The 68,738-nt window shown below is 54.3% G+C and overlaps 3 protein-coding genes and 1 pseudogene across 5 annotated transcripts; 2 read left to right on the forward strand and 2 right to left on the reverse strand.

Moving 5' to 3' along the window:
- Positions 1-4,546: 4,546 nt before the first annotated feature.
- TTBK1 (tau tubulin kinase 1) lies at positions 4,547-39,924 on the forward strand. Its single transcript, XM_065885464.1, has 14 exons — positions 4,547-4,654; positions 9,550-9,697; positions 9,945-10,018; positions 10,219-10,359; positions 11,151-11,255; positions 11,691-11,756; positions 12,206-12,298; positions 12,383-12,508; positions 13,796-13,950; positions 14,883-15,114; positions 15,349-15,527; positions 18,602-19,163; positions 37,310-38,871; positions 39,540-39,924. Exons 1-14 carry the CDS (start codon positions 4,547-4,549, stop codon positions 39,922-39,924), a joined length of 3,936 nt encoding a protein of 1,311 aa, XP_065741536.1.
- LOC136129516 (small ribosomal subunit protein uS8-like) lies at positions 8,187-8,572 on the reverse strand (annotated as a pseudogene).
- Positions 39,925-49,999: 10,075 nt separating the features above from the next.
- SLC22A7 (solute carrier family 22 member 7) lies at positions 50,000-56,684 on the forward strand. 2 transcript variants are annotated; one of them, XM_065884554.1, is made up of 10 exons: positions 50,000-50,505; positions 51,155-51,258; positions 51,392-51,546; positions 51,670-51,838; positions 52,661-52,784; positions 53,117-53,226; positions 53,721-53,935; positions 54,142-54,250; positions 55,212-55,418; positions 55,831-56,684. In XM_065884554.1, exons 1-10 carry the CDS (start codon positions 50,110-50,112, stop codon positions 55,883-55,885), a joined length of 1,644 nt encoding a protein of 547 aa, XP_065740626.1. In that variant the 5' UTR covers positions 50,000-50,109; the 3' UTR covers positions 55,886-56,684. The 2 variants fall into 2 exon arrangements, with proteins under 2 accessions (XP_065740626.1, XP_065740625.1); XM_065884553.1 differs by having other exon boundaries at positions 50,110-50,505; positions 51,131-51,258; positions 55,831-55,885.
- Positions 56,636-59,524, reverse strand: CRIP3 (cysteine rich protein 3). Of its 2 annotated transcripts, XM_065884555.1 has the most exons (8): positions 59,482-59,524; positions 59,128-59,222; positions 58,656-58,713; positions 58,428-58,559; positions 57,565-57,636; positions 57,348-57,442; positions 57,192-57,249; positions 56,636-57,015 (listed from the first exon to the last, which is right to left on the reverse strand). In XM_065884555.1, the coding sequence occupies exons 1-8, from the start codon at positions 59,522-59,524 to the stop codon at positions 56,960-56,962; spliced, it is 609 nt and encodes a 202-aa protein (XP_065740627.1). In that variant the 3' UTR covers positions 56,636-56,959. The 2 variants fall into 2 exon arrangements, with proteins under 2 accessions (XP_065740627.1, XP_065740628.1); XM_065884556.1 differs by lacking the exon at positions 58,428-58,559 and having other exon boundaries at positions 56,960-57,015.
- Positions 59,525-68,738: the final 9,214 nt, after the last annotated feature.

Genomic DNA, 68,738 nt, shown 5'->3' on the forward strand with positions numbered 1-68,738 from the left:
TCCACTATGCTTCCAAAAACTAAATGGAGAGAATCTAATCTCCTTAGCACAGCACACAAGGCCCATCATTCATGATCTTGCACAAGGTCACCCCCAGCTCACCACACACTATCTTCTCAGCCTGGAAGTCTGTCCCACCCTCTGCCCTGGCCCCACTCATCTGTTGAAAAACTCCTACTAATCCTTTAAATTACAGTCGAGTGCACCTCCTCCAAGAAGTCTCTTCTGGCTACTTTTGCAGATTCAATGATCCTTCTTGCCAGCATAGAGGTTAGAAGTATGCACCCTGGGGCCAGGGTTTGAATCCCAGCTCTGCCACTTGTTAGCTGTGTACGTAACTTAAGGCAAATTATTCAACCTCTCTGCATCTTAGTTTCCTCATCTATACAATGGGTATAACACTAATACGCTACCTCAAAGGGCTGTTATGAGGGTTAAATGAGTTAATATGTGAAAGGTCAGAACAGTGTCTGGCAGGAGTAAATCGTTACTGCTATTATTATTGTTGTTGTCGTTGCAGTTGTTGTTGAAGTTACTCAGTGTGCATTTGTTGAAGACAAGAAGGATGGAAGGAAGGGACCTGAGAGAGACAAATTGCAAAAGTATGCTCAGGAATGTTGAGTAATCCAATCTGTCAGAAGGGTAATAATAGCCTCTCTGGGCCCATATTGGGAAGAATGTTTCATGTCACAGTAAAGAGTGTGCATCTAATTTGCTAAGAGAAACGAGAGTTTGTCAACAGATGGGAGAAAGGACCAAAGAAAGAAAGGGCCAGGCTGAGCCAGGAGGTAAGGTGTATATATATATATACGGCGAGGTGAGAGTTACAGGTGAGGGATGGTGTTAGAAGAAATGGGGGGGGGCTTATGAGAGGATGGGTACAGGTGAGGGGAAATGAGTTTAGAGGAAAGTAACATGAACGTATGGAAGATTATGTGGGAAAATCAGTTGAGGCTGATGGGAACAGGTGAGGAGTGATAGAGACACGCTGGGAGTGGAGAAGATAAAGCAGGATGGAGACAGGTGAGGACTGTGGGGACAGGTAAAGAGTGACAGGGCCCTGCTGGGGGATGGGGGTCAAGCGAATGGCAGAGACCAGTGAAGAGAATGTATGATCAGAAACAGGTCCATACGAGAGAGAGTCCTAGGGCCGCAGGAGTGGAGAAAGGAGCAGAGTAGACGGTGATGTCAGAGCAAGGGCGGTGATGTAAGAGCCGGGGCGGTGAGGAGGTGATGTCAGGGCTGGTGCTGATGCTGGCGGCGCAGTGCATTGTGGGCAGCTCCCCGCTCTGCCGCTGCCGCCGCCGTCGCCGTCGCCCGAGAAGGATCCGGGCCGGGCCGGGCCGGGATGGTCCCGGTCGGGAGGCCGCCGCCACCGCCGCCGGAGGGAGCGGGCCTCCCAGCACCGCACTGAGTCGCCCCCGCCCCCGCCCCCTCTCCGCCCCGTCCCCGGGGGATGCGCCGCCTGGAGCCGCTGCCTCCGCCGCCGCAGCCGCAGCCGCAGCCGCAGCGGGCTCAGAGCAGGTGAGGCGAGGCGAGCCGAGGCGAGGCGGGGCGGGGCCGGCCGGCCGGGCGGGGGTCGGGGAGGGGTCTCCTTCTGTGAACCCATCGGGCCTCTGGCCTGGCTCACCTCCCAGCGCAGCCTTCTCCAGTTCCCCCTCCCTGTGCCGTCTCTGTCTCCGCCCGAGGTGGGACGCTGGCCTACACAGCCTGGGCCGCATCCCGAGGCCTGGATCGGCGCCCTGCCCCCAGCACACCCACCCTCTCCAGCCTGTTCTCCAGGGGTTTTGCTCCTCGCTTCTCACCTCTGTCCCCGTCCCTATGGCTTCACTCTCCTGGCATCCCTGACAGTCGTTCCCTGCTCTCTCCATAACCTCTCTCCCTTGTCCTCCCACCAGCCTCCTTGCCTACTTCCTCATCCCTTCAACTGTGCCCAGAAGCCCCTTTCATGGTCTTGTCCCCTCTTCACCTGTCATGATTATCCCTCACCTGTCTCTGTCTTATGCAACCCCCTCCTCTGATCCTGTCACCCTTGTCCCTTGCATTCCCTGTGCCCCCTTCCACACCTCTCTTCACCTGTTCCCATTACCCCTCACCTCTCCTTACCTGGGCTCCCAGATTCACACACACCTGGCTTACACCTTGCATAAGTGCACACCAACACTTATATGCACATGCCATGATGAGCTCCCAACCACCTAGATTAGATATACACCCCCAACATACACACCTGCACGCACACACACACATCATCGGTCCCACACTCTCATACATACACACTTGCTGACAGATATAAAACCTCCTCCACAAGCCCTCTCTCTCCACACACCCATCCCTCCACACACTAAAAGGTCCTGAGGGGGCGGTCATGGGGCAGTCAGGTTCCTTGTGTCTGTGTCATCGAACCCTAGCCTGGGCTGAGTGCAGTCGTCTGAGGCAGAGAGTGGGAAGGATGGTGGGCAGGGAGAGGCAGGGAACCCTCATTTATCCTCTTGCCTCCACTCCCCCTTTTCCCACCTCACCTGTTCCTCTATGCTTGCCCATCTATAGAATGGGGGCAGGACTCACATCTTCCTCATCAATCTATAGAATCCGCCATCACAGGACTGGAAGGCCCACCAGAGGTCACCCTGTTTAACTCCTTAAGGCTCTCTCCCTACTGGTTCAATTGCTTCTTCAATCTTGTCCTCAACTTGTCTCTCCACCTTTATTTCAGAATCCCCCATCCCTCCCTCTCCCTTCATCCTGCCATTGCTCTCACTGCCCTCTGAATTCCAGATGCCCCATTTGCCACTTGGCAGAAGGAAGGCAGAGGCCTATTTAATATCCTCACAGTCCTGATACTCTGAAGTTGTGTGGATTGGAGGAAACAGTCAGCTGAGTCATTTGGCAGAACAAGAGTGACAGTGTCCCTCTCCCTGAAGATCCCTCACAGCACACCATGACCTGTGGAAGCCTGTTTCCATGCCTTCGCTCTCCCACGCTGCCCCTGTACCTGGATGGTCGGACACAGGAGCCCTGGGGAATGAGTTCATCCCAAGTAAAGACAGGCTCATGGAGTTCCCGCCCCATCCACTGGTATCTTAGGCACTTTCCTCCTCTCCACCTCCCCCACCATATCCAGCCTGAGGAGCTTCCTTCTCTCTGTGACTGTCCTGGGTCACTGGGAGGCCAGAGCCGTGTACTTATAAAAAGTGTAGGGGGAAGGGAGAGAGGAAAAGATCCATTCCTGTACCGGGGTGGCAGAGATCTCAAAGAGATCTCAACCCTGCCCACACACGGGCACATCACACACCAACAGACACAAAACCACACATAAGCACACGTGGACACTGATGTACAGACACAAAGACACAGACACATAGATAGACACACACAAAAAGACACACAAAGACATATACACATTCACACAGAGGGTACACACACAGACACACACATGCGCACACTGACATTCCCCTGGGTAATCCTGGCTGGCTTTCCCAGCCCTCACACTTGGGACACTCCCCCTGATATCCAACTTCTACCTATCGGAATGCGACAAGAGCTGTGTTTCTTCCTTAGCAGACACAGAAAAGTGTGGGCGGAGGCTCTCTCACCCACTGGCCATCCAGACCCACTGCCCCCTGGCACATCTGCGTTCTCTTAGGTCGCTTCCACTTTCCCGCTGTCCTCACCTCCCCCCAGTTCAGCCTGCCTCTCTCCCTCTGAGTGGCCACAGGGCTGCCATACCTCTAAAATCCATGTCTTGAATCCATTGCCTTATGTTCACCCCATCACTCACGTCCTTGCTTCTCACCCCCATGGCCGTGTCAGTGGTTTGGGCTCAGCTCTGAGTACGGTGGCAGCCTCCTCACTCAGCACCGTCCTCAAGGGGCTGTTGGGTAGCTCCTCCTTTTCAGATAATCACATCTCCCATGGTTGACTGGAGGTCTCTGTCACTCTGGTGTGTGTCTTCCCTGGGTCACCCTTTGGTTCAGCAGGTCTCCCCTTTCAATAATCCTCAGATACACAGTTCCTTGGGAATGGTGTGGCACGGGAAATGTGCGGGTGTGGGGGCCACAGATCAAATCCCCAGACTGGTCCTTCTTGGCTCAGGTCTCCCCGGCCTAGGCACTGATTCCGGTCTGGTGCGCCCCTCGGTCAGCAAGTCTTCCCCACATTAGTTAGCATGTCTCTTTGGGAAACCCTTTCCCCACAGCCTGTTCACAAATCATTTTCCTCTCCTTTTTCCATTACATGTGTGTGCCCGTTGCTGGTTTTCACATCTCCAGTTTGTAGTTTGTATCCTCCCTTCCTGTGAATGGCATTTCTGTCTTCTCCTCTGACCTCCACTTGATTTTTACACAATGTTTCCCCCATTGACCCCTGGAGCATCCACCCAGTGGGCCAGGGAAAGATGCCTGCCAGGAGAATGGAACTCCCCTCCTCCATATCTGCAAGTGGGTCCCGGGTCCTAGCCTGCCCCCCTCACAGTCCCTCCCCACTCCCCCAGGTAGATGGCCCCCTCAGGGCAGGCCCTGCGGACACCCCTCCCTCCGGCTGGCGGATGCAGTGCCTAGCGGCCGCTCTTAAGGACGAAACCAACATGAGTGGGGGAGGGGAGCAGGCCGACATCCTGCCGGCCAACTACGTGGTCAAGGATCGCTGGAAGGTGGTGAGTGAGTGACCCAGCAGGGCAGAGGGACGGGTGGGGGAGGATGGGAGGAGAGGATCTGGAGACCTGTTAAAACAGGTGCCCTTGGCGCCCCTACCCTAAGAGGGAGGTGCCCCTAAGCTCATTTGCATATGGCTTGCAGGTCATTATTTTGCCTACACTTGTGGACAATCGCTTTCTCCCAGTGCCCTCTCTCCAACCCCGCCGTCTCTCACCCCTTTCCCCGCTAGGTCAAGTTGGTCGGGCCCAGCCTGCAACAACTCCTGGTTGGATGTCAGAGCAGGAGCTGCAGAGCTCATTGAGGGGAGGAGGGCGGGGGTGGGGGAGGGGGCCGTTTCTCTGCTGGACCTTGGAGAAGGGCAATGAGTGAGCCCCTCCTCTTCCGCAGAGGACAGAAAAGCTTGGGTTCGGGGAGAGAGGACCTGAAGGCGGCTCCCACCGCATCCGCACTCCATCTTCTCTATCCACCCTCCTCCCTTCACTGCTTCCTGCGGCAGGTGCAACATGCCGAGACTCCATCTCCCAGCGTGCCTTGCTCCTCCAGCCCAGGACTTCGGGCTGCTCGGTCTGCTGGGAGTTGTAGTCCGAGCCTCTTCAGGGCTTTGCCTCTCGGATGGGAGGGCGACACATGAGGGTCGAGGCAAAGGCAGTGTAGTGTATGTTGAGCGGAACCTATGAAAAATCAATCCCTGTCCCACCGCCCCCCTTTTCTTTCCGATGCTTGAGGGCACTCTGATGTCCTGTTTTTATGGGGGCAGGGTGATGTGGGGCAGAATTTGGGGTGACTGTGTGAGCTTGTGGGTCTGCATAGGGTGGGTGCTCGGCTCACCAGAGGTGCGGGGTTGAGAGGAGAGTGGGGCCTGGCTGCGGGCAGGTCTCCATGGCAACAACTACCCAGTGGGCAGGTCTCCTAGTGGCCAGGGAGAGGGGCAAAGGTGGCAACGTTGTCAGACATGTCTCTGGGACTGGAGGAGGTGAGGGATGGAGCTGGAGGAGCCCGAGAGCTGAGGGAAAGGGCTGTCTATGTCCCAGAGGGGGACTTCCTGAGGGGGAGAGGAATGGGACAGAAACTGGGAGAGGAGGAGCCAGGGCAGTAATCAAAGGCATGAGGGTCTGGCAAAGTGAGGCGTGTTCCTCCAAGACGCCACCCTCACCCCCTCCGGGTCCTGCTCAGGGCATAGTTTCTGGCAGATTGGAGGCAGGAGGACTTTTGCATTGAAGAGGTGAGAAAAAGAGGGTATTCACGCACATAGTGAAATTGGGTTAGAAATTTCCTGTGCTTTTTGAGGGAGGGGGTGGGAGATGAGTGGGGAGAGAAGTGGCAGGGGTGGAGGGGAAAGGGGCAAGCCCTCAGTCTCTGCCAGGTGACCTCGCTTTCCCCTCCCTCCCTGGACCCTGGAGAAATAGAGAGGGTGGGGTGCCAGATGCCTCCCCTCAGCCAGTCTCCACGAGGGACAGACAGAGAGTGAGGCACAGCTCAGGAACCAAGAAAACTGCCCAGATGGGCTGTGCCAAGAGAAAATGAGGGTCCATGGCATTTGGTGGAGTATTTAAAAATAATAGCATTTTTTTCTTCTTGAGGGGTGCCCCTTAGAATCAGAACGTCAAAGTATAATAACAATAAAAACTTAGCATTTATTTTGAGTACTTACTGTGGCCGGGCGCTATGCAAAATGCCTTACATGCATTATCTCAACAACCTATGGAGTAGATACTGTTATTGTCCCCGTTTCACAGTTGTGGAAACTGAGGCACAGGGATTAGCTAACTTGCCAAGTTCCCGTGACTAGTCGGTGGAACCAGGTTTGTCTGACTGCTGGGGCAACAGTCACTGAACTATGTTGCTTCCTAAGAATTAGCCCATCTGAGAATCAGGATCAGAGAACGGAGGGAGAGTTGTGACATATATTCTAGTCCAACTCTCATTTTACAGAAGGGGAAAAGCAGAAACTCACCCCAGTTCACCCAGAGCTGGGCCAAGAAACCTGGTTTCCTTTTTCCTAAGTGAATGCTAGTCCTATTGTGTCATGTTTCTTGAGGTCCTTCGGCAGGGGAGGGGGTCCGGAAAAAATTTAGGAGGGGAGGAATAGGGTCTGGTGCAGGGAGGTTGAGAGAACATTCCTGTCACTGGGCTGTGGGCAAAGCTCTTTTGTGACTTTCGTGGGCCTTGGGCACTTTTGCCCTTACCGGCCCCTTCCAACATAATAAAGTACTAAAGATTGCAATTGTATGACTGCATTGCTATAATGAGGAATAAATTAATACTATATAATAAAATTTTTTTGACCTAAAAGTTCATTTCCCCCTTCTGATTGTAAGAGAAATGAAAACATTTTCATGGCCTCCTAAAAGTATTATTAGGGTGCTTGCAGTACTCCCCTGCCCCCAGAGGTTCTGTAAAGGGTGGGTGGGGGGTGAGGAAGGAACTAAGGAAAGAGAAATAGACTCTGTTTGGAAGTGGAGGTGGTAGAGAAATACCCTTTGGCATCCTGGGAAATTGGACAGTAGGTGTCAGAAATGTCTTGGGTGCCCCGAGCCCTCCTTACCATCTCCAGCAAGGATTTTGGAGCCTGGCAGATCTGGCCTTGAATCTCAGCACTCACACTGTTAATCACAGTATAGTCAATGGTTCCTATTATTTCAGTTAAGACTGTGGGTTCTGCATCAGATTCCCTGGGTTTAAGTGAAACCCCGCTTTGCAACTTACTAGCGGTGTGAACTGGGGCAAGGTACTTAACTCTCTGTGCCTAAGTTTTCCTTTTGTGCAAAATGACAACTCCTGTGACCTTCCATACCTGTGTTGCTGGGAGCCTCTGGGGATGAGCTGAGATGATGTCTGTGAGTCTGGAGCACAGAAAACGAGGTGTTTCCTCCACGTTCCCACAAAGAAAACCGTAAAGGAATCTAGAAGATACTAGAATCTCCCCTGAGTTTCACGTTCCCAGAGGAAGACATGCCATTGCTTCCCTTGAGTCTGCATCTGTCTCCCCCTGTTCTGAAATTCTGCTAGAAGTCTGACCTTAACTTTCATCTCAAGTAGAGAGGGACCCCGGTTTCTCACTGTTCTTCCTCCCTCCTCTTTCCTGGGCACAAGAACCCAACCAGCCTTCCACTTGTCTTCCAAATCTTCCCTTCATCCTTCTCTCTTTTTCTAGAGTGTTTACAACTGTAACCTGCTGGGAACTCGCAGTCCTCAGCTCTGCCCTGCCCCCTATCTCTTGCCATTCCCATGTTTCAACCACCATTAAACATTTATTGGGCATCCGCGTGCTGAATAAATGCCAAGGGGCGGGCTCAGATGCAGGAGGCTTAGAGTCAGGAGTTTACAGATGCTCAGAGCAGCCTCCGTCCAATCATGAGCAAGCCCAGCTGCGGCTGGCACGTTACAAGCCGACAGGACACAAGTGAGGACTCTGGAAGAGGTCAGGCCACCCATGGGTGGGGGGCTCCCTGGGGAGGGGAGAATTGAACTGTTTAGCTTTTTTTTTTTTTTTCTGTTGAGGCATTTTCTTTGCACAGACGTGTTACATCCCTAGAAAAAGAATCCCGGGATTTTCCCTCCTGTGTTTTTTCATCTTGCTTCCTCACGGTTCATGATGCCAGCTGAGGTTATCAGTACAATGAAACCACACTGACGGGACGGAAGCAGATTATTCTGCCATTTTTCTAGCTCTGTGAGAGCTAGAAAGTTCCCGGGGCTGATCATTCTACACTTGTTTAGCCTGCCTGTGAGGTTCACAATAATTTTCCCAGCTCTGTGAGCATCAGTGATTTCAAACTCGCCAGTGTAACCATGCTTCAGCATCCCAGTTAGAAACTGGACGGTGACTTTGGAGCACAGCCTAATAAGAACCTGGCATTTGCCTCACTTTTGTTGATGCTGTTGAGAGCATCAGCCGGGACCTTTGTGCGCACCATTATGACGACACGGAAAGATGGCGGAAAGAGGTGTACATCTTTCTTAAGCCAAATGAGTCCCAACTTAGAACTGTCTCCCCATCATTGCCAGCAGCACCCTCACTCTCCAAGACCCCTGGGCCCCTGACTTAATCCCGCCCCATAACTCAGCTTTGCTCATCTCCCCTGGCCAATTCGTCCTCTGTCACAGTTCTCCCCTCTGCCTTTTCTCACTGCCTGCCCAGAACATCAGAGCTCCACTGCAATGCTCCCTGGGAACACACAGAGTCTCTGCAAACCTCCATCCCCACCATGTTCCCCTGGACAGGAGGCTCACCCTGGTTTTGGGCATCTGACCTGGGGCCTCGGGAGTGATGTGAGCTTCAGCAGGGGGCCTGGGCAGAGAACACCCTTTGCTGAGTCCCCTCCCCCGAACACTTCCCTCTAAATGCTCTCTGCCCCTGGTGTCATCTTTCAGGAGACTGCCAACCCCAGGAAGGGCTGGCCTCCCTGGGGGAGGGACCCACCTGAAGCTGCAAGGTTCTGGAAATTAGTTTCGCTTCTGGATGGAGGCTGCTCAGTCTAGGTGGGGGAAGGGGGGAGCGTGATATTTATTGTCCTTAAAAGGCTCACGATGGCCCATTATCTCTTCAGAATCCTGCATCGGCTTGTCTCCTTGTCTCTGTGGAGTCTCAGGTCTCATAACTTTCCCACTGCCCACTCTGACATCTAGCCCCATGCGTGTGTGTGTGTGTGTGTGTGTGTGTGTCTGTGTCTGTGAATAGTTGTACACCCATGGACTGAGCTCTCTGTCTCCAGCACTAGGAGAGGAGGTGGGAGCACAGGTGGGTGGGGTGAAGAAGGGAGCCACGGGGTCCTCCCCTTCAAGGACAGCCCCTGTCCCCATCAGTAAAGGATGTGACCCAGTAATGAGTGGGGTGAGGAGCTGTTCAGCCTGATCCCTGTGTCCCCTACTCCCCTTTCACCCATCTCTATAGCTCAAAAAGATCGGGGGCGGGGGCTTTGGTGAGATCTACGAGGCCATGGACCTGCTGACCAGGGAGAACGTGGCCCTGAAGGTGGAGTCGGCCCAGCAGCCCAAGCAGGTCCTCAAGATGGAGGTGGCTGTGCTCAAAAAGCTGCAAGGTGCGGGTCCAGGGCAAGATGGGAGGGAAGAGGTGATGGAGCCAGGGGCTGAGAGGTGATGGGCGAGGGGATGTGGGAACAGAGTCCAAGAGTGATGACGGGCCTAAGGGCAGGGGGAGGTGGGAGAAGTGGCCATGGGGCCAGGGCTGGGGGAACCAGGAATCAAGAGTGCACGAGAAGCCCACCTTAGGGCTGGGAGTGAGGAAGAAGGAGTAGGAGTTGGGAGACCCCTGTCTGTATCCCTCAGGGAAAGACCACGTGTGCAGGTTCATCGGCTGTGGCCGCAACGAGAAGTTTAACTACGTAGTGATGCAGCTCCAGGTGAGTCCCCGCGGCCTGTCCTCCCTTCACCCTCCCCCAGGAGCTCCGGTGGTGACTCCTGGGGTGGGACGGAGACTGTGGCCCTGGGAGGAATGGGGAGTGGGCGCAAGCCTTTGGGGCGAGGCTGGGAAGAGTGTCATGGCGGTGGTGGTCGGATGGCAGCTGAGCTGGGCCTGTCCCCACCCCCACCCCCACCTCAGGGCCGGAACCTGGCTGACCTGCGTCGCAGCCAGCCTCGAGGCACCTTCACGCTGAGCACCACTCTGCGGCTGGGCAAGCAGATCCTGGAGTCCATCGAGGCCATCCACTCCGTGGGCTTCCTGCACCGTGACATCAAGCCGGTGAGGGCTGCCCCCTCCTCTGAAGCACACACCCCACCTCCTCTCCTTCCCTGGGTCCCCTGGTTTCTTCTCCAGAGCAGTGGTTGGGTGGGGACAGCCTCTTCTACCTGTCCCCTCCTCCTGCGCTCCATCCCAAGTTCCAACTCTTCCTCTCCCCTGCCTCTCAGGAGCACCCCTGCCTGCCCCTTGGGCATGCCGGTGTCCTCCTCTCTTTTCTCTTCTCTTCCCTTTTCTCAACCCTGACCTGAATAGTCCTTGAACCTGGAAAGGTGAAGGGGTTGGGGAAGGATGGAAGGACTGAAGAAGGAAGGGTGACGAGGGGCTGGGGCTTGGTAAGAGATTCCAAGTAGCTGATTTTGTAACATCTTGGATCTTGGTGCTTGGACCCAATTTAAAGTGGTGAAAACTGAGGCCCAGAAAGGTTGGTTGAACGGCCCAAGGTCACACAGCAAGAACAATGCTGGTCTCCTGATGCCTCAGAGCAGGACAGTTACACTAAGCCACACAGCCCTGCTGGGAGTTCCAAGGATTCGGAGCCAGGTGACCTTGGCTGGGTCACCTCTTGCTGTGTGATCTTGGAGAAGCCTGCAGTTTGCCCTCAGTTTCCTCCTATCTAAAACGAGCATAATCACACCTGCCCCTCAGATAAGGTCCGTGACCTGCTGTACATACTGATGTTTTACTCTCACGTGAGTGTATGTGGGGTGGAAGGCCCCTCACCAGAGCTGTTTCTTGGTGTCCCCTGAGGTGGGCCTGGAGCCCCAAAATTCACAGCTACTGTCTTCCCCCAGTCAAACTTTGCCATGGGCAGGCTGCCCTCCACCTACAGAAAGTGCTACATGTTGGATTTTGGGCTGGCCCGGCAGTACACCAACACCACGGGGGACGTTCGGCCCGTGAGTACCGCCGCTCACGGGAATCCTGGCATCCTCGCCCCACCCCCTGATCTGGGGACCCTTCACCAGTTTTCCCTGCAGCTGCCTAGACAGGCCTGGCCTTGTGTTCAGTGTCACCCAGTGCTGGGTCCACACTCGGCCTGTCCCCCTCTCCCCCTTGGCCTGGGTGGATGCCACTTCCACACCCTGTGGTCTGCCTGGTCAAGGACAGACGCAGGGGCAGTGAGCAGGGTCGGGAGACGGGTTTAGGACTGGGCTTGGTGTGTCAGGTTGCTCCTGACCAGGCCGACTCGGGAGTGCGGTGGGGGGGTGGGTGATGGGGGAGGAGGCAGTCAGGGCTAAAGTAGGCAGAATTAGGCTTGGTGAGCAGGGTTGAGATGTGGCCGAGGTCAGGGGCAGTGGGTGACGTTCCTGGTGGTGTCCTCCCCTCTGCAGCCTCGGAATGTGGCCGGGTTTCGCGGGACTGTTCGCTATGCCTCGGTCAATGCTCACAAGAACCGGGTGAGTGGCAGGGCGGGACTGAGGGATGTGGGGACGGTAAGGGCAGAGGTCAGGGGCAGAATATGCTGCTGAGGAAGAGAGCAGGGCAGGCAGCTGTGATGGGAGGTGGGGAGAGGAGTGCAGGGCAGGGGCTGGAAGATGCCCCTCCAGAGACCCTGATTGGAAGAGGGCTCGGTGGGCGTCTCCCCTTGACGTCACCTTCTTCCTTGTATTGGGGATCCCCTCCTCTCTGTCCCCACCACAAATCTCTGTGGATGAGAAAGCACACACGGAGCTTTGGACTGTGGGATTCTGTGTGTTGGCGGGTCAGGAATGGAGCCGTGGCTTCAGGGAGACCCCAGCTCTGCCCATAGGCACCCTGACTGGTGTCCCTCAGTGAAGGGTCAGCCTCCACTCCCAGGGAAGGACCTGAGAGCCACGGGTGACCCCCTCCCTGCTCCCACCCCCAGGAGATGGGCCGCCACGATGACCTGTGGTCCCTCTTCTACATGCTTGTGGAGTTTGCAGTGGGTCAGCTGCCTTGGAGGAAGATCAAGGACAAGGTGAGGGCGGTGCAGCTGGTCTGAGGGCAGGGAGGGCGTGTGGGGCAGCTGGGGCTGCATCTCCCAGTGCCCGCTTGTCTCCAGGAGCAGGTGGGGATGATCAAGGAGAAGTACGAGCACCGGATGCTACTGAAGCACATGCCCTCCGAGTTCCACCTTTTCCTGGACCACATCGCCAGCCTCGACTATTTCACCAAGCCCGATTACCAGGTGGGAGCCTGCCTGCCTGCTCCTGCGCCCCCGACGCCTCTCTATTGGTGACTGTCTCCAGCGCCACCCATCCTGCTGAGGCCCTGCGCCCCTGCCGGCTTGGCCCTGAGCACCTCCCCCGGTCTTCCAACCCGAAAGAAACTGTTGTGTGCTCTTGTAAACAGTAGTCACAGCTAAGATTTATCAAGAGCTCACCCTGTTCTCAGTACTTTTCCTGCATTAACTCATTTAAGCTTTAAAACAAGCCTTTGGTGATACTGCGTGTTCTTTATGTTATTATTCCAGCACTTAACAATTAGTGAAGCCAAGTGCTTTCAAGGACTTTACACTGAAACTCTGCAGGAGGCCAAGTGGGCTGATTATCCCCATCTCATAGATGAGGAAACTGAGGCCTGACAGCCTGGTTAGGAGCAGGGCAGGGCTCAGGCACATCTGACTCCAAGTCCAGTGCTCTTTCCAAGGCGCCATCACTACACCCCTATGGGACCCACTGATCAGAGAATGTTCTGCCCAGGATCCACTATGTGTGAGGCACGGCTACACACAGCAGGGAGCACAGATAGTGTCAGGCTCGCAGTGAAGGGGGTCCTGCTAGCAGAGAGAACCCTCTGGAGAGAGCTAAGTCAGAAGTGGGAAGGTCTGTGGGGCCGCCACCTCCTGAACCCAGGGACCCAGTTGTTGGCAGAGGTCCCTTACTCGGGCAGTGGGAGGCCAAGCCCCCCAGGCCTAGCTCAGCCTCATGGGTTCCCCCAGACCGCACAGCTTCGAGCACACCCTGTGCTGGGCCCTGGGCTGGCTGCTAGAAATGTAGAGGTGGCAGATAGGCCTGTGAACAATTCAAACCGCTGCTCTGTGCCCAGTCGTGTGGGCGGGGTATTCAGGGAAGGCTTCAGAGTGGAGAAGACAGTGGGAAAGGCACTGCAGGCTGAGGAAGCAGCCTGTGCAGAGGCATGACCCCAGGTGGTGGGTTTGGGAAACTACTGCTGCTGCTTCTGCTGAGATGGTGGAGATGGCAGAGGAGGCTGGGGCGGGAAATCAGGGGACAGATCTCCAAGGGCTTGTGTCCAGCCAGTGGAGCTTAAGTCAAGATGATAATTTGCATGCTGATTTGCATACTTTGTGCATGTTTTCATTTAAAATCAATGTGCCCTTCTTTCAATGCCCCCTTGTGGCCCATCCCTGTCCTGGAAGGCCCCTCTCTTCCCCCTGCAATCCCAGCAACTGCCCCCTCCTCCTGGCTAGCCCCTGGGTCACCTCTCTGTCCTCCCGCCACCCCCATCCCTGCAGTTGATCATGTCAGTGTTTGAGAACAGCATGAAGGAGCGGGGCATCGCGGAGAACGAGGCCTTTGACTGGGAGAAGGCGGGCAATGATGCCCTCCTGTCCACGAGCACCTCCACCCCGCCCCAGCAGAACACCCGGCAGACGGCAGCCATGTTTGGGTGAGTCTTGAGAGGGGCAACGGGGGGCAGATGACCCCTGCCCCAAGGTGTCACCTGAGAAGCCAGTCCTCTCCTCCTCTTCCCACCTGGACACACCTGGCTGTCTCTCCTGTTCTTGGTGCTCAGAAGCAGGGTTCTTGAATCCCAGGAAACTCTGCCACATCTCTCCCTTCAATCTGGAGATGGAGGGGGCATCCTTATTTGGAGTTTTTGACCTTACTGGGGAGCAGGGAGCCCTGAGTGAGATTCCCCCAGCGCCACAGTCTGTCTGTTTCTTGGTGGTCACACGCATCCATTCAGGGAACAGGTCTTGAGCCCTGGCACCAGGCCCTGTGGGGGCTCAGAGAAGAGATGTGCAGCCCCTGCCCTCCGAGAACTCTTAGTTGAGTCTGGGCTGTTTGTAATCGATGGCTCAGCGATTTCAGATCTAACTGAAAAGCACAAAGATAGAGTGGCCCAGGGAGGGGCCAGAGTGAGAAGGGCTCCCCACCCAGCCCTAGGGGTGAGCCAGGGGACACACTGCGGAGACTCCACAGGACTTGCCAGCACGTGAGGTGCCGGGTCTGTAAAGATATTGATCCAGGAACTCCAAAGTGATTCTTTCTTTAGACCCATTTCCTAGTCTCAAGGAAGCCAGCCAGCGAAATGTAGTGGGGAGCTGGCAGGGCCGGAGAGCATCGAGATCTCCTAAATAAACGGAGCCAGGTGGTGCTGTAATTGCCCTCCAGCCCTCTGACCACCTGAGCCACCTGACGGTGGTCTGGTCCCAGAGGGTTTGCAAGCCAGGGATGGAGATGGGCCTACGGACGCCCCGACCCTGCCAGACCTTGCCTGTGCCCACTCTCATGGGTGGTGGGTGGTCTCCAGGGCCTGTGCTAGAGGAGACGGCACCCCCGCCAGCCTTGCCCACGGCCTCCTCCTGGCCTCCACAGGGTGGTCAACGTGACGCCGGTGCCCGGCGACCTGCTCCGGGAAAACACTGAGGATGTGCTGCAGGGCGAACACCTGAGTGACCAGGAGAACGCACCTCCGATCCTGCCGGGGCGGCCCCCCGAGGGGCCGGGCTCCGGCCCCCACCTCGCCCCCCACCCCGGGGGTCCTGAGGCTGAAGTCTGGGAGGAGACAGATGTCAACCGGAACAAACTCCGGATCAACGTTGGCAAAGTAACTGCAGCTGCGGAGGGGGACGCGGGTGGCCTTCCCCCTCCCACCTTGCTCCCCACGTGTGGGCCCCTCTCCCCAGCCGCCTGCCTGCTCGCCCTGCCTCCCTGGCCCGGCCCCATCCCAGGATCACCGGCATCCCAGTGCTCGGACCTCCCTCTCTCTCCTTCACCCCAGAAAACCACCTGCCCACAGCTGCCCTGTCAGCCCCACTCATGGAGCTCCCCTGCCCTGCAGACCCCCTGTGTGGTGGAGGAGGAGCAGAGCCGAGTTGTGGGGCTCCCCGGATCCCCGGTGCGTGCCCCCCCAGACTCACCGACAACCCCAGTCCGTTCTCTGCACTACCGGAGGGTCAACAGCCCCGAGTCGGAGAGGCTGTCCACGGCGGATGGGCGGGTGGAACTGCATGAGAGGAGGTGGGTCTGGAGCCAGGGGGATGGTCAGGGGCCCCTGGTCCCCTCCACCTTCACACGGCTGGTCTGGAGGAAAGTTCAGATTCCAGGCAGAGGTGGGGGGACCTTGGAAGCGTTAAGAGGGTTCTACTTGGGTCTGGGGTCAGACTCAGTTAGAGTCAGTGACCAGCCTGGAGAGGGGGTGGGGCATGCAGAGGGCCCGGCTCAGACTGCAGAGGGGCGTGGGGCTGGAGGAAGGTGTAGGAGGAGGTGAGAGCTGAGATGTAGGTGGGCGTGCTTCCAGAACCTCTTTCCCTGGGGACTAATCACAGATGCCTCAGAGCAGCTGGGGCCTTCTCCAGGCCCCTCCCCCTTCAGCTCTGGGGGAGGGGCCTGGAGAAGGGTTCGGGGAGTGCCTGAGGAGAAGACAGACCAAGTTTTGGGGGTCAGGCCTCAGGGATCTGAATGTCAAGGAGGGACCTGGTTGGTGGGTGGCAGTGTTGGAGAGTTTAGAGTTAAGGTGAGCCTTTAGGATAGGGGATGAGAGGGCGGCTGGTTGACCTTGGGTGGCTGATGGCCGCTAGGGACCAGGGTCCCATCCTCACCTTAGATCTGATGGGTGGGGCAACCTCGGGTGGGAGACATGACCCCACCTCCCTTGGCTCTGGGTGGGGCTTTACCTCACAGCAAGGCTGAGGCCTTCTCTGCACCAGGAAAGAGGTCTCTTCCTGGGGCCCAGCCCTGGGGTAGGAGGTCCCTGCCTCCTCATGCCCCACTTCAGCCAGAAACCCCCCTCTGGACTCTGCCTCGAACTGCACGGCCCCTCTGGGATGGGCACAGTGCCCCTCTGGGGTGTGGAGACACCCGAGTCAGGGCAGCCCTGGGCCAATCCCTGTGGCGCCCCCAGGACAAAGCGACGCAGGCCCACACTCACACACACACACACTCCCACACTCATACTCACACACACACACTACACTCCCACGCACACTCTCACACTCACGTCCACACACACACACACACCTTCACACGTCCACCACACTCACACACACTCACCTTCACACGTCCACCGCACTCACACTGTCACAGGTTGAACTACCCGAGCCAGAAGACCACATTTTCATCCATGGTCACCCAGAGGGTTCAGGAAACAGGGAGGAGTCAGGAGGGGCAGTTTGGAAGGGATACAAGTGGAGAAGGGAGGTGGGAAATGCCCTGAGCAAAGACAGTCCTGAAGAGCACATTGGTTTGGTTCAGACTGGACCCTTGTTTCAGGGATGCTGGGGAGAGGAGAGGGCTGAGGAGAGATTTTCTGGAAGGTTCAGGATCTCAGGCAGGGCAAAAGCGTTTGGGGTGCTCTGGGGCACTTGGGAGCAGGAGAACCTATGAAGCTGGTGAGATCAGGGTGTCCCACCTCCCTGCTTTCGTCAATTCCCGCTCCCCCCACAATCTTCGGCCCCTCTCTTCCTCTGGCTTCCTTTCTCCTTCACATCTATTTAAACAAAGCATGCTCTTGGGAAAGGAAGTGACATTAGCCACTTACATGGGAGTATGAATGTAAGACCTGGGTGGCCTCCCTCCGGGGGTTTTATTTTAAGCCATATGAACAAATTGATAAAAATGGTGTGCAGATTAGAGTTGGCAGGGCCCCACACAGGCGGGGGTACGAGGATGTTGAGAAAGCCCCACAGGAGGCTTTGATCTTTCACCCTTCCCCTCACAGGCTCGATGCCGGGGGGAGGATGGCAGTCCGCCCCCTGTCCACAGCCTGAGTGTGAGTGAGGCCTCCGTGGTTCTCAGGGGGGCACCCTGGCATCTGGGAGAGGACAATTCTTCCTTGTATAGCATCCTACAACCAGGAATACCCTCACCTTGGGGCTGGTACTCCCCAGTTGAGAACCTCTGCAAGTAACGTGAGATTCACAGCACAGGTTAAGATAACGATGGAAGAGATGTCCCCAGGTAGGATCCGGGTCCCAGAAGCAAAGGTCAGAAGGGACCCAGCCCCTGCCTGGCAGAACTCGCAGTCTCCTGGGGTGGCAGATTCGTAAATATACACATGCTCCTCTCTGTGACGAGAGGGGACACAGGCAGCGCTGGAAAGGCAAATTAACCCCCATCAATGCAGGAGGGAACAGCTCCCTGCAGGAGGTGACATCGAGCTGGGGTGGACAGCAAAGCGTGGGAGGACAGGCTGTGTGTGGGGAGTGGCATTCGTAAAAGCACAGAGGTGTGAGCAATTTGTGGAAAAGCAAATGAATTTGAGATGGGTCTGGCTAGGGGAAGGGGGAAATGGGGCCTTTGGCTGGCCGTCAGGGGCCTTGAATGCCAAACTAAGGCATGCGGACTTTGTCCTGGGCTGGGAGTCACTGGAGTTTGCTGGAGGTGGTGAAACCAGCCAGGTAGGCTTGAAGGGTGGTGGTAAAAGAGGCTAGAAAACCATCAGCAAACTCGAGGGCCAGGTGGGTGTGTTTGCCCTGGATGTAGCGGGGAGAGCTCGCGTTGGGTGGGAGCCCTAGCTGGGCAAACATCAAATTGCCTTTAGGAAAATCAGAAGATCCAGTTTCCTGGGCGTGGTTTGGAGGACAGTGTTCCTTGGGCACAGGAACCAGATTTTACTTTTTGCCTGTTTAGATTCCTGGAACACGGTAGGCATTCAAAAATGTGTGTTGGGGCTTCCCTGGTGGTGCAGTGGTTGAGAGTCCGCCTGCCGATGCATGGGACGCGGGTTCGTGCCCCGGTCCGGGAATATCCCACATGCCGCGGAGCAGCTGGGCCCGTGAGCCATGGCCGCTGAGCCTGCGCATCTGGAGACTGTGCTCCGCAACGGGAGAGGCCACGACAGTGAGAGGCCCGCGTACTGCAAAAAAAAAAAAAAAAAATTGTGTGTTGAATGAATGACTAAATGAATGAATGAGATCTTTGCAGGGACTGAGGTTGGAGGGTGGCAACCCAGGACGTGGCTGAGCCTGGCCCAGGGTGGGAGAAGTGCAGTGGTCAGGGGGTCTCAGGCATCAGTTTCCACCTTACCACCTCCTTGGCGTCCTTGTGGGTCCAGAGAGGCTGGGCACTGAGCCCCACGTTGGGTGGCTTTGCAGGTCACGAATGGATCTTCCCGGCTCACCCTCGCGCCAGGCCTGTTCCTCGCAGCCGGCCCAGATGCTGTCAGTGGACACGGGCCACGCCGACCGGCAGGCTAGCGGCCGCATGGACGTGTCAGCCTCCGTGGAACAGGAGGCCCTGAGCAATGCCTTCCGCTCGGTGCCGCTGGCCGAAGAGGAGGACTTCGACAGCAAGGAGTGGGTCATCATTGACAAGGAGACAGAGCTGAAGGACTTCCCCCCGGGGGCTGAGCCTAGTACGTCGGGCACCACGGACGAGGAGCCCGAAGAGCTGCGGCCGCTGCCCGAGGAGGGCGAGGAGCGTCGGCGGCCAGGGCCGGAGCCCGCCGTCCGGCCCCGGGGACGCGGCATGCACGCACTGGCCGAGGAGGACCTGCGGCTGACGCCGGCTCAGCCCCTGCCACCCCAGCTGAACCAGGCCGATGGCCGGTCAGAGACATCACAGCCCCCCACTCCCGGCAGCCCTTCCCACTCGCCCCTGCACTCTGGACCCCGCCCTCGACGGAGAGAGTCGGATCCCACGGGCCCTCAGAGACAGGTAAGGTTGGGCTTGCACCCCACTCCCCACGCCCGACGCCCGCAGTCCTGGCACGTAGCCGGGAGTGCTCCTGTGTGCTCCCTGGGGGCTGCCGACTAGCACCAAACTGTTGCAGCTCTGATGAAGGGAGACAGGCTTAAGGGTCTGAAACCAAGCTTATGGGGGCAGCAAGGCTTCCCAGAGGAAGTACCTCCCGGGTCTGAGTTGAGTCTTGCATTCTGGGTGGTGTCAGCCAGGTGACATAGCAGGAGAAGGACCTCCCAGGCCAAGGGGACAGGGTGTGCAAAGGCCCAGAGGCGGCCATCGGAAAGCACTGCTCTACTTGCGCTTCGCAGCACATGAGGCTGTGAGGTGGGTCCTGGTGCCTTGTCTGGGAGGGCCTTGGGGTTGGGGCTGGATTCTGAAGGCTTGGTGAGCCACCGCAGGCTTTTAAACAGGGGTGCGGCATGATGACATTGGTACTTTTGAAGGATCCCTCTGGCTGCTGTGTGGAAAATGGATTGAAGGGGCACAAAACTCTCAGCAGGAAGGCCACATGGCGGGCGCCAGTGGGAGAGTGCCCTGGTGGCTTGGACCAGGGTGGGGACTTTGGATTCGGGGCAAGGTGGATGCAGCCGAGAGGTGTCGGGTGAGGACTGAGGGAGCTGTGACGGAGCAGAGGGGTTCTCCACTGACGCCCGGTGTTCTGGGTGGGTGGCGGTGCCGTCACTGAGTGGCTTTAAAAGGAGTATCGCCTCAGCTTTGGATGCAATGACCTCGTGGTACCTGTGGGATGTCCACTGTGAAGGCATCAGTGCTCAGGAGAGAGATCTCGGCAGGAGATATGGACTGGGGGGTCTTGTAGTCCACAGGAGTGGATGATGTCACTCAAGAGGACACCCGAGAGGGTGGGGAGAGCCAAGGGTGAAGGCAGAGCTGGGATGGGGGAGGTGAAAAGAAAGGGAGCCCTTGCAAACGAGTGAGCTGAAGGGGTCAGAGCGTGGAACACCTGGGGAGAGGGCTCCTGGAAGTCAGCGAAGGAGCTGCTGAAAGAGGGTGAGGGCGGCAGGGGATGTCCTGTGGTCAGGGCAGGCTCCATGCGGGGGGTGAGCCCTGAGGACCAGGACGCTCAGACAGTGATGGGGAGAAAAGGAGCCCGGGCAGCAGGGACCCTAAACTGGGCACAGGGGCGGGCATGCTGGGGGCCCTGGGTGGACCCGGTCAGACTGCCATGGCACCTTCTCGTGTGGGAGGACTGGGGGACAAGGCAGGACTGGCAGGGAGGGGCCAGATGGTGGTTGAATCATAAATGCCAGGGGGAGGGTCCGCAGCACGTCTCATGGTATTTTCTTCTGGCAAACATGGGGTGTCAGAACAGGCAGCAGGCCACTGGCCTGGCCTGGCTTCTCTGTGTGGGGTAGAGGCTGACCTCTGATCCAGGAATAGGGCTCCAGCACTCACCCTGGGTGTTGAATGGGGTCTGTGCTCCCTCAGAGGACTGGGGAGAGCAAGGAGGTGATGCTAGAGGGCTCAGGGGCTGTGCCGCGTTCCACTGGACTGTCCCACGTCGGGGGCATGCACGCAGAAGGCTCTGGGAGATGCCAGGTGCAGGGCTGGGGCCAGTTCGGCTGTGTGCTCAGAATCGGGAGGTCTGGCCGGGAGATCGCAGGTGCTCTGGAGAAGGCAGCTCCAAGTAGGGCTGTCTTTACGCCCTATCCCGGTGTGTAGAAGAGACAACCTCTGACCCAAGGTCCTGAGGAGTGTTCATCCTGACCTTGCCCTGGACACTGGAAAACTGGGGGCTCAAAAAGTGGGGACCATGAGCTTCCACCCAGAGAGGTCCTAGCCAGCCTGAGTTGGAGGCTCAGCTGTGGCAGGATGTGGGCAGCATGGCTGTGTTGCTGACCTGGACACTGTGCCCACCAGAACCAGCACTGGGAAGCAGGAGAGGGAGCAAGACCCGTCTGGGCTCCCTTGCTCCCCTCTCATTCACTCATGCATTCATTTATCACCTAGTCATTCCCTACTTACTGTGCTGGGGACCGGAGGCATCAGAGATCAGACACACAACAGGTCGTGCTCTTGGGACGTGCAGAGTGGAGGAAAAGAGACAGGGGGTGGTGGTGTGGGGTGGGGAGAAAGCCCAGAATTAAAATCAGGAGGCCGAGTTCTGGACCTGGGCTCATCCAGTCCCTTCCTGGTGACTGTAGGCCAACTGGGTCTCAGAGTTGGGGTGCTGAGCTATCTGGGAGGTTTTTCTCACCTTCAGATGCACCCCGCTTGTCCGAGGAGTCAGCCTCCCACTGGGGAATTCCAGCCAAGGGGGTGAGGAGAGATTTGGGGGAGCAGACTCAGGCCTGTCGTACAGTCAGTCTTGGGCTCAGGTCCTCCTCGTGACAAGGGTGGGCATTGCCTGTCTCAGTGAGCGATGAGTCGTGTGAGCCTGGAGGGGATGTTAGGTGTGTGCGGGCCTTGGTTTCCCCACAGTGCACAGCATTCTATGGCTGCGTGTGTGCCATGCAATGTCGGTGTCAGCTTACCCAAGAGCGTGCAGCGGTGTGTGGGCGTGTCCGTGTGTGTACACACGCATGTGGGTGCACATGTCAGAGTGTCTGTGTAGAGCGCGTAGTGGGTCTGCGAGTGTGTGGAGATCCAGGGAAGGCTAGAACGTCACAGCTGGCAGAGTAATCATCACAGTGATAGTTCTAATGAGGATGTAATAGCTGGCACTGCTCCCGAAATTCCATATTCTACATGCGTGTTCCTCACAATACCGTGTAGAGGCCATCCCCACTTACAAGGTAAGGAAACTGAGGCTCAGAGTAGCTAAGTCTTTAGCCCAGGGTCACCAGCTGCTAAGTGGTAGAAGCAGGATTTGAATCCAGGCAGCTGGCTCCAGGGCTGTGCCCAGAGCCACACAGTCTGAGGCCTGTGTGTTTAAGAGAGGAGCAAACACAGGCCAGAGAGAACAGATGACTTGTGCGGGATCAGAAAGAGCCTTTGTGTGTGTGTGTGTGTGTGTGTGTGTGTGTGTGTGTGTGTGTGTTGCATGCACACATGTGTGTGCGCCTGCTGGCTGGACTGTGGCAGCAGGTGTGCCTGTGGGCGTGTCATTGTGTGTGGTGCAGTCTCTGTGTGTGTCTGGGTGTGAGCACATGGGGCAGGACATGTCTTGGAGTATTTCAGTACAGCAGGGTGAAGCTGACTCCTTCCTTCGCCAAGGGCAGGGGAAGAGGGAGGAATGGACTGGCACATTTTTTCCTTCTTTTGGTCTGGAAAGAGTCCTGAGCCCAGCCTGGGTGGGGGATCCAAAGCTGGCTGCACCCTGGAATCACAGTTTGTGGAACTCCCCCCATCCTGTCATGTAACTAGATTAAGTGGCTCAGGGCAGGCAGGAAGTCTCTATAGGGACCCCACCCTGCCGCCTTTCTGCAAGGAAGCCCCTCCTAGTCCCAGCTCCGTCGGCTTGGTGTCTGACGTGTGAACTTCCTCCTAACAGCTCCTAAGATAGGAGCACCTGCAACTCTGTCACCTACCCCTGTGGGGAGCAGGGACGAGGATAACGTGGAACCAGGCAGTTTTAGAGCATCTATTGTTCTTTGGTGTGCATAGCATGGTACTTTAATTTTTTTCTTACACACACCTCGTTTTCTTCTCTCCGGAATTTACGGTGCAAATTAGAAGTGACCGGGAAAGCCAGGGCAGAGGAGAGAGCAGCAGACAGAGTGTGTGATTTGGGGGAGGGATGTTTACCCTCCTTCGCGGTTGTCTCTGGCTGATAACCCAGGGGGTCAACATTCCCTGAGTACATGGACATTTGTTTGGCAGCCCCTAGAGCATTTCCCTGCCACGTGTGCGAGGGGCTGGGGGACAAAGATGAATCGGAGCTCACAGTCAAGGGGGTGGGGTGGGGATGCAAAGGTGGAGACACGATGTTTACAGTCAAGGGACATAGGGAGATAACAGAGAACTTTCCTCTGATAGGAACAGGGAGCCAGCCTGCCTGGGAAGCTGGGGTGGCCTCAGAGACATGACACTTCAGTGGGGCACTGAGGACAGGGAGGTGGCCACAAGAAGTACCTGGCCTGAAAGGGCGGGAGCACGCTGGGATTAAATCCCTCTGGCAGCTGACCAAACTCTGGCTGAGATGCTGAACTTGAGCCACCCGCATGCGCTGCTAGAGGGACTGTGGGCAACTGCGGGTACCTCTGGCCCTCAGTATCCCCAGGTGGGCCTTGGACCCCTAACCCTCAGTGCAGACAGGACCGGTTCAGAAGGATCCTAGACTTGGCCACAAAGAAGCTGGAAGGGACAGCAGAGTGAGGGCAAAGACAATCCTACAGAATATTCTGTCTCCTCGCCTTTCTGCTGGAGGTTCCATGCCGGGTCCCTGGACCCCCATTCAGTGGCCTCAGGGGCCCCCTCCTCCTCAGCCCTCTAGCAGCTGGCCCAGCCAGTCCTCACTGGCCCCGCCTAAAGATATGTAAACTGGCCTCAGTCCCAGGAAGAGCTAGGGGTCAGGATGGGAAACATCTGATGACAGCCAAGTCACCATTTCCATCCCCATAAGCCTGGGACACTAAGCCCCACTTTCCCTTTTCCCTCTGAGGGCACGAGGGCAGCAGGGCACAGGCGTGATTCTTCCCAACGGTGGCCAAGTGAGGCGGCCACACCCTGCCATGTGGCTCAACCTTGCAGAGGACAGGGAAAAAGCCACCTTGGAGAAATGATTTCAATCGACTCCTCCACCCTCCAGTCCTCTATCCCTTTCTTCATTCTCAAGAGTGATTTAAAGGGTAATAAAACAGTTCACATGACACAGCATTTACACCATGGCCAGCACTGTTCTAAAGGCTTTGCATATTATAACATCTGATCCTTATAAAGGTCCTGTGATGTGGGAACCATAGTCACCCCCATTTTACAGATGAGGAAGCTGAGGCATGAAGAGGCAAAGTAACTTGCTTGAGGTCACCCAGGTAGTAAGTGGTGTAGTTGGGATTCAAACATAAGTAGTCGGACCTCAGAGTCCTACCCTCTGCTACGTTGTCACTGAGACCCTGACTGCCCCTGTCATGGGGGCAGGAGTGCCACCTCAGAGGGCATGTAGCTGGTGTTCTCTAGACCTCATGAAGGGCATGGAGTCCAGCCGGGAAGACAGATGGTGCACAGATGCTAATACATTTTAGAGCGGCCTTCCTGGGGGGCAGGATTTCCCCAGCCCAGAGGGAACCCCGAGCTATGTAGAGCTAAGCCAGGAAGGCATCCCGGAGAAAGTGAGTGACCAAGGTCTCTGCAAGGAGACCATGGTGTGAGGAGGAGACCGGGAAAGGGCATTGGAGGCCGGAGCCTAGATTGTGAGGCAGGAAAGTACTACAGTCTGCACCCCTCTGCACCCTGCCGGACCCTGCCGACCTGCCCGGGACGCCGGTGCCGCAGGGGCTGTCAGCGGTGGGGTGGCCCCCCGAGACGGAGCTGTCGAGTCTGTGCCTGACGCCTCTTTTCCCTCCACTCTCTTGGTCTCTTTCAGTTGGAGGAGGACAGACTCTCGGGGCACTCCCTCCCGCGGTACAGCCCCCTGCGACGACTGGCGTCCTCCGTTTTCTCCTCCTCCACGCTGGAGACCGAGCATTACCCTCACCCTGGCGGCGGTGGCTCCTCCGGTTCCCTCATTCAGCGCAGCCGCTCGGCGGAGAGCAGCCCCGTGCGGGCGCCCCACCGGCGCCACGCGCCTCTGGCCGCCGGCAACCACAGACTCGTGCCCTCGGTGCTCCGCATCTCGCGGTCACAGCTGCAGCAGGTGTGGGCCCGCTTCACGCACAAGACCTAGGCTGGGCCCCCCCCCTCCTGGAGGGGGCAGGTGGGGGGGGTGGGGAGCAGGCAGAGACCGTGGTTCCTTCCCAGGACGCAATAATCACACACTCATACACCCTGTCCCTCCCCATCATGCAATACAGCCCCCTATAACATTGGCCCAAGGTACTGTAACGCCCCGCCCCTCACCCCCCATCGTCTCCCTTTGCTTGGCGCCAGCCAAATGGTGCAGGGAGGGATGGGGCTGTCGGTGCAGCTTCTGGGACAGGACACGGGCCCTGGGCTGGAGCCACCAGTGAGTCCAGAGTCCAGTGGAAACCAAGGTGTCAGGGAGAGGCATGCTGGGTCAGAGTCAGTCTGGAATGGGGCTTATTCTTTTTAATCTGTGATCTCTTGGCATAGTTGGGCCTGGTCCACCCTTGAGGGGAGTGCCAGGAGACTGGGTCCCTCCTGGTGTGCTGTGTGTCTGTCTATCCGCATGGGGCAAGGTGTGTGGCCCTGTGTGTGAGACGGGGACCTGGCCAGCCATATTTGGGGCTTGGTGGGAAAGTGCCTCTACACTCAGTGGAATGGGAGGAAGCAGCCCTGTAACCCAGTGAGCCCTTCCCATGCCATTGTCACAGAGGACAGAGTCCTTGCCCTCCCACATCTCAACCCAGGAGGCCTGGAGCTCAATCCACTGTAGGCTGTCCCTCCCCCAAGGCATATGTGCCATCATCCACTTGTGGGATTGGTTGCCTGGCCCAGCTCCTTAGGAGCTGAGCAAGTATGAACAGGGGCCTGGGATCTGCCTCTCAAAGCGAGCTGGAGCCTCGGGGTGAAAGGACCCCGTCTAGTAGCAGTGGCAGAGAGGGTGGTTGTAAAGGATGAGGTAGGACCTGTGAGCTCAGGACAAATTCCAGACACAGCAGTCCCACCACTGCCCCTCTCAGAGGGTGACTCATTCCTGTGGGTGCTCAGCCAATCTTTTTGCCCCCCAGGGGCGGTGGTGAAGACAGAGCAACAGAGCACCTGGCAGGCTGATCAGATGGGGACTGGAGATGGGGGGTGGGGCGTCAGGATGCCAGATTGCTAATGCTCTTTCTGCCTGTTTCTCAGCACCCAACCTGTCACTGCAGGGGCCCCCAAGGTTCTCTTTCTTCGTTCCTGCCCATGTCAGCCAGCACCTCTGTTCCCCTGGGGAAGGCGGCGGTGGTGAAGATGGCTCCAAGAAGGGCAGTACCTGTATAGGGAGGGAAGGAGGGGAGGAGACCTGAAGGTTTGCAAAATGTTGACTGCAGTAAGGTCGCGTCTGTGTGTGTGCTGTGCGCGTGCAGGTACGCCTATGAGTGCGAGTGTGCCTATGTATGAGCATTTGTGCATGTGGCAGGGGTGTCACGGATAGACGCTCAGGCTGTGCGCTGCCATTTACATAGACCCTAATGTGAATGGTGTCCACGGAAGTTGCATGGTGCTGCAGTCCTGTGTGTGTGGGTGTGTATGTGTTAGGGAGTCAGAAACATGTCTGTGCAGTCCTTTGTAGTTTCCTATGTACCTACTATCATCCTGGCTCCTCTTTCTCCCTCCTTCCTCTCTTGATGTCTGCTTCCCTCCCAGCTCATCTCCCTTCAACTCCTGTCTCTGGTTGCGGTAGAGGCCTCAGGGCCCCTGCCCCAGCCTAGGGATGCCGTAGTGGGTGGGCAGTGCCCTGAGCCAAACTGTTCTCCTAGATGGCTCATCCATGTGAGCTAAGCCTGCACCCACCACTCTCCTTTCTCCAAAATCTGTTTCGTTTTGAGGACATCTGAGCCAAGAGCACCCTCTCCATCTAGGAATGAAAGCCAGACTCGGGCCCACCCCCATCCTGACTGCTCATTTTTGAACCTCCCCAAGTCCAAGCCTCTGTTGCCCTCCGGGATGTGTTGTGTGGCTCTGCATCCTGCGGTGGCAGAAGGTAGAGGAGGGTCAGGGTTGACCCTCAAGAAAAGAGGGAAAACACAAAGCACAAAGCTGAGGGGGTGGGATGGACAGTAGGCCTACTCCCCGTCTTCTGGCACTGCCCCCCTCTCTCCCTGCTACCCTCTGGCCCTCTTTCCATCCTCTCCAGCTAGTGACAGGGGCTGAAATGAAGAGGAGTCTGTCCACCAGCCACTCTAAAAGTCAGCAGCAGTGGGGTCAGGGCCCCTGTTACCTGGGACTAGATGAAACCAAGCACTCTGTTATCCGGCATTTCCTTCCAGAGGGTTCCACTACCCGACCCTGAGCACAGCTCCCACTCAGTGACCAGCACCCTGAGGTACTCTAAGATCCCAAAGTGCCTTGTGATATATCAGAGATGATGGCACTAGCTTCAGCCTCGTTTTAGCATTAGACACATACTTCTGTTTCCAAAGCTTTTGGAGGTGGGGAATCCTGTTTAGCAACCCCAAAGTGGCTGAATTTTCAAACACACACACACACACACACACACACACACACACACACACACACACACACACACCAGAACTGATAACTGTGGGAGAGGGTGTGTCCTTTAAAGATCTTGATTCAAAACATTTTGTCCTTTGGGGGACATCCTTTTACGTGTCCTCCGTAGTGGAGGAGATACTGTCTTATAAGCCATAAAGCTCTGAACTAACAGGAAGTGATCTTGATAATATTGAGACTATCTCAGGGCCCCTGCCCCAGCCTAGGGATGCTGTAATGAGTGGGCAGTGCCCTGAGCCAGACTGTTCTCGTGGATGTCTCATCCATGTGAGCTAAGCCTGCACCCACCACTCTCCTTTCTCCAAAATCTGTTTCTTTTTGAGGATATCTGGGCCAAGAGCACCCTCTCCATCTAGGAATGATTACCTTTTGAGTGTAGTTTTAACTTTTGGAACATCTCAGGCCATTTGAAGCCACGTGTGTTGGAGCAAGTTCATGTGAAGCTCAGCCGAGCCCTGCGTGGTTTGGAGTTGGGGTGCCTGTCTCTAGGTCCCAGGCTGGGTAGGGACCTGCAGTGTTGTCAGGCTCCTTTGGGTTTCCCAAAGAAGAGGTCAGTGTGTTTCAAGAAATGATACCCTGCTTGGGGAAAGCACATAGCCTCCCCAAGGTCGGCTTTGAAAAGAAGCAGTACTCTTTGTTGTATTGGAAAACGATATTTTCATACTTTAAAGTCACACCCTGCATGTAGTGGTGGCTTCCAATTATTAATTAATTTATTTTTTTTAACAGTCACTGGCACACAGAGCTTATTGTGTGCCAGGCAGTGATCTAAGCACTTTACAAAAATAACTTGTTTAATCCTCACAATAGCCTAGGAAGTAGATCCCAGGATTATCTGCATTAAATGGATTAATCAGAATATCTAATTTACAAAAGCATATTAAAAACCCCACCAATGCCGAATAACTGAGGTCTTGTTTGACGGGAGTTTTAAAGCATTTTAGTCTGTGTATTGGTCTATTTACTATTTACTGTCCTTTCTGGTTGGCCCCTCCTCGCTCTATCTAGGAAGAAGGAAGTTGTCTATGAGTCAGACTCTCCTTCCTTCTCCATCCCAGAGTCCAGGTGGGGGTCACTCCAGAGTACTGGGGTTGGTTGAAATGGCTGGACCCTGTCTCTCCAGAGACCCCAACCTCTCAATCCCACATGGCCCCAAGCATCCCATAGCAGCTCTGGGGATTAGATGGGTGGAGTAAGAGTTTCGGTGAGAAAGCAGGTGCTCAAAACCCTGTCCTCAGTGGTATTGGTGGAATCCTTGGGGTCAGGCTCACAGGCAGGGCAGGTACCGGCATTGGTGACCGCTGACCATGGAGATGTGATATGTCACCAACTCACATGTCAACAGGAGCCAAGCAGTGTCAGGGAGAGGGCACTTGTGGGGATTGTGGTAAACAGAAGGACCACCACCAGTCCTCAGCTCAGCCAATTGTTGCCAGTATCTTCCAATTTTTAAGTGAAATCTCACAATTTTTAATTAGTGGCATCTAATTTTTTAAAAGCAACAACTTTTTAAAGAAAAATCACTGTGTGAGCTAAACAAAACCGGTTTACAGGCAGAGACCCTGAACTCAGTTTGAACCTCTCTGAGCCTGAGGACTCCCTCACCCCCCCCCCAAATCTATCCAAGGCTGTAGCACTCAAATGGGGGCAGTGTTCTGCCCCAGGAACTCAAACTGGGTGGGCTTCTTAAGAGAAGGCAGTTCGTGGCCAGTGGGGCTGTGTGCTGGGTGCTGTGTGTCCATGTCAGTGAGCTCATGCTGTGTGTGCCTAAGTGTGTGTGTGGGCCGGTGGGTTTGTTCATGGCAAGTGGGGTCCTCCTCAGAGGACCAGTATTTTCTCTGTGGGGCAGGAACCTGAGTCAGTGAAAAATGCTCTAGTAAATTCTCAGTAATGAATAGACACCCCCCCCCACCCACTTAAGGCAGCTTGGGTCACAGCAATAACCATTCAACACTCACCCCTGCCGCTAGCATCCCGAACCCAGCAATCTCCTTTGCGTTTCCAGTTGTGGGGAAAAGGGGAATAGCCCTGCCCAGCACATGGGGGAATAGTGGAAACTCTGAGCCATGCTGGTACCTTAACCTTTGCTCCCCCAGCCAAGAGGGGCAGGCCCCTCCAATCCCAGGAAAAGCCAGGGTTCCTCTCTGTGGAGGGGCCCAGGACCCTCCTTTGCTATTTCTCTCCTCTGCCCTGCTTAGATCTCCTTTTCTAGGGAGGGGTGGTGCTGTCTGCCCAGGCAGTGGTTGCAGGGGCCTGGGCTACTGGGGTGTGCAGAAAGAGCTGTGGCAATGTGTCTATATTGGGTGGCCAGGGGAGGGGACCATGCTTAGGGAGGATATGGAGGCCCCTGGCTGTGGGAGCATAATGCTGTATCTCCTGCTGTCCTTCGGTTGATTTGGTACCTGAAGATGGAAGAATAGACTTCTAAGGAGGGCCCGAACACCACCCCACACCACCCCAAACTCCACTGAGATTCCAGCCAATAGGGCAGGAATCAGCCCACCCCCATGGGCAGTCCTTGGTAACAAGGAGTGTGGCAAATCACTCTTCTTAAGTTGGGGGGCACGTCCCCAAAGTTTGCATTATTCCCATTAGGGACAGAGGTGCCCCCTGGGACTGGTGGGGTCAGCCTCTGAAAATTTTAAAGCATCCTTCTCCCTAAGGGAGAGGCTCCCAGTCTGAGGACCACATCCCTCAAATATCCCAAATGGTTTCTCACACCACCCAGTGGGCTTCCCAGCTTAGGGAGCCCCTTGGCTTGAATGGCCCCAGCCCCCCAAGTGAGTAGTTAAGAAGCAGTGGGGGAAGAGGGGCAATGAAGCCCAAAGGACTATGGGAACCTTCCTAGACCTCCGCTTCCACTTGGTTCCGCCGTGCGTCCCACCACATACCCTCCCTTCTACCTGCACAGGCTCTGAGGATGGGGGGAGGCTTGGGGTTCACCTTGCCACGACTAACAGCCCACCCCCCCCCTCACACACACACACACACACACACACACACACCCATAGCTGCAGGCACACTTCATGCACTCTCCGGACAGCAAACTAGCGGCCCCCCGCCCAGGAGAGCACGAGGATCGTGTTTCCGGGCCCCTCTCACAGGTTTATCACTGTATCGGGACCCCCATCTACCACATTCCCCTTTGTCCGCGACCCCTGGACCCGCCCCCGCGGCCGTCGCACCACGAATGTACGTTCAGTCTTTTTAACTAGCTGCTAAGCGGCGTGATCAGGGTACCGCCAGGCCTCCGAGCCCCGGGCTCGAGACCCGCCCCTCACGCCGCCAGAGCTGCCCTCCCGGGCGCCCCGACGTGTGCGCCCGAGGGGGTGTCAGCCTCTGCGCCCCGCTCCCGCCGAGCTGCCTGCTGCTAAAGGCCTCCCCCGGGTTATCGCCCCTAGCCGCCCGCCGCCCCCGCCCCGCGCTGTGCTTGTGTTAGCTTCCCCTCCGCAGGCTCTCGGTCGCAGGGTCCCTGGCCCGGGGCGGGGCGGGGCTGGAGTGGTAGCTCGCCCCTCAGGGCTTCAGGGCAGGATGCTGACGAGGGCTGGGAGGGGAAGCTAGCTGGCCAATTCTCCGGGCTCGAAGAGCCCCTGTCGCCCACCCCTGATTCCAGTTACCTCACCGCCTACAGAGCTGCCCCCTCCCCCCGCTAAATAACTGGCCTTGCAATTGGATGCCAAAGAGCCCAGAGTTGAGGGGGACCCAAGCTTTGAGCCTAGGTCTCTCAGAGCCACCCAACACCCCCTTTTGGCCCAAGCCCCTGCGTCCGTGTCTCCTGCCCCACCCCACTTACACCACTGAGGGCCCTGGGGGTCCCCAAACGTGCCCCCACTTCCAGCTCTTCCCTCTTCCCAGCCCCGAAAATAAAACTCAGGGACCAACATCTGCTTCCTTTGCACTTGCTCCGTCGACCCCTGCCCCCACACTTGGAGGGGCTTCCGAGGGTGAAGAGGCGGGGTTCGGGGCCCATGTGGCTGACAGTACTGAGCGAGGAGAGGGCTGGCCCCTGCCCCCTAAGAGGTGAGACTGGTGGAATGGGGGAAGCTCAGCCCTGGGGCCCACCTGAGCCCTTTCCCTCCAGGGACCCAAGGAGCCCCCTCGCATTATTGGGAGACACTTCCTGATCGAGATGGGGAGGGGAGCGAGGGATAGGAAGGGGATTGGTGAGAGGACCTCCCTCCCGGAGGTCCCGAATCCCAGCCTGTTTATTCCTGGGCTTCCCCATCCCATCACACCCCGCCCCCGCATTTTGTACTGCAATAATATTGTATTATAAGCTTGCACTAGTTCCCGACCCCGGCCAGCATGAGCATGCGCGAGAAACTCAGCACCACACACACAGGAAGACGGGACGCTTGTTTTTTTTCTTTCTCTCTCTCTCTCTCTCCGGGGTGCGTCCTCAGTGTACAAAGCGGCGTCGGGGGAGGGGGGGGTCCCGGGCCCGGGTAGAAGAGCATGCACTGAGACCCTGCCCCTAGACTGCGAGTACTGTACAAATCCAACACTTGAAACTGACACGCACACGCGCGGCGCCGCCGGGGAGGGGGGTGGGACACGGCCACGCACCCCCGCGCACACGGCCACGCACAGGCGGGGGTGGGGGGGCGCCCCGCCGTCAGGCGTCGCTGTGCGAGGGATCTTGTGCCTTTTAAAGTCCCTGTATGTTAATGCAGACAATCCGGAGAGCTTGTGTACTACCAAATCCTGATTAAAGACGCCTTCCAGGAACCTGCACTGCGCCTGCTTTCTTTCACCCTCCTCCTTCCTAACCCACCATTCGATGCAGAACCAATTCTGGGGTCGCCGGGCTGGGCAGAGGGCAGGGTCTGGTCTTCTGCTGACTCAGGGATGGGGTGGGGGGCAAACTCCAGATCAATGGATCCAGTCCCACTCCTCTTACCTCCGCTAAGACGGGCTAGATCGGGAAGGGACCGGAGGTTTCAGCCTAGTTGGACTTGAGCAACCCTCAGGAGGCGGCTGGCTGTCTCCTTTCATCCGCAGGAGGGCTTTGGGGGTGGACTCTGGGCTTTGGGGCCGACTCCAAATCGCCAACTTGCTGGAGGAGGGGTGCGGAGTAGGAAGGTGGGCGTAGTAATCAGTTTTTTATGGATCAGACAATTGAGGCCAAGTGTGTGCTGGGGGTGGGAAGCCAGAATGCCAGAGAGCCCCGTGGGAGGGAAGGGCACGGGAGCCTTCCCCCGTCCCCTGCTTTAATGGGGGGTCTGAAGTAGCCCTGGCTTGGGGGAGAATGGTCTGTTGAGGGGGATCAGTGAGAGAGTGGATTGTGCAGAGCCAAGGGAATGCAGGGATAGAATGTGGGTTGAGGGAGAACTAGGACAAGGAGAGGGGTGGGACACAAAGAAGGAGAGGATCGCAGAGACTTTGGAGACTGCAGAGAAAGGGTGAAAGTGGAGAGGGGCTCACCCTCTCTCTGTCCCCCACCCCACCCCTGCAAGCCTGCAGCCACAGCACCAAAAGAGGAAGATGCTTTTCTTGGGGCCTCAAGCAAGTGTGTGGGTAGAAGAAGGGCAAGCTACAGCTGCATTTCTTCACCCGCAGAGCATTTAGAATGTCCCCAGGCTGTCAGATCCTTGCCCTGTGGCAGCCAGGGATGGGTTGGGGACACTGAGATCTGGGGGTCAAGTATGTGAGGATCTGTAGAGACCTAGGGTAGGCAGCTGCCTTCCCAGGTCATCTTAGCCCTTCCACCCAGATGACTGCCACAGGCCAGTGTGCCCGGGGTGGGTGGCAGCCCTGGGTGTGGCGTGGAGGAGCAGAGGGAGGGCTCTTGGCTTGGCAGATGTGGTTTGAGAATAGAGACCCGGACAGACAGATGAAGAATCTGGGAAAGGCAGAGGTGGGCAGAGGAAGCTACCCTGTTGACTTCTCATCTCCAGTTTTCAGTCTGGGAAATTATGGCAATTGGCGGTGGGGGGGGGTCCCCTGGGGAGGAGGGGAGATGGGAGGTATGCGCTGGGCAGCTGCTGAGGGAGGAGATGGGGCACTGCTGTGAGAGGCACAAAGCCCTCCCCGCCCTGCAGTGAGGGAGGGGTGGGGTGTCAGAGTTCACATTCCTCTTGTCCATCGGCAGCCCCCCTTCTTTGACCTTGGGACTGTGGGCTGATGTGCAGTGCACAATGTCTGGGACTGGCTAGGGTCCAGGCAGGAGAGTTGCTCAATGCACACTGTGTGGGGATGGGGGTACGTGGAGTAACCTGTCTCCAGCGTCAGTAGCAGAGAAGTCAAGGCTGAGGAGAGCCCAGTTTTGTTGGTGGCAGGGGCAGCTGGGAGTCTGGTCCGTCTACCTCTGTTCACGTCTCCGGCTGACTGGAGTAAACACGGGCTTGGGCCGAGTTCTGAAGCTGGTGAGGTCACATGCTGCTGCTCTGGGCCCAGCGGAGGCAGGGGCAGGGTTGAGGCTTTCATTCTCTCTGTCTCAGGTCCAGAGGCCTGCCTCTCCTCCTCCCACACTATTCACCCTCACCACATCTGCCTTTGGCCAAACTCCATCGGTTCACCAGGGAGCTTTGAAACAGGTTTCCGGGCCTCAACTCTGACCTACAGAATCTAGGGAGTAGGACTCAGGGCTCTGTTTTTTTAAAAAGCACCCCCAAGTCACGTTGTGCCAAGCATGCTGGAGTACCACGATAAGCAGACTGGAATCATAAAGGGCCACTGCCCTGGGAAGGGAGCAGGAAGGTGTGAGCTTCCCCAGACCCCGACTTCCACTTGGTGACACCCAGCACTGTTTCTTCCCTCCGAGGTAGACTGGGAGAGTGTCACTGCTGTCCCCCTCCCATGGTGTCCTCAGGCCTATAGGGCCAATCACACAGAGGCTATCCAGTGACCGCTGGCTGACTGAATGAGCACAGGGGCATTGGGCACAGGCATCCAGGAGAGGCCAGAAAGGGTGTGGGAGGACTTCCCACTCTCTGAGGAAGGAGGAACTTGAGCCCAGCCCTGGCCCTCCCCAACATGGAGCCAGACGGGGAGGGGCTTTGAAATAGAAAACCCAGCATGCCCAGGCCAGGTGGGCTTGGCAGTAATCCTTAGGGCAAACCTGTCCCTACTCTGAGGTTCACAGCTCTGCGAAAGGGCAGAGGGTCCTGAGTTTCTCCACAAGGGAGGATGGGTGGCCGGTGAGGCAGTGGAAAGAATTCTGAGCTCTGGGCTACCCTGGGTGGTGTGCTTTGTGACTTGGGCATGTTGACGCTTCTCTCCAAGCCTCAGTTTCCCAGTCTGATATTATCAGCGATGCCTGATTTCCAGCTCTCATCCCTCATGTAATGGAAGGGGAGGGCTTTGAGATGAAAGGAGAAAGGGTTCCAGCTATGATCATCTAATGTGGGCGCTGTGAGCAGAGGATCTATCCTGTGGATGGGGCTTTTCCTGAGAGATCCAAAAACTGGCCGGATGGCAAGGGAAAAGGTGGTTCTAACAGGGATGTCCGAAGTGTCAGAGGTGGGACAGGGAACATAGGCAGAAGTTCTGCTGAGAAAGAATGGCTTGGTGGGGCTGAAGGACATCCCTGCTGGGTAGGATGTATCTAGTGCTGGGTGGGTGAGCTCTGAGCCAGACAGGATAAAAACATAATCAGAACACAGCCCCGAGTGTGCTGGGGTCCTGTCCAGTGTCTGATGCTATTTTGTCTTACATCGCTCCTCCCCACTCCATCAAGGCCTCACTGATGGTCTGACCATGAGGAAGATTATGGCAGTTAAGGATGGGAGAAATCACAGCCTCGAGCAAATCTTGGCCTTGGGGATTCCTTCCCCTCCACCAGCCTTTGGGCTGACTGCACAGAGACCTCAGCTGGGAGAGCCCCTTCTTCCCCGCCCCACTCCCGCCCACAGGTGTGGCATCCAGGAGTTTCTGGGGTTGAGGAAGGAATCAATGATCTTCAAACCAGAGTGAGCAGGGTGGGGGTAGGAGGTGGGGGGCAGGGTGGGGAGGGAGCTAACATTTATCAGTCAACCGCTATAAGTCAGCCTCATGGCTAACATGACCTCATTTATGGTCACAGCCTTTGTGGAGGATGCATTATCCCCATTTAATTTCCTAATCTAAAGATTTCACACTCCATGAAAACAAGGACCAGATCTGTCTTGCTGATCCATAAATTCACAGCTTCTAACACAGCGGCCAAGGCAATAGACATTCAAGGACTTCTTGAATGAATGAATGAAAAACCCTTAAGAGGCTCAGTGTTTATCAAGAAAGAGAGCCATGTAAACACGTGCTTGTGAAATAGAGGGTGGAAGGTTCTGTAATGGAAGGATGTGGGAAAACAAGTAGAGTGATGAAGTCGGCTTGGTGGGTGGACAAGAAGCTTTTGGGGAAATGAGCTGTTTTAGCTGGGTCCTGGAGGAAGAATAGGAATTTGTCATGTCAATAGAGAGAGTGAGAGGACCCCCTGGGCAAAGGAAACTGCCTAGGGAAAGACCCAGAAGTGTTAGATGCATGAGGCATTTAGAGAACTGCTGGAACGTAAGTGGGGGACCAGAGGGTGCTGCTCAAAGTGAGGCTGGAGCACAAGGTAGGAGTCAGATCATGCGGTGGGGTGGGGACAAGTGGGGGGGGGTGGGGATGCTTATGTGCCAAGCCAAAGACCGAAACTGTCTCCTGAGGACTGTGGGACCCACCATAGGTTTCTGCAGGTTTGAAGCAGACAGAAATGGGATCAGATTTAAGTTTCAGGAAGATCACTTGGGCAGCCGTAAAAAGAACGGATGGGCAATGCAGAATGGAAAAAGGCTGATGGTTGGGGAACCACGAGGCAGGACAGGGCTGTGCCCAGGGGCATAGGGCAGCAGACACAGATGTTCAAGAGGAATGCCTGGCAGGACTCCCTGAGAGTCTGGATGGCACCTGAAGGTGTTGGAGCCCCTCCAGGGCTTCTGGTCTGCACGGGTTGTGTTTAGGAAAACAGAGGCCCTGTGTGTTCAAAAGGCTAACAAAGTGCTGGATACCATCAGTACCATCCCACCAGGAACAAAGCCATGTCAGCCCTAATGGGGCCTGGTACATTGTGGGTGCCTGGGGATGTGTGTGATTGACAAGGGCAGAGCCAGAGAAGACACAGCAGCTGAGGTCCTGGTGAGATGGTCAGGCCTTTTGAGTCTGGAAGGAAGGGGGCTAAGGGCAGATGTGGCAAGAATCTAGAAAACCAAGGACATGCCATCACATTGCCAAGAACTCTGCACAAAGCTTCAAAGGGTAAAACTTAATCAAGTGAAAAGAAACTGCCTTTCATAGGCTGGCTGTGAGTTTTTGGAGGAAGTGTGGACTCAAAACATACCTACAGAGGACTGGGAAATTCCTGGCTGACAGGCAGGTGGGAAGGGGGCTGGAGCTCCAGGGGTCCAGCCTGCACTTCAAGGGGTGGAGGACAGCCTGAACTTTGCCCTTGTCTGACAGGTTCTGGTGGCCCTGGTGGCCAGCTCCCTGGCTGCAGAGGAACTGTGCCCTGTGAGGAGGCAGTGAGGGCTGACCCAGACACTTGCTGCCTCTCTCTGGACCTGGTTTCCTACATGGTGGCTATGATGGCTTGCAGTTGCCTCTGGGTTTCAGGATACACATAGGATACAGAAGAGTCGGGGTAAAGGGAAGACTGGTAGACAGAAAAGCCACCAGGATCAAGGCCTGGGACCTCAGGGGACCTGGAGCATGAACACAGTTATTCATCAGAGATTTATTAAGCACTTACTAGGTGCCAGGGACCATTCTAAGCCCTCGGGACAGAGCGATGAGCAAAACAGCCCCAGCATGTGCTCTAGTGGAACTCACAGTCTCACGGGCCTCCTAGCCTGGGAGTGCAGTCAGGCCTTCTCCGGCCCAGGATGGGGCGGGGGGCGACCTCAGTGGGTCCCTGTGTGTGCCCCTTGCAGGTATTCTCCGTGGCGCCCCCGTTTGAGGTGAATGGTCTCCCGCGAGCTGTGCCCCTGAGCCTGCCCTACCAGGACTACAAGAAGGATCTCTCCGATTACCGTGAACGGGCTCGGCTGCTCAACAGGGTCCGGAGGGTGGACTTCTCGCACATGCTACTTGCCACTCCGCAGGTCCCGCTGGCTCCTGTTCAGCCTCAAACGAATGGGAAGGAGGAAGAGGAGGAGGAGGAGGAGGAAGAGGAGGAGGAGGAGGAGGAAGAAGAAGAGGAAGAAGAGGAGGAGGAGGAGGAGGAAGATGAGGAAGAAGAGGAGGAAGAAGAGGAGGAGGAGGAGGCAGTGGCCCTGGGGGAGGTGCTGGGGCCACACAGTGGCTCCAGCAGTGAGGGCAGCGAGAGGAGCACGGACCGGAGCCAGGAGGGCGCCCCATCCACGCTGCTGGCCGATGATCAGAAAGAGTCCAGGGGCCGAGCCTCCATGGCTGACGGGGACCTGGAGCCTGAGGAGGGCTCCAAAACGCTGGTGCTCGTCTCCCCTGGCGACATGAAGAAGTCGCCTGTCACTGCCGACCTGGCCCCCGACCCTGACCTGGGCACTCTGGCTGCCCTCACTCCTCAGCACGAACGGCCCCAGCCCACTGGCAGCCAGCTGGACGTGTCTGAGCCAGGCACCCTGTCCTCTGTCCTCAAGTCTGAGCCCAAGCCCCCTGGGACCGGGACAGGGCCGGGGGCTGGGGCAGTGACCATAGGGGCAGGGGGAGTGGCAGTCACCTCCTCGCCCTTCACCAAAGTCGAGAGGACCTTTGTGCACATTGCAGAGAAAACCCACCTCAATGTCATGTCGTCTGGTGGACAAGCCTCCCGGTCTGAGGAGCTCAGCGCTGGGGGGGAGCTGGGCCTGGAGGTGCCCTCTGATGGAAGGGCTGCGGAGGAGGGGGCCTCCGTGTACCTGGAGAACGGCATTGCCCTATCAGGGCTGGTGAGCTGTGTCCTGTCCGCCCCCCCCGAGAGCAGCCCCTTGGAGGTGACCACAGACTCACTGCCCAATGGCCCAGCCCTTGCCGATGGGCCAGCCCCGGCGTCCCTGCTGGAGCCGGGTCCCGAGAAACTGGCCACCACCTCCCCCAGTCGCCATGCCAGGCCAGGCCCTCGCCCCAGGAGCCGAATCCCTGTCCTGCTGTCTGAGGAGGACACAGGCTCGGAGCCCTCAGGCTCACTGTCGGCCAAAGAGCGGTGGGGCAAGAGGGCGCGACCACAGCAGGACCTGGCGCGGCTGGTGATGGAGAAGAGGCAGGGCCGCCTGCTGCTGCGCCTGGCCTCTGGGGCCTCGTCCTCTTCCAGTGAGGAGCAGCGCCGTGCCTCTGAGACGCTCTCAGGCACAGGCTCCGAGGAGGACACGCCTGCCTCTGAGCCCGCGGTGCCCAGGAAAGCCGGGCGGGCAGCTGCCACCCGGAGCCGGATCCCCCGTCCCATCAGCATCCGCATGCCCACGCCTGCCGCAGCCCAGCAGCCCCCTGACAGACCCCAAGGCGCGGCCCCAGCATCTGACACAGCCATCACCAGCAGGTGAGAAACTGCTGCTAGTCCCAGGGCAGGCAGAGGGTGACTACAGAAGGCCTTCCACCAGCAGACGCTTCCCTGGAGCCAAGGGCTATTGATAATTCAGGAAGGACCCTCAGCCACACCCCCTGTCCACCACCTCCCCAACTAAGTCTCTCTTCTGACTCAGGTCCCAGCCCTCTCACTGGGCTCAAGGGAGTGGCTGCAGTGAGTGTGTCTGGAGGGGTTCCAAGGAGGCCAGGCTTGGGAAAAGGTTGATGGGGGCCAGTGGGGTCCACACACAGCCTCTGGCGTGCCATGGGGCATTTGAGGCCAAAGGATAAAGGCCAGAACAGTTGGGAGAAAACATTGTTCATATTAATATAAACATGGGTATATGATAGAGTAGAATGTAAAATCCATGCGAATTTTAAAGATAAAACAGAGACATCAAACAAAGCCTGGAACAAGCTCTTTTGGTAGCAGCCTGGGAGTGTGTGGCCCTTAGAGGTCCCGTTCTGGAGGATGGGGCACCATGCCTCAGTTTATCCATCTGTGCCAAGGTCTCCTCAGTTTCATCCAGCTCTGAGGATGCAGGACTCTGGAGCTCAGTGCCCAGGGAGATTCTGAAAATGTCTTTTTGTTTCTTTGCCCGCCTCTTGTCTCTTGCCTTCTGCCCTCCGCACCTCCCGCAGGCTCCAGCTGCAGAAGCCCCCAGGGACGGCCATTGCTGCTGACCTCCGTCCCAAACAGCCCCCCGGCCGTGGCCCGGGCCCGGGGCGAGCCCAAGCCGGCACCAGGCCCCCAGCCCCGCGCAGTCCCGGCCTCCCCGCCTCCTCCGCGCACCATCCCAGCGCCTCCCCCCGGAGCCGGTCCCTGTCCCGCAAAGAGAGCCCCTCCCCCTCGCACCAGGCCCGGCCGGGGGCCCCCCCACCCCGGGGCGCCCCGCAGGCCCGGGCCCAGCCTGAAGGCACCCCCTCCCCGGGGGCCCCCAAGAAAGGACCCAGAGTGAAACTCCAGACTCAGCGCGCAACCAAAGGCCGGGCGGGGGTTGCGGAGGGTCGGGCTGGGGCCAGATAATGACGCGCGCGGCGCTCCGTGGCCCCTCACCCTCACCCCGGCCCCCCACCTGCAGCCGGCCACACTGGAACAGCTCCCAGCACAGCCTTACGCGCCTGACGCGCGCCACCCGCGGCCCCAGCTTCCTGCCTGCATCCGCGAGGACGCGCGCCAGCACACGCCGCGCCCACCCGCCGGCCCTGCGGAAGGAGACGCGGCGCCGCGGGGGGAGTGTCCGCCTCCCCATCCTTCCCTGTCTCCGCCCCTCCCCCTGCTGCCCTTCAGGTGGGGCAGGCTCACCCTACGCCCCGGGGAAGGCTCAGCGACTCTTCACCAAGAACTCCACGAATGGGGACGCCCTGCTAACCACCAGGCCTCTGCTGCTCTCCAAGCCCTCCCAGGGAACTCTGCTTACACATCCTGCGGCGCCTTTCCCTCCTCCTGACCCTCATCCAGCCAAAGCTACACGCCCCAACCCTTTCGGAAAGGCAGCCTCAAATTCCAGAAGTGGAGGCTCCAGCCTCCCACTAGGGGTTAATCTCACATCTCCTGGGAGCTGTGGTGGTTGGAAAGGGCTCTTCTCAGCTGCCAGATGGGGGTTGGGGAGGTGAGACCTAGGAGCCATTGGTCGACTGTGGTGTGAGGAGGCAGGTCTGACCTGCCTCAAAGTCAGTACCATCCTGGACACCCCTGTAGGAGGCAGTGGACAGGTGATGGGGGAAGGGTGTTCCCTTGCGCCTCTAGGGTGCAAAGACCCCCTCCCCCTCAGTTTGTGTGGGACCTCAGTGGGAACCATCAAGTGTGTGTGGGCTGCCTTCCTGGGCAAGTGTTTCCCAGTGGGAAGTTAGAGGGGGGGCTTTAAAAAAGGTTTCACCCCTTCCCTTTGTCCCCGGATCTAGTGCTCAGGATCCCTCACCATCAGGAATTCCTTCTTGCCATCTAACCTCAATCTTGCCTACTGCAGTTTCAGCCAACTTCTCTCTCTCCTGAATTCAGTGGAGGTGGAGAATGGCTGGTTATCATCTTCTCTGCACTGGCCCTTTGGAGGTTCAGGGACTCAGTTCTAGCTGGGTCACCATCCCTGTCCTCCTGCCTGTGGGGAGTAGGCTGGATCAGACCATCATCTCCCCCAGTGGGAGAGAGAGCAGAAATAGGCAGACAGACAGCTGGCCCCTGGACTCAAGGCAGAAAGGCCCTTTTAACTTCCAGATTGTATGCTTGTGTGATAGGTCCCCAGTCCCCTCCACCTCCAGCTCACCCTTCAGCCTGTCCCCTCTTGTCCTAATCCCAACCCGTGCGGCTGAGCAGTCCCTGCAGCGGGTGAGGCCTCTGCTGCTCCATGAATGGATATGGGGCCTCCTCCTGGGTCTGGCTCCTGCATAGTTCATCCCAACTCATCATCAGCCTCAACTGCCTACATCTGGGCCAAGGGGCTGCAGAAGGGATAGCCAACCCTGCCTATCTGGGACAGGTCCCCTGCAGGCCTTCTCCATCCACAGCACACACAGCCTCTGCCCCCTGGCCTGGCCCCGCTGTTCTTCCCTGGGTCATAGACAGCAAGGCAAGACAACCAAGGGAAGAGGAAGAAAGGTCCCAGCCTGCCGCAGTGATCTGGCAGCATCCAGCCACCATCACTTAGAAGGATGCCCATGAGGAAATTTGCCCCGAGAGAAACCTGGTGGTGCCAGCTGAAGCTCCTGATGGAGACTCGGCAGCTTGGGCAGCTGCTTCTATGCCAAGGTGGTGGTTTCTCTGCAGACCAGCCCAGGGGAGGACTCCAGGGTGGATGGCCTTCGAGATTCACCCAATGCTGACGCAGAAGCTCCCAGAACACTCAGGAAACCTCTCCGGACAGAGCCCTCTTTGTCAACCCGAGACCCTCCCAAGGCCTCTGCTGCCCTCTGGATCCAGCAGAGGGGGTGGAGGAAGGGCCACTCCCTCCCACCTAGAGCTTCTCCGAATGACAATCAGCTCGTGCCAGGTGGGGACCCGGGCATGACCCCTGGTGCCCAGGTCCTGGGCCTGCTCCTTGCCACCAACCGAACTGTGAATGTAGGGCCCCCAGCCTCACCCCTGCCCCAGGACCAACAACACCCTGGTTTGGTGTTGGGAGGGAAAAGGGGGCGGCCTGAGAGAGCCCCAGGCCCATCCCACCCTCTCGCTTCACCCAGCACTGGAGCTGGGCAGAGACACAAAACCCTGTCTGCCTTTGGGATTCCAGACCTCCCTAGGGCTCCCAACTGACCTCAGGCCTCTGCGTCATTGAATGTCACTGAGGTGGGGGGAGGAGAGGAAGGGGCGAGTGTGCGAGGGGGCTAGGGGACTGACTCTGCTCTTCTCCCTCAGAAGGATCCAGGGCAGAGGAAACCACACCTTCCAGTGCCCCCACCCCCAGCTGCAGCTTCTTCCCCCTTGGGCACCCATTCCCTGCCACCAAGCCTTCCCAGTCCTGAGCGCCTTCTCTATAAAAGAGTGTCACACCACCACCACCACACCCCTCCAGCATTTCCTCATCACCACAGCCTGTGTCACTGGCTCGGATGCAGGTCTGCTCACCCGAAAACATGCCTCCCCTCCCCAGCCGCACTGTGCACGAAGAAGGTGCAGGTGAGGAGCCGGGCCCCAAACACGTGGGCTGTCCCCTTCCCAGATCCTCGCAGGGGCCTGGCTTGCTCAGTCTTCTCAGCTCCCGGGACCAGCCCTGGTGGTCATGGGGTAGGGGGCAGAGAGTTGCCCTTGCCCTCCCCCTGGGGAAGCCACTGAAGAATGTTTACATGCCAAAAAGAATGTAACACCCTCCCCCACCCCTCCTAGTCACTGCATGGCCTCTGCCCACCTTGCACCTGTCCACCCGCCACCCCCACCCCCTGGAAGCCCCTGTCATGATTAGATCGGGTCTCGGAAGGGAAGTAGCCATCACACCATTAAAAAACCTGTGGACCTTTCTTTCTGTTGGCCTGGACTCTTTTTCATTTGGGAGAGAGGGCAAAGCCCAGGCCCTGGGGCTGGGGGTAGACAGGAGAGAAGAGAGCAGGTTGGTGGGAAAGTGGGGAGGGACTGTCATGGAGGCAGATTGTCTACAGAAAAGGATATGGAAGCTCAGGATGGATACTGGAAATTTGCTCAGGCTTACATCGGTGGAAGGGGATGGTCCTGCTGTCTCTGACAGCAAAGCTCAGGCTCTCTTGGCTCCCCTGGCTCCCAGAGACTCTAAGTCTAGCTTTGTGCAGAGAGGGAGGGAGGAAGAATTTTCATTGCCCCCCAAATTAACAGACAAATATACAAGTGTTTGGAAAACCATAAAGTACAGCAGCTTACAGGCAAGGAAGATAAATGGTCATTATTCTAACAAAACCTATGTAAATCACAAATGAACAGAGCCTCCACTCCTAGAAATGTATCCTATGGATATACTTGTAAACTTGCAAAATTATATGTGTCCCAAGTTATTCATGGCAGCATTCTTTGAACTCTGCAAGGCCTCACCTGCAATTCCGAAAGTCAAAAGTTTCTGGAATTTGGGAGTGTTCCCATTAGATTGGCATGGGAATCATTTGGTAACAAAACCAAAGTGAGTGTGCCTCACTTTGTTCCCAATCATTTGGTAACAAAACCTGCCAAGACCGTTTATAGTTTTTATTAACTCCATTTATCATACATGCTTGCAGTGGAAATATTAATGTGTTTGATTGTACGGCGCTGCCTTAGATCCTACTAGGGTGTTTCGTAATATATGGAATATGCACTGAATTTCCTTTCTAAATATAAATATATTCTGGATTCTAAAAGATTTTCGATGGTTTGGGTAAGAGACTGTAGACCTGTAAAAGCAAGTGCTCAGAAGTCATCTAAATGTCCGTTAATGGGGGCCTGTTAGTAGAACATGGCCACCTGTGTGACATGGTGGGGTACTGTGAAGCTCTACAATGAAGGAGGTGGCTTTTTGTATACTGTAAAAGAACTGTGTGTGTAATGTCCAACTGTGTAGATGAGTTAGAGGCCTCTGGTTGCTTTGGGAGGCGAGCTGGGGGGAGGGAGGCTGCAGTATAGTATACTCGCTGTACTTTTTTTTTTTTTTCGCTGTACTTTTTGCATTTTGGACCCTAGGTTCACTATGTGTGAATCTTTCACCTAGGCAATACGTAAATAATTTCTGTCCCAGCCCTGTCTGAGATCAGAGAGAGAAGGGCCCGGGCTTTGATGTCCTGCTCTCCCTCCGAGAAGACCACTCTACCACAGCTCTGACATTCCAGAACCTGTGTAACCATCTCCTGTTTCCCTCCGTGACTTCCTGGGCCCCCCTTTCTTTTGACGTGATGCAAGGGGGCTCTAGGGTCTGATTCACTAGCTTTCAGTGGGGCCCCCATGTGCTTTTACCTTCCTTCTTGTTCAAAAATGTCAAAAGCAGGTCATATTTGTAGTAAAAAGGCAAGCGCTAAAAGCATATAAAATAAAACGTGAAAGCCTCCCATCCACAAATGTGACCATCTACAGGTAACCCCTGTGAACCACTTGGTGTATACCATCTCAGACCTTCTTTTATGTTTATAATAATAGCACTCTCTCCATATATATTTCTTGTAAATAGAGGAGCATATTATACTTACTATTCGGAAACATGATTTTTACACCCAGCAATGTCTTAAAATACAGATCTTCCTTGTTTTTAGTATATCATAGAGTTGTACAACCAATCATCACAATCAATTTTAGAACATTTCCATCACCTCAGAAAGAAACTCCATACCTATAGCAGTCACTCCCATTTCCCCGCAACCCCTCTAGCCCTAGGCAATCTACTTTCTGGCTCTATATAGATTTGCCTATTTTGGACATTTCGTATCACTGGAATCACACCATATGTGGCTCTTTGTGACTGCCTTCTTTACACGGCATGTTTCCAAGTTTCATCATATTTAGTTTTTATCAGTACTTCATTCCTTTTTAGGGCCGAATGATATTCTGTGGTATGGATAGACAACATTTTGTTTATCCATTCATCAACTGATGGACTTTGGGTTGCTTCTACCTTTTGGCTATTATGGATAATGCTGCTATGAACATTCATTTACGAGTGTTTGTGTGAGCATATGTTTTCATTGCTCTTGGGTATATATTCTAAGTATATAGGTAGAATATAGAAGTAGAATTGCTGGGTCATATGGTAACTCTATGTTTAATATGTTGAGGAATTACCACACTTTTCCACAAGGGCTATACCATTTTACTTTCCCACCAGCAATGTAGGAGGATCCTCATGTTCTTTTTAATGGCTACGTAATGGTCCATGGCATGAATGTTCTATCATCTATCCAACCAGCTCCACATTGTGCTTTCATTAGAGTCTTTCCAACTTCTCACTATTTCAAATAGTGCCAAAATCAATATCCTGGCTCTAATCTTTGCTTACGTCTAATTCTAGGAGAAATCCCCAGAATAATCAAGTAGATGAAAAATATCTTGTTCTATTTTTTAATTCCTTTTATTATTATGAATGAATGAAAGAATGCCAAGGACTATTCATTCATTGTTGTTTAGAATTCCTTCAATCATTCATTCGTTCAACTAATTCTGAGCCCCACATGTACCAGAGGCTATGCCAGACATGGGACACCATCCGGGAACTGAGACAAGGCAGAGTGTACCATTTAGGAGGTGGCTGTAAATTAACTTTCACTTTACACGAGGCTCTATGTGCACTGATATATGAGGCTCAGGTAGGGCCTCCCAGGTCAGACTGCAAACTTGAAGGAAGGCCCTCCGATGAATAGGACTCTAAGACTGAATTTTGAAGGAGAAACAGGAGTTGGGCACATAGAGAGCAGTGGGGGCAAGGTGTGGAGGTGTGAGGACTATGTGTGGTTCAGTGTGGTGGTCACTGGTGTGATTCGGGGAGTAGAGAGAGGAGTGAGGGGGGGCAGGACCAAGCCTATGCCAAGGAGGACAGCTTTAGAGGGTTACAGAGAACCCCTGCCCGCCCTCCTCCCCCAGGAGCCTGAGACCTGCGAGGCACACTCACTTCCCTCACAGCTTGGCTCCACAGGTGAGGACCTGCCCAGCCCCCCGCTGACCTTCTCTCCACTCCCTCAGAAAGACTGTCTTTTCTGTTCTAGGGCCAAGAGAGCTCTGAGGACAGCGGCACAGAGAAATCAGTGGCTTGAGCAAGGTTCCTCAATCAGGGGCTTGATAGGGGCCAAAAGACCCAGGACACTGGAGGGGCCTTTGTTAGTAAAGAGAGGTCCTTGGGGGACACTCTGGAAAAAAGAGACCAGAGTGGGAACGTGGAAGGTGTCATGTCTCTGATCGTCATACACTGGGGCCTGCTGAGATTTTCCCATTGTCTACTCAGGAGTCAAGGCCAGGATAAGAGCTGAGACCAAGCCAAGACTGAAGGGTGGTCAAGATGAACTTCTAAGCCCTCAGCGGATGCAGGAGCCTAGTCTTGCCCATGGTGATGTGCTGATGGGGGAGGAGAATCTGCATGGTCATTGGAATTTGGCCATTAGTCAGAGGGAGATATGAGACAAGCACATTTTCATCCGTTCCAGGTGGCATCTCCTGCACTCCTCTCCATCCCATGTACAATTAAGCCCAAAGTAGTGTAACATCACCCATTGCCACCACCATCAATTTTACCACAATCACCACCTCTATCTCCATTACCTACTTCTAACTCTATTACCCACCACTAACAGCACCCTTATCACCCAAATCACAGATACCCTTCTCCATCAGCTGCAGGCACCACCACCATCACCATCACCACTACTAGGCTCTGATGACACGATTAACAAGAGAGACAAAATTCTTGTTCTCCAGGAGCTTATATATCTTCAACATGACCACCACCTCCATTTTCACCATCATCACCACCACCACCACCACCACCAGTATCATCTACCACATAATCCTCATCACCACCACTGCCCTCATAACCACATCAGTATTACCACTATCCCTAGCCCCATACCCTTCATCCCTATTCCAGTCACCATCATTTCTGCCATCAGTATGCCCACCTCCATCACTGGTATACCATCCATCCCATCACCATATTTCCCACTACAATGGATTCTGTCATTACCACCATCATCAATGTAGGAAATGATTACCTGGATGGTAGCAATGATTAATGGTCAGTGAGGCCCCAAGTAAGATAGGGAGGTCACTCAGTGGAGAGAGAGGAAAAAGAGTAAGAAACACTAAAGTGTAAGAAGTCTCTATTGCAGGCAATCCCAAATAGAGAATTGTTTACCCCAGGAACTTATTCTTTCCCAAACCCTCCAACAGTTCTAGTGTAATTTCAAGTAAGGAGTTGTTTTTCCCATGCACAAGGCTCCTTCTCATCTAGTCTGGTATAAATGAGGGTCTCCTTCTATCTTGGCCTCTGAGCCCAAGTTTGGATTCCCAGGTTGGAGGGGCATGGGGATGGTTAAAAATTTAATCAAAACCAGCTCTTGAGTGGTGATTCAGAGCTGATCAGTACTCTGGTTAGACTCCTGGCATTTCCTACCTTGCTTCTCCTTGCTTTTCCAGCCTCCAAACATCATGGTCATTGTCACCACCATTCCTTGATGACATCAGAGAGGACAGCTGCCATATGGGGTGGAGGCAGGGAATAAGATGAAGCTGGGGGTACAGTTAATGTCAAATTACTCTCTGTAGAAAGGGGCTTCAGATTTATATCTGAGTTACCTAGAAGCCAATGCAAAGAGGGAGAGGTGACTATTAGCTACGTCTCATGTTAAGGCAGGAGAGAACCCTCCACTGTGAAAACGAAGGCACCACAGCCAATGCCCAGGGTTGGCCTCACTGGCTGTTCTCTCTGGCTCTGGAAAAACCTCAGAGTATTCCCCTGTGGAGTCGCTGGAGGGACCATGGTGATGAGATGGCTGCAAAACTTACCTCTCAGGAACCGCAAACAGTTATGGTATTTTATGTTTTTATAGAAATGATTACATAGTATCAAATGAGGGAGGAACCAACAATGTGGGGGTCACATATGGGTGAGAGCAAGAGGGAAGGAGTTTCTCACTCTTGAGCTGGTCTCCAGAGTGGCTGGGGCACGCACCAGGTGAATAGGAGGGAGGCCAGGGCTGTCTTCAGGACCGCACCCAGGGTACTGGAGGGAATGGGGCATGGTGGGGAGGGGTCAGAGACAGGCTTCGGGAGAGGAGTCATATGGAGGGTCATATGGGCCAAGCTAGGGAGCTGGACTTTCACCCTCCAGCAGAGGGAGCTGGTGAGGAGTTTTTTGTTTGTTTGCTTTTGATGTGGACCATTTAAAAAGTCTATTGAATTTGTTACAATATTGCTTCTGTTTTATGTTTTGGTTTTTTGGCCACGAGGCATGTGGTATCCTAGCTCCCTGACCAGGGATTGAACCCGCACCCCCTTCATTGCAAGGCGGAGTCTTAATCACTGGACCGCCAGGGAAGTACCATGGTGAAGGGTTTTAAACAGAGATATTACCCTGTCAGATTTGTGTTTTAAAATGTTCATTGTGGGGCTTCCCTGGTGGCGCAGTTGTTGAGAGTCCGCCTGCCGATGCAGGGGACACGGGTTCGTGCCCCGGTCTGGGAAGATCCCACATGCCGCAGAGCGGCTGGGCCCGTGAGCCATGGCCGCTGAGCCTGCGCGTCTGGAGCCTGTGCTCCGCAGCGGGAGAGGCCCGCGTACCGCAAAAAAAAAAAAAAAAAAAAAAAAAAAAATTCAATAATAAAATGTTCATTGTGGTGGGTGTGTTGAGAGGGGTGAGACTGGAGGCGGGGGGGTTGTATCACTTATTTTAACCCTCTCGCCAGACTGCATGCTCACTGGGGGCAGGGACTGTGGCCGAGGCATCTTTGTACCTTACAGAATGCTGAGGTTGCACAAGAGACTCACTATCTTTTACTATTATCACCTGTCACCACCACCAAATCACTGCCCTCACTCCCAAGCCTATTAGCATCACCATTAACACACACCATGTCAACAATTTACCTCTTTTCCCAGAGCTTTCTCAGTGAGCCCAGCCTAGGGCAAACTGGAACATCTCCAGCTCAGCAGCTTGGGTCAAAGGCCTGGGCAAGAGTCAGGGGTCCTGGTCCTCCGTCCAGCTCTGCTGCTGAGTCACTGTGCGAACCCAGCAAGCCGTGCTCCCAGCCTCCCAAACAGTTTTCCTTAACTCTTCAAAGTGGGGGCTAGATTAAATAAGAGGTTTTCAAATATTTTTGTCGCTTAGGCTCTTTAGAAGCTTATTTGCCAACCTGGTGTTTGGAGAATCAGATCAGAATAAATCTGACATTGCTGGCTTTCCCTGTGCTTTCACGGCAGGGGGACATGAATGAGAACTGAGTGGGGAGTCAGACAAATTCTGAGTCTTAGGCATTCACTGCAGGCAACTATGCCAGGACCTTGGCAAACCCTTTCCTTCCCTACCACCACCACCCCCGCCCCCAGACACCACGGGGTAATCTAGGAAGCTCCTGAAATAGGGGCAGAGGGCAGGCAGAAGGGACTGTGTATATGAGAAGAGCCCCTGAGTGAAGAAGTGGGAGGGTGATAGGTCTCAGACCCCCAGATCAGCCAGGCTGTCCAGTGTGGTTCCAGGTGTGTCTCAGGCCAGGGCATAAGCTCCAGGTAGGGGTACAGGGAGGCCTTGTGGCTCAGCAGGAAGAACTCTTCACCTGGTTAGGGCCTGGCTGTCAGTCTTGCATCCTGAGCTGCTGGTCAGGCTGTGGCTGCAAATAGACCAAGCTGAACTAAGGCTTCACAGGACAAAGGGCAACCAGGGAGAGCTGGCACTATGCTCCAGGGGACCTCCCCTTTTAGGGACCCTTGGAAGCTCTGCTGACCAAGGGGCTAGGGCCTCACCTCCTACATACCCAGCTACCCCATCACGGCAACACGAGGTTGCCCCACTTGGTCCTTGAGCACCAATATGTAAGTCCCAGAGCCACGGAGTCAGTGACCTCTGAATGGATGGCAGCCCCTCCCCCCAGGCACTGGGCCAGACAGGCAGGGATCCCTGGAGACCTGGGTGGCCTGGGAGGGCCCAATCCTGGGCCAGCCCCTGAGGGCTGGATTCTGGCTGCAGGCTCTCTGCTCATCAGTCAGTCTACTCCCGCCTCCAGAGTCCAAGGGTCCAAGTGGTAGGCAGTTTGAGCTGTGCTGGGCACTACAGAGGGAGTCCGTGCTGGAGAAGGTTGGTAGGTGGGCAGCATGGGATTCGAGGAGCTGCTACACAAGGTGGGAGGCTTTGGGCCCTTCCAGCTACGGAACGTGGCACTGCTGGCCCTGCCCCGTGTGCTGCTGCCCATGCACTTCCTCCTGCCCATCTTCCTGGCTGCTGTGCCAGCCCACCGCTGTGCCCTGCCTGGAGTCCCTGCCAACTTCAGTCACCAGGACGAGTGGCTGGAGGCCCACCTGCCCCGGGAGCCTGATGGCAGGCTCAGCTCCTGCCGCCTCTTCACCCATCTCCAGGCCCTCCCCAACACCACGCTGTGGGGAGGGGGGCAGAGCCCTGGGGAGCAGCTGGAGGGTGAGCCCTCCACAGTGCCCTGCCCTCAGGGCTGGGAGTACGACCACTCGGAATTCTCCTCCACCATTGCAACTGAGGTACCCGAGCTGGGAGGTTGGGGGACATGCGAGTGGATGGGCCTGCCATTGCCTTGGGTGATTACCATGTGGGCATTAGACACCTTACTTTACCATTTAGAGTCTCAGTTTACCAATCTGTAGATGGGATCTATAAATTCAAAGTACTGAGCTTCGGTTCCCGGCTTGTAGTAAAGCCCCTGTGTGAGAGCTGCTATCATTAACTGGGAGGTGATTAGGGCAGGTGAGGGCTAAGATGGCTCTAAGGAGCTGGGGCAGAGATTTGAGAAGGGTGTTTCTGTACTAAGAGGTGGAGAAACAATAGAGGACTCCTCCCTCTTCCTTTTTTCCGGGCCCCAGGTCTAGGATTTGTATAATCCATCTAGAGGAGTGCAGGTGGGGGCAGAGTCTCTCTGGGAAGGAGCAGAACTCCTGTTGTCACAGTCAAGGCTTTCTATGGGAAGACACTGAGGCTGCAGAATTGGGGAAGGGCAAAGTTTTCCACCCCCCCTCCCCAAGCTGGGGTGAATAGTTGGGGGCTATCTGACATGGAGGTACCAGGATGGCACAGTTGACCTCAGAAGAACCTGGGGTCTAGGAGAAGAGGGATTGGTACCAGCTGGAGAGGGCCCTGTGCCCATAGGAGGCCCCTCCCTGCCTGTCCCTGCAGTGGGACCTGGTGTGTGAGCAGAAAGGCCTGAACAGAGCCACTTCCACCTTCTTCTTCGCCGGTGTGCTGGTGGGGGCCGTGGCCTTCGGATATCTGTCTGACAGGTGGGGTGAGGTAGGGGGGCCAATAAGGGTGTGGGGTGGGGAACCCTTTCCACTAGCTGGGGTATGGGCCTAGTATACCTCTGTCTTGGGACTTCCCTTCTACAGGGCGCTGACCCTGCATGACCCCGTGCAGGTTTGGGCGGCGCCGTCTGCTGCTCGTGGCCTATGTGAGTTCCCTGGTGCTGGGCCTGGCATCTGCAGCCTCAGTCAGCTATACCATGTTTGCCGTCACTCGCACCCTCACTGGCACGGCTCTGGCTGGCTTCACCATCATCGTGATGCCACTGGGTGAGGCAGGCAAAGGTCGGGTAGGGCCTAGAAGACTGCAGGGAGGCAGTTGTCAAGGGTGAGACTGAGCCCATCTGGCCCTTGCTAACTGTCTTCCTGTCTCCAACCGCGCCCTGGGTCCAGAGCTGGAGTGGCTGGACGTGGGACACCGTACTGTGGCAGGTGTCCTGAGCAGCACCTTCTGGACAGGGGGTGTGATGCTGTTGGCACTGGTCGGCTACCTGATACGGGACTGGCGATGGCTTCTGCTGGCTGTCACCCTGCCTTGTGCCCCAGGCATCCTCAGCATCTGGTGAGACCTGGGGGTAGCTGGGGAGTGGGAGATACAGGAGGCCAGAGACAATTAGTCAGAGGCTGAGATTCGAAGACAGACTGAGAGATGAAGAGAAACTGTCAGTGACCAACAGAGAAAGAGAGACAGAGATCAATACAAAGAAGATGGCACCAGGCATGTGAAGCAGAGAAACGGGAACAAAATATAGAGAGATAGAGATGGAATGACAGAGACAGAACCACTGAGAGACAGTGAGAGACCAGGTCCGAAAGGCAGACTCAGAGGCACAGATAGAGCTGAACACATGAGTGACAGAAGAGACAGAGCCAAGCACAGACAGGCTGGTGCCCTGGAGGGGTGGGGGTGGCGGCCAAGCCAGCACAGGGGTAGGGAGTCCAAGCAGGAGGTGGGGGGCTGGGTGAGGTGGGTATTTCATTGCCTCCCCAAAATGAACTGGTTTTGGATGATCCCTGTGGGTATGTCTGTATGTCTCTCTCTCTTTCATCCTATGCCCTCTTGTCACCTGTGGGTGAAGTGGGTAGCTGGTCCTGGGGGCTGAGGTTTTGGGAGCAAGACCAATTCAGTTGAGTAGAGAAGGGACTCCCAGGCTGTGGAGGACCTAGGCCTGGGCAAGGAAGAGTGGGAAGAGGTGGCTTTGAAATTGGGCCTTAAGGGATGAATAATAGTTCATCAGGTGAGGAGGGCTTGGGAAGAGAACACATTCCAGGCTGAGGGGACTGTGTGTGGAAGAGCCTGGAAGCTGACAGCCTGTGGTGTGCCCAGGAGGGAGACCTTAGGGCTTAGGGCACTCTGACTGAAGGGCCTCCTCCTGCCCCCCAGGTGGGTGCCTGAGTCTGCACGCTGGCTTCTGACCCAGGGCCGTGTGGAAGAGGCCCACAGGTACCTGCTCCGCTGTGCCAGGCTCAACGGGCGGCCTCTGGGTGAGGACGGCCTGAGCCAGGAGGTGAGAGTGAATGTATGTGTGAGTGCATGCAAGTACGTGTGTGTGTGTGTGTGTGTGTGTGTGTGCCCTGTGTCAAGGGTCCCCTTCCTGGGATCCACTCTGTGTGCAAGAAAAGCTCCTGGCCCCCAGTGGAGTGTTCCAAACTCTTCAGAATGTCCTACTGGCCCTGGTGGGCCACACCCTTGACTCAGGACCCACCCTACTCAGCTCCCACGTGCATCCCCTCCCCCACTACTGCAGATGAGAAGGATGGAGACCCAGGGAGAACAAGGTGCCTTGTTCAGGCCACATAGCCAACTCCGATGTCACAAACTCTCCTCCTTCCCCACCAGGCTCTGAGCAAAGTGGCTGCTGCGGAGCGGGTGGTCCGAACACCCTCATACCTGGACCTGTTCCGGACTCCAAGGCTGCGACACATCTCATTGTGCTGCATGGTGGTGTGGTGAGGAAGGGGCTGACCTGGGCCTGGTGGGGTGGGGGAGGGGCACACTCCACTGGTGCTGAGTGTGAGAGGACAAGGGACAAGTGAAACTGTAACTGCGGATGGCAGGAGGATCCGCCTCTAGGGGGGAAGGGGGCTCTGGGAGGTCAGGATGGAGCAGGCATCAGAGACACGTGGGGTTAAATTCAGGCCCTGCCACCTCCTTACTGTGAGCCCTTTGACAGGTCACTTAACACTCTGAGCCTCGGTGCCTCTTCTGTACAACCGGACGCTATTAGTTCCTATCTCACAGGGTTGCTGTGAAGATTAGGTAAAGGTGCTTGGGCTACTGGCATGTGCTGCACACTCAGAAGGGATTATGGGGACACGGAAGACCGTGGGCAGCGGGCTCCGAAGGTGGGGGAGACGGTCCCTCTAAAAGGCCAAGGCTCCTGAGAAGAGAGGACAAGGGGGCGCGAAGGAGGACCCCTGAGTGGCATCGCGACCCCCCTCAGGTTTGGAGTGAACTTTTCCTATTACGGCGTGAGCCTGGATGTGTCGGGACTGGGGCTGAACGTGTACCAGACGCAGCTGCTCTTCGGGGCCGTGGAGCTGCCCTCCAAGCTTCTGGTCTACCTGTCGGTGCGCCACGCCGGACGCCGCCTCACGCTGGCAGGAACGCTGCTCGGCGCCGCCCTCGCCTTGGGCTTCAGGCTGTTGGTGTCCTCCGGTGAGCCCCGCCCCAAGCCCCGCCCATTCCCGTAGGCCCCGCCTTCTGGCCGAGAAAACCCCGCCCCCCACCGCCCCCCAGCTCTTTCCCAGAAGCCCCGACTCAAGGCCAGTTAAGTCTGGCCCTCTCCGGAGGCTCCACCTCCTATCCTGGGAGAACCTCTGTTCTGCAAGGCCTCCTCACTGCCTGAACCCCTTTTCCTCCAGAGGTGAAGTCCTGGAGCACCGCCCTGGCGGTGATGGGGAAAGGTTTTTCTGAAGCTGCCTTCACCACTGCCTACCTTTTCACGTCGGAGTTGTACCCTACCGTGCTCAGGTGAGGGGTCCCAGGCAAGCCACCTGGAGGGAGGGCTTGTTAGTCACAACTCTTATCAACACGCCTACATACACACACTGCACCCCAGTCCCTGTCGCCCATTCCTTACAGAGCTAATCAGAGCTGTTTGCGTTTGCCTAAGTCTGGGAGGAGGTGGGGCATTTAATCTTCTTTACTAAGTGACCTTGAGCAAGGTCAGACAACTTTTCTGGGCGTCCTTTAAAAGAAAACAGTCGCAAAAGGCCCCATCTGGGGCTTCCCTGGTGGTGCAGTGGTTGAGAGTCCGCCTGCCGATGCAGGGGACACGGGTTCGTGCCCCGGTCCAGGAGGATCCCACATGCCTTGGAGCGGCTAGGCCCGTGAGCCATGGCCGCTGAGCCTGCGCCTCTGGAGCCTGTGCTCCACAACGGGAGAGGCCACAACAGTGAGAGGCCCGCATACCGCACAAAAAAAAAAAAAAAAAAGAAAAAAAAAAGGCCCCATCTGTCCATCCCATCCTACTCAACACAGCCTAAGCAGAACTGCCCTTGGGTGTTGTCTCTGGACATAAGGCCCTGGCCCTTTCAGGTAGCTATTGACAGGTGGGGAGGAGATGGGTAGGCAGCTGGGCATGTTTAGAAAGCCTTGTGTCTCCTGTAACATGGCAGGGTCTGTTCCAGCTGCTGACCCCTTCCTTTCACGCTACCCTTTCCCCATCCTCTTTCTGATGACTTTTTTTTTTCCTTCAGCAATACCTAATTGGTACTATCAGAATGGGGGCCCATCCTCTGGTGGGTGCTGGCTTGGGGGCCCCTGGCCTAGGGGTGGGTGGGAAGACCACCTGAAAGAAGACTCAGCTTTCTTAGCTGTCTGGGAAGAAGGGGGCACCAGGCCCTGCCAGCCCAGAAAGGGAGCCCCGTGAGGCATGACCACAAGTAGGTGTGAGCACCAACCCCCTCCTCCATCCTCTCTCTCTGAGCAGACAGACAGGGATGGGGCTGACTGCACTGGTGGGCCGACTGGGGGGCTCTTTGGCCCCACTGGCAGCCTTGCTGGACGGAGTATGGCTGTCACTGCCCAAGCTCGCTTATGGGGGGATCGCCCTGCTGGCTGCCTGCACTGCCCTCCTGCTACCAGAGACAAAGCAGGCACAACTACCAGAGACCATCCAAGACGTGGAGAGGAAGAGGTGTGTGCACAGGACTGTGTCTGTGTGAGCACATGCATGTGGGTATGGGTGCTCAGGTACCTGACACCTTAGGTAAGATTCAGAGAGGAAGACATGTCTGCACATGTGTGTCTGGTGCATGTATGAAAGTGTGCATGGGTATGTGACCTGAGGTATGTAAACTGCGTGTATAGAAGTGTACATGAGTCCATACCTGTGTGTGTGTCCGTCCAGGAAGAAGAGGATGTGTACACACACTCAGGTATGCCTACATGTCAGGGATGTGTCAAGCATGTGTGGGAGTCACTTGTGGGAGTACATGTGTTTGTATATCAAGAGCTGGGGGGAGGCCTAGGCCAGCCCTATGGGGCAGGCTGGGGTGGTAGGCTGGGAGGATAAACCCCACCATTGCTCATGACTCCTTCCTCCTCAGTGCCCCATCCAACCCTCAGGAGGAAGAGATGCCCATGAAGCAGGTCCAGGACTGAATGCAATCAGGGGCAGGCCCTCCATGGAAGTTCTGCAGCAGGGGCTGGGAAAATAGAAGGGCAGGCCCTCTGACCAGGGCTGGGGGCAGTGAGCCCCCTGTCCAGGGCTGGAGTTGCCCCCTCTCTGTGCTCATCCAGCCTTGACTATTTGGCCTCCAGCAACAGAGCAACTTCCCAGAATGCAGTGGGCTGCTGAGAATTCTGGCACCCCTCTCATGGCTGGGGGGATTCTGTAAATAAAGGTGCCCCTTGGGTTAGGGCAACAGTGAGGAGCTGTGGGATGAGCCCTGGATGGGAAGCCACTGAGTCTGGCCCTGGGTTCTGGTCCCAGCTTTGTCACTGATTTCTGGGTGACCTTGGGCATGTGGCTTTCCCTCTGTGGGCCTGTCTGGTCGTCTCTCAAATGGATAATGAAGCTTCTTAGCAGACCTCGGCGCAGGATCTATCTGCTCTCATGCTCAAGTGAGATGCTGAATAAGGTGCTTCCTCTAGAGATGGTGCTAAAGAAAGAACTGTCCTATGACGACTTCTGGTACCAACAGGGCTGGTGGGCATGCTGTCCACTGCGTGGTGCTGGGAGCTGCCCAGTGCCAGAGCCAGGGGACCAGGAGAACAGAGCTCTTTGTTCCCATGGCTGGCTTTGCTACCTCCCAGTCACTTTGCAGGGTAATGCATCCCCACACCCCTACACTCCCCACCCTCCAACCCACTGTCTAGGCCTCATGCCCAAAGAAGAGTTGAAGGCATGGGAGCTAACATTTTATTGGAGAAGCCAAAATAAACACAAGTTTTATGAGTACCTTGAAGTTACAGAATTTGCTGGGTCAAGGGATTGGGAAGACCAAGACACTAACCTTCAAATGGGGTGGCCTATGTCCCCTGACCAGATAGGAATGGGAAAGGAAGAAGTTGGCAGAGAAAGTGTAGACTCTGGTCTACCATGGAGCCTAGGCCCAGGCCGCCAGAATCACACCTTCTCCCACCCTCATGGGACTAGAGAATTCTGTAGCTTCCATTGGACCATGGAGAGGATGATGGGAGGCCTGAGTTAGGGTGACCTCTGCTATGAGCATCTCATTTGATCTCCACGGGGTCATAGATGTAGCAGCCCACATCACCAATGTTCACACCTGAGGGAGAGAGCCCCATCACCAAGGGCCTTGGGGCTGGGGAGGGTGCTGGGCTGAAGGCTGGAGGGAATTGGGAGGGGTCTGGGGTGTGTTTGACCACAGGGGAAGTTGTCCACACATCCCCACAGACCCACATGCCATACTTTAGGCCCATTGTCTGGGGTGGGGCTGCCCACCTTTGGGGCCAAACAGGTAGCCATAGCAGGGGATGTGGCAGTAGGGGACGCCGTCATGCTGGGACACAGAGAGAAAGAGAGACATCTCAGCTTGGCTCTTTTCCCATCTGCAGCCTCCCTCCTCCCAGCATAATCACCCACCCCTGCCCTGCTCACCTCAGCGTGACTCCCAGCAGTCAGGGTCTTCCGGCACCGCTGGCACCTCAGACAGGGTCGGTGCCAATTTCTGCCCAAAGACATCACCTTCTCAGCTGGTGGGGGAGAGATGGTAGTTCAAGGGGCAGGGCAGGGAGACCCACTTGCCTTGTACCACCTCCCTGCCCTTTGATGCCCATCCTGCACCCCTCTCTCCTAGCTTTCTGTTGTCACTTACCGAAATAGACGGGTTCCTTACAGCCAGGGCACAGCGAGGTCTCCCCAGTGAACGTCTTCGTGTGGGGAGGGCCTTTAAAGGGAAGAGGCCCCCGCTAGGGCTGAGGTGGAGGCCAGGCCTAAACAGGGCCCATCAGCCCTGCCCTGCATATGGCACTGTCCTCTTCCAAAAGCCATGCTCATCCCAGAGCCTCCCACCCGCATGGACATGAGCCTGCCTTCCTCAGGCAGAGCTGAGTCCCCTCTGACTCCACTTCCTGCCCCATCCCTACCTGCAGGAGGGACCACCTGCTTCCTTCTCAACCTCCCAGGGGCTCAGGTGCCCACCAGCCCAACCCCGTCAGCAACTCAATCCTCAGGAAACCTGAGCTGATATAGGAGCTGGCCAGGGCAGGGGTGTCAGGTGTTGGGGAGCACAATGTCACTGCCCACTCCAGGGGATGGAGGAAGGTACAGGGAGAGGGGAGAAGTGGAAGAAATGTGAGGGGCTGGCCCATCTCAATGACCCCTTACTCTAGGTCATTCCTTCCATGGCCCTGGCCTGGGAGGGGCCCGGGTTCCAGGCCAGCTTTGCCTCTGACTAGCTGTGTGACTGCACAAGGTCATTTGCCCTCTACAGACCTCAGTTTTCTCACCCGTAAAATGGGGGTGATAATGCCACCTGCCCGATTTACCTCTTACTCAGCAGCTGACAGGAGGAAACATCAAAAAAGGGGCCACGGAGAAGAGAAGTCTTTGCCATGAACAAAGTTGTAGGAATGTGAAGCAAAGGACTAGGTGGGATACTGCCACCTGGTCCCCATCCCCTGTTCCATCCTGGGGAAGGGTCAGGAGGGGGAGTAGCTGGGGCTCGATCTCACTTACTTTTCTTGCCCTGGGGGAGGCCAGTCCTGGGTCTGGGGGGGCTGAAGCTGCTGGGGCTAAGAGGAGTAGCGCTGGCAGGGGTGGGGGTGGGGGAATTGTAGAGGTAGGAGCCCACACCACCAATGTTCACCCCTGCAGAGAGAAGAGGGGAGGTCAGGCTTGAGCCTCCAGCTCTCAGCCACATGGAGGGTTCTGCTGTCCCCTGGCCCCTTCCAGGCTGGTACTTACCCCTGGGTCCAAAGAGAGCCCCATAGCATGGCTTGTGGCAATACGGCCTTCCGTTGTGCTAGGCACAAGCAGAGGGAAGAGGACTGCTTAGGGCCCAAGGGGGCTCTCCTGTGCCCCACAGGCTTTTCCCCAGGACAGGCTGCCAGGTGTGTCTGTCTACTGGCCTGGGCTGCGGGGGCTGGGAGCAGTGAGGGGTGAGCTGGCATGCCGGAACTGCCATTGTGGTCAGGGAGACAGGGAAAGAGCAGGTCAGGAAGCAGTGCTGCTTCCCTCCCCCACCTGACGAAACGCATGGGATCCACCAGCACAATTCAGGCTCCCCACATGCTGGCTGGTGTGGTGCCTATCGGGTAGGTGATCTTGGGAGTTGGCTGCTGAGGTTGCCTTTGGTGGGCCAATGGGGCTGAAACCGGGGGCTGGTGACTCGGCGACAGTGACAGACACAAGGCTGTGCACCCTAGCCCGGCCTCACCTCTGCATGCCCTCCTGGGGACAGGACGCTGTGGCAGTGCTCACATTTCAGACAGAATGGGTGCCAGTTCTTGCCCAGGGAGCTCACCTTCTCTGCTGTGGGGGACAAGGTGCAACCGGGCAGAGCCAGGCCAAGCACAAGGCGCCCTCCTTTCCCCCCTGTTCCCCCCCACCGTGATTCCTAGAGACGATGGGGAGTGTCTCCGGGAGGCCAGTTCCATCCCGCCCGAGTGCTGTGCACCCCATAGGTGGAAAAGGGGGCTGGGACCACACCGTGGCCAGCTCCTTGCGTCCTCATGGAGCCCAAAGGCTCTCACTCGCCCCGTCTTCTCCCCTTCCTCCGCCCAGGCCTCACCAAAGAAAACGGGTTGCTGGCAACGTGGGCAGGTCCAGCTCATGGCTCCGCTCTGAGCAGCCGGCGCCGCACACTGCACACTGTGGTCAAGTCCTCCGGGGTTCAGTTCCCGCCCCCTTCGCTGGCCCCTCCCATGGCTCAGCCTTGAGCCTCTTTGGGCTGAATCCGCTGCTCCTCCGTTCCCACTGGCTGCCAGAAACTTAGAACCACTCCACCTGGGGAACGCAGGCAAATTTGCTGTTACTTCCAAACACTGAAGTATCAGACCGGTGGACAGGAGAGAAGATCCTGAAGCTAGACTGGGAGGGGAGGGAGTAATGAAGACGCCTGGAAGGGTGGCACTAGTTCCTGGCTTGGTACAGAGAGGAAAACTGTTCAGAGTGTAGACGCCATGAAAACACCATTATTTCCCCAAATCGAGGAGTTAGGCATTCTTTGAAATGGTTTCATTCCGCCTTCTCCGTGGCAGATGGTTAAGAGCTACGGAATCTGGAGCCCGTCTCTGTTACTTACTCATTCTTTGGCTTCAGGCAAATTACTTAACCTCCGTTTTCTTATCTGTACAATGAGTAAAGTAATAAGTTTCTCCCTCATAGGACTGTGGTGAGAATTAGATAAGTTAATACTTGCAAAGTGCCCAAACAGCACGTGGCACCTAAATGCTATAAAAGCAGTAACTATCATTATGATGGATCCCACAGTGAACCCAAGACTCAGTCTGGAAGCCCCCAAGCGGGGTCTGCATACTACGGTTTGCTCATAAAATTATAATGCTTACTTTTTAAATTTAAAAGTATAATTCAGACACCAATTACATATTCCTAATTTGGTTTAAGATGTTTTAATATTTGTTAAAAGTAGCTCAGCAATGCTTCAAAGGACACTCCAAGAAACATAAACCCACAGAATGAAAGAAAATATTTGCAAACATGTATCTGATAAGGGTCTAGTAATCAGAATATAGAAAGGATTTTTACAACTCAACAATAAAAAGATAACCCAATTAAAAAATGGGAAAAGAATGTGAATAGAGATTTTTCCAAAGAAGATATACAAAGGTCAACAAACACATGAAAAGATGCTCAGCATCATTTGTCATTAGGGAAATGAAAATCAGTAACACAATGAGGTAATAGTATACACCTACTAGAATGGCTATAATAAAAAAAGATGAGTGTCAGTGAGGATGTGGCAAAATTGGATCCCTCATACAATGCTGATGGGAATGTAAAATGTGTAGCCCTTTGAAAAATAGTCTGGCAAGTCCTCAAAAAGTTAAAACTTAGAGTTACCATATGACCAAGCAGTTGCACTCCTAGGTGCAACCGTCCACACACACACACAAAAAGCATATGTCCACACAAAAACTTGAAATGAATGTTCATAGTATTGCTATTCACAACAGCCAAAAGATGGAAAAACCCAAAGCCCATCAACTGATGAATGGATAAATAAAATGCGGTCTATCTATGATAATGTATTATTTGGCCATAAAAAGGAATGAAGTACTGATGCATGCTACAACATGAATGGACCATAAAAACATTACATTAAGTGAAAGAAGCCAGACACATAACACCACATATTGTATGATTCCATTTATATGAAATGTCCAAAAAAGGGAAATCCATAATGACAGAAAGTAGATTAGTGGTTGCTAGGGGTTTAGGGGAGGGACAATTGGGAGTATCTACTAATGAGGACCAAGTCTTCTTACAGGAGAAATGAAAATGATCTGGCATTAGTGGTGATATTTGCACAACCTTGTGAATATACTAAAAATCATAGCTTTGTACACTTTAAAAGGGTGAAATTTATGGTATGTGGATAATGTCTTAATAATTATGCCTGAGGGGAACTACTTTTTTTAAAAAAAGGTAGCTCAGTGGACTTCCCTGGTGGTCCAGTGGTTAAGACTCCACACTTCCAATGCAGGCACCATCAGTTCGATCCCTGGTCAGGGAAGTTCCTCATGCTGTGAGGTGTGGCCCCCCCGCGCCCCAAAATAAAAAAACAACAAAAAAAGGTAGCTCAGCATATGAGGGGCAGAAGAGAGGCCTTGATTACTTTGTGCCAGGGCCCCAGCAGAGGACACAATTCCTCGATGAAGTATCATGGTGAAATGAAGAGTTTTCCGGGAATAAGTTCCTGTGTTTTGTCAAGTCAGTTCAGAAATGGCTGAATGAGGCGTGTACTAAACTGGGTTGCAGCGCTGTGCCCTGCTAGGTGAAAGGAGTCCTATTTGTGTCTTAGGAGTTGGAGATCCTCTCTGGACTTCAATCCCCTCAGATGGGCAATGGGGATGGGACTGGTGTCTCTGAACTTCTGCTTAACACTCCTGTTTCCTCACTTGTCTCCATGAGTACTTTTTGCTTCTAACAACACTTGCTTTATCCTCCTTGATGACTTCTGAAGGTGGAAGGCTTGCACATTGTGAAATGAACTTTTCTACACTTTCTCATTATTTGTTTGTTTGGGGGAACATTTCAAGATCCTTAGTGTTATAACTGTTTCTGGAAGGGATTCTTCTTTAACGAACTTGAAAAGTACTAGTTTTAGCCTCCACTGATATTTTACTCTCGTGTTTCTGCCTCTCATGTGTTTCTTCTTCAAGACGGCAGCTCAAGTTTCACTGCCTTTTGCTCTCTAAGGCTCACACGAAGAAGGTCCACATTAGGAGGCTGGGAGGACTTCACTGTTGTATCTATTCTTGGACATGCCGCCTCCTTTAGGAAGGCTAACTTCATCTGTCCAAGGATCTATCCTCAGAATTTCCAGGCCACATCAAATAATCCTTTTCTAAGGTTCCCCACCTCTATCTGCATTCGATCGCCTTGTGCCCATGCCTCAGCCTCTTAGTTGGGTCATCTTTACCCTGGCATCCAGCACAGGGCCCCATATAAAGAAACAAAGACTGAATGAAGTGTTTACTCCTCTCCATCTTCTGTGGCCTTCCAATATTGCACGGCCACAACAAACACAGTATGCCTCATATTTTCTATTTCAGTGCTTATGAAAGACTAGTTGAGGCTCCTCCTTTCAAATATTTGCCATCCATTTACAGGTACAACAAATCACAGTATTCCACTCTTCTTCCTTGCCTGGCTTCCATTATTCTGACTCTAACCCAAGAGTCTTTTTTTTTTTTTTTTTTGCGGTACGCGGGCCTCTCACTGTTGTGGCCTCTCTCCCGTTGCGGAGCACAGGCTCTGGACGCGCAGGCTCAGCGGCCATGGCTCATGGGCCCAGCTACTCCGCGGCATGTGGAATCTTCCCGGACCGGGGCACGAACCCGTGTCCCCTGCATCGGTAGGCGGACTCTCAACCACTGCGACACCCGGGAAGCCCCTAACCCAAGAGTCTTTGTAAAGAATGTTAACAGGGAGAATTAACATCTCTGTAGGAATGCGTTTGCAGTCACTAACAGTGGCTGTTTTGAATACTTTGTGTGACTAAAACCTCTAAAATGATGTTTTAACAAATACCACAAATGGATAAGTCCAGTTGAGTGTAAGTATTGCCTACTCAGTTGAGAGGGTGTAGTTTATATCATCTCTTATAAGAGGCAGACCCCTCTTTCATAAAGATAACTATTCCCTTGGTGCCCCACCCCACTTTTTTCCTGCACAGACCTCTGTCACAGTATCTGTAATGTTGTGTTACACTTATTTACTTTTCTAACTTTCTTCAGTTAACAGGATTGATTGAGACTTACTTATCTGTGTATCTATAGTATCAAGTATAGTGGGGGTGCTCAGTAAATGACAGTTACTACTACTATTATTAAAATCTTCCACTAACACTCTTCATGTTTTTATTGTCAGGTACATATATGTTTTAGATTGTTGTATTTTCTTGATGAATTGACCCTTTTATTGTTGTTCTTAGGCTGAAGAAACAAGCTTTTCAACTCTAGGTGAGTGGTAGTGGGAGATAATGGCCTTAAATACCTGGAGGACTGTCACATGGAAGAGGCATTAGGGGTACTACCAAGACCCCTGGATAGAAGTCACAGGGAAGCAGATTTGGATTCAGTCCACAAAAAGAACCTTCTAATAGAGCCAAATATGCAGTGACTGCTTCAGAAAGCAGTGAGCTTCCTGTCTCTGGATGTTATAAGTAATGCCGGAGAACAAACCAACTAATTGTCATTGTTGCAGAAGGAATGCAAGCATCATATACAGACAAATCTTTAAGGTTTCTTCACAATTTGACGATGTATTATTTTGTGATTCCATTCCCCAAGAGAGTTTGAAATCTGTGTTAGCAAGAGAGCATTGCTAAAATAGTGACAGCTACCACCTATGGAATGCCAGTCGTAGGCGTTATACTTATTACTTCTGATCCTACAAAACCTGATGAAGGATTTAAACATTACATTACCAACTGTACAGAAAAGGAAAGTGGCTTGGAGAGGTTAAGAAATGGTTCAACACCATACAGACCCTCATGCGTTGTGACTCTTGAACTCATACTTTTTCTACTTGATGCTCCGAAGCATGGTTTCTGCTAAGCTACCCATGTGTTTCAGTCTGAAAGGATACTACTCTTGTTTATACAGCATCCCTGTACTAATTGATAAGAAGGCCTATCCACGTAAATAATGGGTTGAGATACAAGAGGCAGGGAAACGTCATTAAAACTTTCCCATGGCTTCTCGGTACCCTCAAGATAAAGTTTTTAACTTGGCTCTAGGACCCTCCACCTTTCCAGTCTTCTAAGCCATTTCTCCTGTTGCCTCAACCTCTGTAATTACAGTAAATGAGCTTCTTAAATCTGCCAAGTTCTTTCCTGCCTCGGGGCCTTTGCAAAAGCTATCTTTTTTCTGGGAACTTGCTTCTCCAATATCTTCATCTCACTAATTCTGCTCCCTCCCCTCACCTATTCAATACCAGGCTATTGGCCCCAGGCACTCCCTCCTATAGCATCTTGTGCTGGGAGTAAAGGGGGTAAAATCTATGACAGCTGTGTTTTCCCTGCCTGAGTGCTGAACCAAATGAGGGAAAAAGTCAAATGGAGACCCCAGGATAAAAGCCCGAGTTTGTAGCTTAGTGGGAGGGTAAAACAGGTCTGCCAACTTCCCACCCACCTCCCCCGCCACATTCTAGGCTTTGTGTACCTCATTACTCTGTGAGCCCTATGAGGGCAGGGACCAGGACTGTTCTGCCAACCACTGCATATGCTTCCAATGCCTTGCTCAATCTCTAGCACATGGTGCTCAATAAAAATTTGTTGGTGAATGAATGTTAAATTTTGCACACAAGTCCCCCTCAAGTGTGAGTAGATGAGGACCAGTGGGAGAGATGTGCGATTACGAGTGGACTGGTAGGGGTTGAGAGTTTTGTTATAACAAAAGCCCTGGAGCAAGGGGAGCTCAGTTGTCTAGGAGTAGACTCAGGAGTTTGTTTCTTAATATACATGAGGATCAGCATGTATGATGCAAAATGGAATACGATTTAAACTGATCCTGATTATAAATACTAGGAGACTAATACAGTAAAAAGAACTGAAAATTTGCTTTGGCAGCAAATCAGTCCCACTTTACAGTCATTCACAAGAACTTACTAATTAAGCCTAATTAGCATGTAGCACAATTATGCCTATCATTAAATATATGGCAAAAGAGAGAATGAGGGAAAAGTGTTGTGTAAACTGTAAAGCACCTTACAAATATGGCTGCTATCATGTGTCAGGTTGGCACTGCAGTGAGTTTTGATTATAACTATAAATTCCACTCATTTTATACCTTTGTAGATTTGTTCAAGTACATGGCCATACGCTTGTCACTTTAAGGCATTATCAAAATTTGTATCTATGGATGACTCTTAAAAGGTTTCACTCAGTTCTGTATGTTAATGAAAAATCAGTCTTACCTCTTTATTGTTGTGTTTCTCAACCTTTATTACCCATAACCCTTGTGCTTTCTCACTCCATGTTTTGAATATCCCCTACAACTAGTAAGTTTTACTTTCTATAGTTTATGGACAAAAAATAAAAATAGAAACATACACACAAAACAAAACCAGACTGAAATGCTTTCTTAAAATACACTAATCCTCCCACCTGTAGATAATTGCTGCTGTATAATCACACATTATTTATGGCTCTTGCAAGAGTCTGTCCGATATTTCCCTTGTTTCCCAGCATCAACTTGCCATCATATGAACCTGTTGAGAGCACTCTGTATTAGCTACTTGTGGTTAGCTGCTTAGGGCTATTGAGTGAGCTACATTTTGTGATTCAGTGGTATCAGCTGGACTAATTCAGAATCAAGACTGCTGGAAAGGACTTTTTGCCCCTTCACCATGTGTGCCTTCAACCTATGCTTGTGAAGATATCAACAACAGCTTTAAATGATGGTTTTCCATGCAAAGATGGATTTGCCCTCTCAAGTATCACTTGGGAATGTGTATTTCATCTGAAAGTATATTTTAGAAAATGATCTCCAAATAATTTGCAGCATGAAAAATGTATCCATATTCTGGAAACTGAGAGAAGAATAAGAGTGAAACTTGGTGGTCAGCTTACTTATAAATCTGATAGATGGTGACAGTGCTCCTTGGTGGAACTACCAGCAACTTCCTCATCTTCTTACTAAGGTCTGGGGGGTAATTTTTTTTTTACAATATACAAGAATAGTCCTTCCATGTCACGAGACTATGTAATAAGACTAAAACAGTTTAATCTTATGAATTCAGACAAATGCAAATGCTTACCTTTTTATAGAGGAGTCTTTCAGTTCCTCTATGAAGCTCAAGGTCACAGAAGCAGAAGCCATGTTCTAGCCTCTTCCCAACTCCAAAACAATTGGGCTTTCTCTCTTCTCCTGAGCTTTTGGAACAGGCAGAACTGTAAGATCTTTATTTCTAATCTCTTACTACCCCATACCCTCACCACCAAGAAGAGGGCAGCAATTACTAGTATCTTAGTGGGGATAAGAACCTGAGCACCATCTTTTGATAAAAAGCCACAAAGAGGGAAGGCTACAAACAAAGAAGGCACTGAATCTTCGCAGCTCTATAGGGGACATTTTATTTTCTACTTAGAAAGCATTTCCTTTGGAGAACTTCATCTTCCCCCACTGCACATTAATTCAACTTAGTCTAGATTCCTCATTAGGGTAGACCCTGTCTTCCCAGGGTGAGCTTATGACCAGGGCCTGGTCTGGATACTTCATCCACCTGGTCACAGTAATTGTTCAGAGAGAGAAATGTGGCCCAAGTCACACTAATCAACATCCTCCCTGAGATTTTTTTGGTGCTATAAGGAAAGATACACCTCATTTTCTAGACAGAGGCCTATAAGAACCATGGCAGCTTGAGCCTGCAGGTGCTAACTTGCATCTGAGTGGAGAGAAAATAAGAAGTTAAGCGGAGCTGAGGAAATGGGGAACAAAGAGGCCTGATGACATCTCTGACCTCCTGGATCTAATTCTGACTCGGTTTCCCAATTACCAAACCACAAATTACCACCTATTCATTTTTTTTTCTTAAGCTTGTATGAGTTTAGTTTCTGTTACAACCAAAAGAATCCTAATTAATACAATATGTACCTTTATACAGACAGAAGTGCTTCTTCTTGTGTTTAAGAATTACATCATGTTGTGTAAAGTTCTGAAACCGTAGGTAGTTTTATACACACATTTTCTTTTTTCTTTTTTTTTTTTTTCGGTATGTGGGCCTCTCACTGTTGTGGCCTCTCCCATTGCGGAGCACAGGCTCCGGACGTGCAGGCTCAGCGGCCATGGCTCACGGGCCCAGCCGCTCTGCGGCATGTGGGATCTTCCCGGACCGGGGCACGAACCCGCGTCCCCTGCATCGGCAGGCGGACTCTCAACCACTGCGCCACCAGGGAAGCCCAATATACACACATTTTCTTAATGCATGATTTTCAGGATAACGTTGTAAGAAAAAGACTAGAAAATAATATGTAAGAAATGTATCTTAGACAAGTAATCCAATTAAAAATGGGCAAAGGATTTGGACAGTTCTCCAAAGAAGATATACAAATGGCCAATAAGCACATGAAGAGATGCTTGACATCATTAGTCATTAAAGAAATGCAAATCAAAACCATAAGGAGATACCACTTCATACCCACTAAGATGGCTATAATTAAAAAAGAAAAACAGAAAATAACAAGTGTTGGAAGGATGTGGAAAAAATGAAACCCTCATATTCCTGGTAGGAATATAAAGTGGTACAGCTGCTGTGGAAAACAGTTTGTTTGACAGTTCCTCAAAAAGTAACATATTGTAATGTCACAGAAATGGCACCGCAGAGATCTCCAAGAATCAGTTCCTCCACTGAGGCTATCATTAAGCTGGCAAAAACTGACAGAATCAACTTTTTCAGAACTCTGGAATCTAATAAAAAACTTACAGTGGAGTCCAACCAGTGGTGTGCTTAATGAAAAAAGCAGCTGCAAAATTTCAGTAACAAAGCATTGTAGCATTTTTGCTTACCCATCTAACATCCCCCATTCCGCAGCTTGGAGGTGGCCATTGGGACAGCAGCCCATATTCCTGGTGTGGCTTGCGGGTGCCAGGGGAAGATAATATGCACCTTGTTCTCAGAAGATTGTAGCTGTGAATCTTGCCCTGTCTAGCGGTTCCCCGAGGAATCTGTGCTGAGGCTGACCTTGTTTTGCCTCCCTCAAGCTGGAGCAGCTTTCAAAGCATCCATTGAAAGCATTTAAAGACATATACTACCAGTGGCTGCACAGAGAAAGAAACAGCGAATGGAACAAGCATCAGACGGATCTAAAAGTCTGGAAAGGAGGAGTCTGAGGAGGAAGATACATGGGGAAATAAGAACTCTGAAGGGCTACCATGTGTATGGGGAAATCCAGCATGTAAAGTATATGCCCAGAGACAGATGAGAGTTCAGAAAAGACCTGAGAGGACCCTAGGCTTGCACCTTTGGCTGAACTTTGGGTTCCACGCAGCCAGGAGGTGAAGGCCAAGGCAGAGTTTTAGGCAGATTGGCTTAGCATTGAAGTGGTGCCCCAGGTCAATGTCTGCAAAGACCAAGAGAAGTGGGTTTTTTGTCTGTTTGTTTTTGTTCATTTTTTCACTCCAGGCATTTAAGGAAATCTCTGTCAGGTCACTGACTGCTGAGATACTGGAACAGAGATTTAAGGACCAAACACAAGCATACAGTCTTAGCAAAAATAGTTTGGAAAAGTCAGTAAACAAATGATGACTACAGACTTCAATAATCAACAACAGCAAAACTTGGGAGGGGGATCTGACTCCC

Source organism: Phocoena phocoena, chromosome 10, assembly GCF_963924675.1.
Source record: "Phocoena phocoena chromosome 10, mPhoPho1.1, whole genome shotgun sequence".
Classification (NCBI taxonomy): Eukaryota; Metazoa; Chordata; class Mammalia; order Artiodactyla; family Phocoenidae; genus Phocoena; species Phocoena phocoena.

Excerpts from the sequence above, each read along its gene's own strand:
- CRIP3 (XM_065884555.1), bottom strand. The coding sequence starts at position 59,524 with ATGAGCTGGACCTGCCCACGTTGCCAGCAACCCGTTTTCTTTG. Across the intron at positions 59,223-59,481 it reads CCAGCAACCCGTTTTCTTTG|CAGAGAAGGTGAGCTCCCTG; the intron begins GTGAGGCCTGGG and ends TGTCCCCCACAG. Across the intron at positions 57,443-57,564 it reads TAAGGAACCCGTCTATTTCG|CTGAGAAGGTGATGTCTTTG; the intron begins GTAAGTGACAAC and ends CTCCCCCACCAG.
- SLC22A7 (XM_065884553.1), top strand. The coding sequence starts at position 50,110 with ATGGGATTCGAGGAGCTGCTACACAAGGTGGGAGGCTTTGGGCCCTTC. Across the intron at positions 51,259-51,391 it reads TTCGGATATCTGTCTGACAG|GTTTGGGCGGCGCCGTCTGC; the intron begins GTGGGGTGAGGT and ends GACCCCGTGCAG. Across the intron at positions 51,839-52,660 it reads CCAGGCATCCTCAGCATCTG|GTGGGTGCCTGAGTCTGCAC; the intron begins GTGAGACCTGGG and ends CCTGCCCCCCAG.
- TTBK1 (XM_065885464.1), top strand. The coding sequence starts at position 4,547 with ATGCAGTGCCTAGCGGCCGCTCTTAAGGACGAAACCAACATGAGTGGG. Across the intron at positions 11,757-12,205 it reads TCAATGCTCACAAGAACCGG|GAGATGGGCCGCCACGATGA; the intron begins GTGAGTGGCAGG and ends TCCCACCCCCAG. Across the intron at positions 12,509-13,795 it reads TCACCAAGCCCGATTACCAG|TTGATCATGTCAGTGTTTGA; the intron begins GTGGGAGCCTGC and ends CCATCCCTGCAG.